This window comes from Dipodomys spectabilis, unplaced genomic scaffold (genome assembly GCF_019054845.1).
Source record: "Dipodomys spectabilis isolate Male_0828 unplaced genomic scaffold, ASM1905484v1 ptg000043l, whole genome shotgun sequence".
NCBI lineage: Eukaryota > Metazoa > Chordata > Mammalia > Rodentia > Heteromyidae > Dipodomys > Dipodomys spectabilis.
Genome location: NW_024870720.1, coordinates 6828007 through 6892752, shown reverse-complemented (window position 1 = coordinate 6892752; position 64746 = coordinate 6828007). Strand labels below are relative to the sequence as shown.

At 44.2% G+C, this 64746-nt stretch overlaps 1 protein-coding gene across 3 annotated transcripts; it reads right to left on the bottom strand.

The window, feature by feature from the left end:
- Positions 1-17937: 17937 nt before the first annotated feature.
- Positions 17938-49995, bottom strand: Klf3 (Kruppel like factor 3). 3 transcript variants are annotated; one of them, XM_042678041.1, is made up of 6 exons: positions 49597-49995; positions 35797-35894; positions 29464-29953; positions 28436-28589; positions 24342-24502; positions 17938-21812 (listed from the first exon to the last, which is right to left on the bottom strand). In XM_042678041.1, the coding sequence occupies exons 2-6, from the start codon at positions 35851-35853 to the stop codon at positions 21631-21633; spliced, it is 1044 nt and encodes a 347-aa protein (XP_042533975.1). In that variant the 5' UTR covers positions 35854-35894; positions 49597-49995; the 3' UTR covers positions 17938-21630. The 3 variants fall into 3 exon arrangements, with proteins under 3 accessions (XP_042533975.1, XP_042533974.1, XP_042533973.1); XM_042678040.1 differs by lacking the exon at positions 49597-49995 and adding an exon at positions 40009-40214; XM_042678039.1 differs by lacking the exon at positions 49597-49995 and adding an exon at positions 39273-39339.
- Between the last annotated feature and the right edge of the window lie 14751 nt (positions 49996-64746).

Genomic DNA, 64746 nt, shown 5'->3' with positions numbered 1-64746 from the left:
TGAGAGGGGAATATTTGAATGGATACAGAAAGGGACACAGACAGACATTGGCTTTCATTTTTATGTTTTGGCTGTGCAATGACTTCAGGCTCCAAGGGAGTCATTGCCAATGGGACAGTTCTTCTCTCGGGGGTTAATGAATGATGTAGTGATATCTGGTGAAAAAGCTGACCAACAGATTGGGTCATGCAAATTCTCACACTGGAAGACCTTCCACTCTTTTTAATTAAAAATTGAATAGGAAATCAGATACACTTTAAACTGAACGGATACACAGATAAAAGCCAAATGCTGTGTGTGTGTGTGTGTGTGTGTGTATGTGACCTACCTTAGTTTTTCCTCTCAAGGTGCTCTACCACTTGAACCACACCTCTATTTCCAGCCTTTTGCTGGTTAACTGAAGAGTCCCACAGACTTTTCTGCTTGGGTTAATTTCCAACTGGGATCCTTAGAGTTCAGCCTCCTGAGTAGCTAGGATGAGAGGTGTGAACCATAGTATAACTTTATTGTAAATTATTACTTATCTTTCTTAATAGTCAGAAATATTACGTTCTTAATATCCTTCTTAATATTTGACCCTTTACTCAAGGGTAAAAGGCCAAAAATGATACAGAAGCGCACTGCAAAGAAAAAGCCAAATCAAATGGAGGTGGGGCGGGTGTCTGAGAGCAAGCACCAAGACTAAAAGCAGTTGTGGCTGGGCCCGGGCCCAGCTCAAATGCACTTCTCATTTTGTAGGACTCATGTTCCCTTCCAGCAAGGGCCTGACAGGAGTCCAACAGCCCCATGGATTTAGAAGCGGTTTCACTTCATGGGCTGTTCCCCACAAGTCCTTCATGCTGTGGAAAGCAGAAGTTCAGGGTATTAAAATAGATCGAGTGTGCATGCAAGAGCAACTCCATCAGCAAAGAGGCTCTTCCTGTTTGTCTACTTCTCTGTTCGGAGGCTAAATCCTCCACTAGAAACCCTGGTTTGGCTTTTATGGGGAAGCTGAGAAGCATCTGGATACTTGGTGTTTTGTAAGTTCCGTAAGAAATTTCTAAACAAGCATTTGTAGCAGAGAAAATCTGAACCACGAAAAGATCCACCCAGGGTCAGCATACTCAGCCTGAGCCAGGGCACCTGCTCGGTGGAGACAGGGCTCGGAAGCAGCACTGAAGGTTTCCAGGACTCAGATAACCAGAGAAAACTCATTTCTCGTGTGTCTTTCTTCTTCCTCTTCACTGTCTCTTAAAGATGTAGACTGGAGCCCCTTTCAGGTCACTTCATTTTGGTGCACGTCCCAAGTTAGAAATAAAACAAAGGAGAAATGAAATGCTGAGGACTCTGCTCCGCCTGCAACCAGACTGCAACACTTGAAAAACGTAAGCCTCCACCCCCAGACTTGTGTTTTAACGAGAACCTTTCTAGCGTGCAAGACGCAGGAAAGCTGAAGAAAGGTACAGAAAGAAGGCTTTGAAAATCAAGTGTTCAGCTCTTTCGAGCACCTGAATAATTACAATATCATTATATTTTGAAATAAATTTTTTAAAGTTTAAAAAAAAAGTATTTAACCAGGCACCCAGCTTATGCCTGTAATCCTAGCTTCTCAGGAGATCTGAGGACTGAGGTTCAAAGCCAGCCCAGGCAGGAAAGTCCAAGAGACTTATGTCTAATTAACCACCAAAAAGCCAGACGTGGAGATGGGACTCAAATGGTAGAGCGCTAGCCTTGAGCAAAAGAACTCAGGGACAGTGCCCAAGTTCTGAGGTCAAGCACCACACACACACACACACACACACACACACACACACACACACACACACACACACACACACACACACACACACACACACACACAAAACTTTGGACTCATGAAAGTTTTGGACACAGTGACACCTTGTGGGTACTTCAGTTGTTGCAGATGCACTTGGCGGAGGGTTAGGTATCAGAAGAGTGGTTCAAGTTCATTCATCCCTAGAGGGAACTGATGAGCACTGTGCTGGTGCCCAGAGATCTCCCACAGTGGCCCCTAGCCATCATAGTTTCAACCGCACTTAGAAGAGCTGCTGATATTTTCCATGTTGAAGGTGGCACTGTATCAAGGGATTTCAAGGAATTTCTTTTGGGGGATATTTTGATACTTAAAAACTGCATCATCTGAGTCAGGTCCTTTGTCTCTATGATCTGAAAGAATGAATCTACAGACATAGAGGAAGAAGTAAAATGGCAAAGATTTATTAGAGAAAAAGATAAACAGAGCTTCTGCTAGATAGTAGGGGTCCTGGGGTACATCATGCCAGGGGTTAATAAAGTGTCTCTAGGAGAGAGATACAGGACTCTCAAGATCAATGGATGGCCTGTGGGCCATACCAGACCCCAGGCCCAATCAGAGGCAAGTCTTCCAGGGACCCACAGGGGCAACTGCCCAGGCCATGGCAGTGTGATGTCTAGAGGTCTGCACACTCTACTGCTCAAGGCCATAGTGACAGATGTAGGACTGCTGTGGGAGGGGGAGGGAGATTTTTGTCCTGACTTTCAGTCCCAGGACTAGAGAGGCAAAAAGTTAACCAAGAGCAAAACGAAGATTCAAGCTAAAGGTTTTCTTTTGGTGAGCCTAGAATAATTGAATTTATTTTAAGTCCTCTTCAATTATATTCAATAAAGTGTTATCATTTTCTTCTTAAATGTCATGGAAAGGTCATTTGCTAGATTTATCCTTGGATACAGTATTTCTAGACTATTATAAAAGATAACAATGTTATCTCTAAAATTACATAATTTTATTATTTGTTCATTATCTATAGTGAGTAGAATACAGTCCATTTGGCATACTAATCTCAAAATTGAATCAGCTTATCATCATATAGATAACATTTACTCCTTGTAACTTGCTTGACACTTTTCTAAGAATTTTTATACGTATGAGAATGCATTCTGTCTCATAATGATGCTTACATAATTTACAGATGGGAACAGGGGGGTTAAGTCATTGTTCAAGGTCATTGTCCAATACCCAGGATGACAATTGTGATGTTACTCTTCCCTAGTTCTTTTTTCTATCAACTCTAATACTTGGATTATCCATTTCTAAAATTGTAATAAATACATTATAACAAATGTCCTAAAAATCAGTCAGCAAGTATATGGTTAATGTGTTAGCAGAGAGAGAGAGAGAGAGAGAGAGAGCACTTTGTGAAGAGAAACATTCTCCAAGGGAATGGAATTCAACAAGCCCTTGGGACCACTGCGTGCTTCCCAAGGAGCAAGGAATTTCACGCATTTCAACGCTGGCCAAAGCTGAGCAACCTCAGCAAGGCTCCCTGAAGGCCTGAATAAGGAATGAGGCCCAGGACCAAGCCCAACCGAGTGTCCAATCACAAGCCTGTCCCTTGACAGGAAAGACTTGAGCAGAACCAAAAGCCAGCCCGGCCCCTCTTCTTCAGTCAGAGGCCTCTGGGGCCATCCCCACCGGATGGAGGCAGGCTCCAAACAGGCTCCTATTGAAACCACAGTGCGCTGGGCTCTAAGTCCCCCCCACCCCCGCACATTACTTTCTGCAGAAGAAAAAGGAATGAGAAGAATGGACGGGAACGTTTTTGAGAACTAGAGAATTCTTTCTCCAGCCCAGTGAATAAGCTTAATAAGTGGAAAAACAGAACTACTCTTCGTGAAGGGGAGGGAGGCTTTGGGAGGGTTCCTGGGCTAGATCATTAAAAATGAGTTAGAGGGCTGTGTCAGTTATTCATCCTCTGTCTGGACTGTGTCAGCCCTGAGGTAGCGGATGACCTCAGTGCCTTGGGGCTAGGAGAACAGAGCCTTCTTCAGGGTGTTTCTCTATAGCATCATCCCAAATACTAATTCATTGGAGGAGTTGACTAAATGATACTCCCTCCCCTCTACCAATCGGATCCCCTGTTATAAAGAATGTATTCAAGTGTTTTGCATAGTGTGAAAACAAAGACTAAGAATCCTACAGCAGACCCCAGGCTTGGACATCTTAGGTGAGTCACTGGAATTTCTCTGCCCTAAGTCTCTTTGTAAAATGTAGGTGGGACCAGGCGCTGGTGGCTCCTGCCTTGTAATCCTAGCTACTCAGGAGGCTGAGATCGGAGGAGTGCAGTTCAAAACCAACCCAGACAGGAAAGTCTGAGACACTTCTTTCCAATTAACCAGAAGGAGAAGAAAAAAAAGCAGAAAGCTGAGGTATACCTTAAGGTGGAAGAGCACCAGCTTTGAGCCAAAAAGTCTAGTGAGAGCGCAAGGCTCTTGAGTTCGAGTACCAATACTGGCACATACACATATACACCCAGCAGAGTGATTCTAAAGAACCCTATGGTACTATGTACCGATAGATAGAAGTGGTAACACTTGCTACTTATTTTCATTGGGAAGGTTTCCTAGAAAACTACCCAAATGGTATACATTGTGTTCATCTTAGAAGAAATTCCAGGAATCAGAAGTTAAGATTCAGAGAGAAAACAGGGTGCATGGAACCTAACAGGACCAAGACCAAATAGCTAGTAAACTGAGAACTGATTTAAAATCAAAACACACTACTCTTCCTTCCTAGAAGAAATGAGATCAGACTGTTAATGTGTCTTAGAACAGTATCTGACAACAGGATCTGAGAGAGTAGATAGCCAGTAAGTGGAAGTTATTCTTTCTGCTGCTGATCACCTCCTCTGTGTGTTCAAAATGCTCGAATGCACTCAGGATCTCTATAAAGAGAAAGGAGGGAAAATAAGTAGCGTTCACCACAAGGGGACATTGGGCACACTGGGACTTCACTTCGGCTTCCCCCAGGCTTACTCGCAGAAGTGATGTAGCAGTTGGGATTTAATCTTGTTTTTGTTCCATTTTGCTCTGTTCTGGAACCTCAGGCTCCTGATGGTTGTTGGTTGTATGGGAGCCATAGCAGAGATTGCTCACTTTCACCAAACTCATTGACCCTTGTTCCTGGGCACAGAGCAGCCTTCTATTTTTCAGCCTCCCTTGAAGTTATATCTTCTGGAGAGTATTGGCCAATAACTGAGCTCTAGCCAAGGGGTGATGATACGTGCCACGTGCTACTTCCTGGTTTAAACCACAAAATCTCCCATCATCCTCCATGCTCTTTCCCTCCCCGGCTGCTAGCTGGAAGCAGATGGGTGTGGTGGCTTGGAGTTGCGTGCTAAAGCTGATGGAACCACAGATGGAAGATTCCCCAATTCCTGCTTAGAGGACAGCCATCTGGTCATCAGGAGCACCTTTGTAGACTCTATACGGGAAAGAAACAGACTCCTATTGTTACAACATTTACAACTTTCAATGTTTGCTATAGCAACAAGAACCATTGTAGTAAGCAACCAGGGACATTCTCTCCTGGACCTCATCATTTCAGCTTTCCCAAGTAGTCATGGGAGATAGGGAAGCCTGGCCCTGCTACTCTCCAGCAGGTCACTCAGCTTCTTTGAGGTACAATCTTCTGGAATAGTTGTCCTTACTTTGCAAGACTTTGTATTGGCAGTTGGTCCAGTTGCTTTTGGGCCTGTGGTGAGGCAGCACATCATGGAAGGAACACATAGCGGAGGAAAGCTCTTCACAGTGGAGAAGCAAAGAAAGGAAGACATGGGGGAGCATGACGGAGAGGGAGACATTCATCAAGATACATTCATTATATCTTGTTGAGTTGGAACCCCTTTCTTCAACTTCTTAAAGATACTTCATTAAAATAAATTAAAATAAAAAGGAACAGGAGGCGGGCTTCCCACAATCCACTTCAAAAGCACGCCTGTAAAGGCTTAGAGACTTAGGCCCCACCCCTTCGGTTCCCATTACCTCCCATTACTACCAAGCTTTTCATACAGGAACCTTTGGGAGAACATTGAAAGGTTTGAACATTGCCATGGGGTGACTTCATCTCAAATGACTTCCCATCTGACTCTGGCTGTCTCATAGAACATCTGGGAAAGATATTAGAAAAGATATTATGGATAATGACAATATTGATAGTTGTATCCACAGTAGCAACAGCCGACACTTGTAGTTAGTGATTGCTGTCCTCTGGATGGGCACTCTTTTATGTAGCGTATCACTTATGCCTCAAGGTTTTGAGGTATTCTTTCATGTATGCATCATAGATGCTACAGTAATGTCCTACTTTTATTTTATTTTATTTTTTATTTTTTGGGTCCGGTCGTGGGGCCTGAATTCTGGGCCTGGGCGCTGACCCTCAGCTCTTCAGCGCAAGGCTAGCGCTCTACCACTTGAGCCACAGCGCCACTTCCGGCTTTTTTCTTTTTGCTTATGTGGTGCTGAGGAATCGAACCCAGGGCCTCATGCATGCAAGACAAACACTCTATCACTGAACCACCTTCCCAGCCCCTGTCCTATTTTATAATAGAGGTTGTAACTTGGCCAAAATAGTAGCAGTGGCAGAGCTGGGCTTCGACCCCAGGCAGTCCCCCTCTTTATCATTAAGCTAGGGATAGTCTCAAGTTGATTCAGTCCTGGAATGAGGGAAAGAATGAGCTGACAAGAGGAGAGAATCAGAAGATACCCTGGCCCTGGACTGGCCCTGGTCTCAGCCTAGGCCTCTCTGTCCAGCAGGGGGCACTCACAGCCTACATTTTCTGAGTTCTCCTTAAAAATTGGAACTCCTCACTATAGGCAAAGACTTGATTCTAAAACTTTTGTCTCTCTCATTTTTGAAGTATTTAAAACTTTATTTAGAGGAACAAACCAGTACATGGAAACAATCAAAGGAATATTCTTGTAAATTTCCTGGAGGGCCTGCAAAAGGGGCACTGATAACCAGATCGGTCTAGGCCTCAGTCTGACCTGGGTAGACTGGCTAGGTAAGCTGTATCCATCACACAAGGCTGCGTGCTACTAAAACTGGCCCCTTCATGGCTTGCCCTTGATTTTATGGAACCTCCCTGCTGGTTTGTAAGGTTGGGGGGCCTAGGGTGACTTGGCAGCATCGCCCCTTTGTGCTGGGTTTAGTGACCTCCTTATCTGACAAATGACAATAATGATCTCTGCCTCACAGTGGGCTGAGTGTTTTTAACAAATGAATGCCCGTAAAAAACTGAGGCCCTGCGCCGGGTGTGCAGAGGTACTGGATACCTTCAGGGAAATACACTGGACAGGGAAGGGATTTACAATCTCTCACTATGGAGGTCTTCACCAGTGCTCCTGCATTCCCTCTGCTCTGGGCACTGGCAAGACTTCCTGTCTTCCACAAGGAAGTGGACACTCCTCCTGCTACCCCTGCCAAGTCCCCACAACCGATGCTATAAGGAAGTCTTCTCTCCCGGAATCAAGTTCCTGGCCTCATGTCCTCAGGACTAACCAGCTTGTGGAGTTGAGGTTACCTGAAGTTCAGGAGGGCCTCCATTTTGACTTTACCGTTTATTGATTTGTGGCATTTCTATGTCAAAGGGAGGCCTCCAGAAGGGAGGCCAAGAGGGCAAGCCTAACAATGCAGCCCTTCTTTGGAGGCCCTGTTTACCTTCCGGGAGCAGGCAGGGTGTGGCTAGAACTTCTGGGTGTTGAGAACTGCCGGGTGTGGTGAGAACTCTGGGTGTGGCTGCCTGAGCCAGGCCTGGGAGAAAGGCCAAGAAACGATCCCTGGGCCTTGGTGGCCCGGGTCTCAGTGCTATTGTGGAGTAACTATGGCCTTCATCTTCCACAACCACCAACACAAGGGCACACCTGTGCTGAGGACTTACTACCCACTGTGGTCTCCATTGAGGAGGCCATGGTTGAGATCACAGGCCGCCTGTGAGTCCCAGAGCCCACACTCCCCTAGCTTTCCCACTCAAGAGTTGCCCAACCCCTCAGTTCCTCCACCTCTTTATCTGTAGAAGAGGGGCATGCGAGAGGGCCTTCTTTCCCATTTAGCTTACACAAAGATCAAAGGAGAAAACTCTGGAACTGTTTCTGGCGCAAGGTACTGTGGAAGGAGGGGAGCAGTTACTGCCGTAGATTGCCCAGGTGTGATTTCATGTCATTTTCCGGTAATGATCTTGTGAAACAGGTCCTCTGCACTGGGAAGCTTGCAGCTCGGACAGAAACAAAGCGAGGCTGAGACTGGTTCCAGGATTTCCTGATTCTGAATCTCAAATTCTGGGGTCCCTATCACTGGGCCTTGCTTTCTTTTGTTGATCAACTTACCTTGAAGAAATATTTACTGAATGCATTGTAATATATGTGTGTAGGTATACACATATGTGTGAATATGTGTATACACACATATATGCCTATATGTATACATATGTGTGGAAATATGATGAAATCTGTTAATGTACAAGTAAATAATAGGAAGGATTAAAATAAAATAGGTTAAAGGAAAAGAAAGAGGGGGAGGAAAAGAACAAAAAAATTAAATAAATCTGATTACTAGTGGCTCACACCTATAATCTCAAGTACTCAGGAAGCTGAGAACTGAGGATCAAGGTTCAAAGCCAGCTGAGGCAGACAATTCTGAGAGATTCTTAATCTACTATTAACCAACATAAAAACAGAACTGAAGGCAAGCATAGCTCCTGTGTAGAGTGCTAGCCATGGTCTTATGTTCAAACCCAAGTACTGGCTCATGAAAGAGAGAGAGAGGGAGGGAGGGAGTGAATGGAGAGAGGATAAGAGAGAAAGGGGGAGGGGGAAGGGGAGGGAGGAGAAAGAAGAGAGAGGGCAGTGAGAAGATATATTGACCAATTGTGTGTGTGTGTGTGTGTGTGTGTGTGTGTGTGTGTGTGAGAGAGAGAGAGAGAGAGAGAGAGAGAGAGAGAGAGAGAGAGAGAGAAAGAGAGAGCAGAGATTTATCCACTAGTCTATGAGGTGAGTGTTGTGACTTACTGGGTTGGTTGAAAGTTCCATTTAACTCTACTCAGATGCAGAGTGCATTGTAACCAGGCAGTGGGCTGGGCCCAGGACTTAGTAAGAATCAGGTGGTCAGAAAGCCTAAACCACTAATGAGATTATTTTGGAGCCTGCAGAAGCTTGCCGGTGCTGTGGGGAAGAGCTGTGACCCTAGACCAGGTGGTCATTCTGTGCCTAACCAGTTGGTGTTAGAACCTTAGGGTTGGTGTTTGAGAGCAGGTGTATCAAATCGACAGGAAGTTGGAGAGGTTGTGCAAGGTGGCTTCTAGAGGAAACTAGATGCCCCCCTAGGGCCTCAGAACCCTCTGTGTTTACACAGACCAGGGTCAAGGGCCCTCAGGGTGGGGCTTGGGTGCAGCCCAGGAGTTGGACTTGGAGAGATAAGGTTTCCAACCGCACCCACTTTCAAACCCGGGAGGTATTAGAAGCACAGCAGAGCTGAGGAGTCAGGTGGGAAAGGGCTGCGATTTCACCCCATGAACACATCCTCCAAGAACTGAGTCTGCAAGGGGAAAGGTGCCTCTGGAACCTAGGAGATCGGAAGGAGCCAGAAACTTCTCACTGTGTCAACTCCATCCAATTCAACCTGACAAATATTCCTGTGTGCCCACTGTGTCTCAAGCTCAGGCCTGGAGTGTTATCAGTGAACAAGACAGACTCTCTTTGCCACATGAGGTTTTAGTGTAGAGGGAGAAACAGATGAAAACCGAGGAAACTGACATGAAATTACAAACCACAAGCACAAGCCATGAGATACTGGAGCCAGAGCCCAAAGGAGGAGAAATGCTTCCGATAGGGCCATTCTTAGAAGGGACTTTTTCTCTGCAGACTGTGAAGTTACCAGAGCAAAGTAAGGGCCAATTAGCAGCTCACCTTGCTAGGAGTCTCATCCAGAATCTGCTCCCCCCACCCCTAATCCCTATTGCTTCATCTGCTGATGCTTTTGAAGGGTGTTTCCCCTCCCCCTTTCCTTCTTTCTTTTCAATGTATCTAGTTTTTCCAGTTTTTCTTGGCAGAAGCTCTGGTCTGCTGTAGGCTACTCCATCCTACGCAGAAGTGCAGAAGTAGAAGTCACATGACTTTTACTTTCATGTGCATTGGTGTCTTTTATTAATTACTCAAGTTGCATCCACATAGGGTATTTTCATCAGAACACGTTTAAGGGAGTAGGAGGAGTATGTGGGATAAACCATGAACTTCTTTTTGTCCCTTGACTCAAGACTTCCTGGTTGCTTTCACACTAGATTCTCCTTCAGGAGAAGAGGTGGCATCTGGGGCCTCTCCCTCCCTCCCCCTTTCTGAGAGAAAGGAGGTGGCTTCACCTGGTTGGTGAATTTGAGAACAACACAGGGTATGCTCTGCTCAGCCTTTCCCAGAGGGTTTGCTTCCCTCCTGGGAGAAAGCAAGCAGTCTGAAAAGTCTCTTCTGCTTCTGCACGTGCTGTGCACTACTAGGATTCTCCAACCTCACACATTCTTCTGAGGGAAGCCCTATAGGGTAGGAAGCTGGCTAGATTCTGGCTTCCAGTTCAGGCCCCTCCCAGACCTCACACTAAGCCTGCCTTGCAGCCTCCATCCACAAAAAGGGGGATATGTTGGACTTCATCTGACATGGTTTTGGTGGAATCTTAATTCTCACTCCAAATCATAACTGCACAAGAGTCTAGAGAAGGTAGTTTTCAGCTGGGCACCGGTGGTTTGTGCCTATAATCAGGAGGCTGATATTTGAGGATCAAGGTTCAAAGCCAGCCTCGGCAGGAATGTCTGTGAGACTCATCTTCAATTAACCACCCAAAAGATGAAAGGGGAGCTGTGGCTCAGTTGGTAGAGTGCCAGCCTTGAGTGAAAAAGCCAAGGGGATAATGCCCAGGTCCTGAGTTCAAGTCTCAGTATCAGCGGACAAAAAAAAAAGAAAAGAAAAGAAAAGAAAAAAGGTAGTTTTAGCATTGCAGGAAGCCAACAGGTAACAGCAGAATGTGCCCCAAACAAAATGTGTCATTTTGGCATATGGGTTATTTTAGCTGAAGGCAATTGAGAAAACTCAGATACAGAGCAAAATCTCTACTCTTCCATTTCCCAGAAACAGAGAGTTGTACAGAAGTTAATCACCAATAACAGTGCAGATGGCATCAGAGAACTCCACCTAATAAACTTTCCTGGGAAGCAAATCCGGTAAGTTGTACTTGCTAGGCAAGCGCTCAGCCACCTGAAGCTGTATCCCTGTTTGTTGTTGGTGTTTAAAGGTACAGTACAAACCCAAGATCTACCTACCTGTTTAGGTTACACTAAGGAGTTTCTCTCATGTGTATATAAGATCTTCTTTTCTCTTATTAATATGCCTTTGTTACTAGAGCCCCAACTAAGAACCTAAAAGTGCAGAAGGAAAGAGATTTTATGTATCTCACAAAGGCATTTTGGAGAGGTAGCATGAATCAGAGAGCCCACTCCTCATACCCACCTTGCTCTTTGGTAGAGTCTATGCCCAACTTGCCTTGCATCCATACCCTAAGGGCTGTGGGCTAGCCTTTGAAGCCACCTCCTGTTGAAGTGTGTGGTCCTTACACTAAGGTCAGATCTTCTCCCTTTCTTCACTGGAGTCAGGTGGATTTTATCGGAGAACCTGACAGTTGTGTTGCCCAGTCAAATTACTTTAGCTCAGTTTGCAATAGGTCCATAGAAATTAGATATGTGCACATTAAATTTTGATAAGCACTATTAAATTACTTTCTAAAAGTCCTTTATCAGTCTCCCTGGTACAAGTGTTTGACAATGTCCTGGATCTTTTTCTTTTCATTTGCATGTCTTTGTTCATTCTGAAAGCACACATAGTAATAGTGTGAAAATAATAACTGTGACTTGGGCCAAGTACTATGTTGCATTACGTCTTTACAAACACTTAATGTGTGTGTACGCAGGTGCATGTGCGTGTGCACGCTGGTTCTAGGGCTTGAATTCATGACCTGGGCATTGTCTCTGAGCTTTTTGCTCAAGGCCAGCACTCTATTATGTGAGCCACAGCTCCGCTTGTGGCTTTTTTGGTGGTTAATTGGAGATGAAAGCCTTACAGACTTTCCTGCCTGGGCTAGCTTTGAACCTGAATCCTCAGATCTCCTGAGTAGCTAGGATTACAGGCAAGAGCCACTGGCACCTAGCCTAGAAGCATCTTTTCACTGATTCCCAACAATCCTAGCAGCTAGGTGAATTGTTCCTGTTTACTAGAACAACTGAAACTCAGAGAGATTGGATAGCTTATCACAAGTGTAGCCACAAGTAGCCAAGGACAAATTAGGAACATGCACAAGGCAGCCATGTTTCAAGGCTGTTGTTTTAAGAATATTATCTATCCTTTTTAGCAGAGTGGACAGAACTAAAAATAAAAAAAATTCAAACATAATGTAGTTGGTGCTTGATTGTGCATGGGGGGATAGTATGGGGGGGATAGTTATGAATATCAAGTGAAGAAATAAAGGTCTGCTAGTAGATGGATAGTTATCCTTCAGATTCATGGAGCTTCTCATGAACTGCAAGTGGATGGAGTAGACTTGAGCCCTCACCTGAGCTGTCCTTCCTGGAGATGAGTGGAAGCATCCTTGCCTGCATTCTGCAGCACAGGAAGAAGAGCAGAGACCTGCAGTCCCCTGTGACAAGTTGCACATCCCAGTGGATTGGTTTTGCTCCAGACTTAATCTCCAAATTGCAACAGCAATTTGGAGAAGCGGGCCTTGGAAGCCTAGAAGATTCTCAGAGGGCCTAGGATGTGCCCCCACCTCTTCTCCTCCCCTGCCATCTTCACGCCCACTCTATTCCACCCACTCGGCACCCCTTTCCTCTGTGGAAGCAGAATGTCCAGCAGGGGTGAGGGTGGGGAGGGGCCTGGAGTCCGGATTTCTGTCCTGGGGCTGTGGATGAGCCAGGTGTGCAGCCCCAGTGGAGTGAGAGGTAGACTTCCTATGGAGACAGTGCAGCTCAGTTTCAGGGCCCCCCACCCGGCCAGGTCCCTGGGAAGACACCTCTCCCCCCCTACCCCCCTGTATTGTGCTTCCCGGCTCATGCTGGAGCTTTTAGAAGCGCATAGGGTATTTCAGCTGTGCATAATGAGAACAGCCATCTCCATGACCTGGCTTCCCTTCCTGTTGATAGGTCTGGAGCAGCTGTGGGCACTTTGGGGGATCACCTAGAGAAATATGAACCGGGAAACGTCCTTCCACTTGGGCTTAGTAGATTCTAGGCCTGGGTTTCCTGGTAAGTTCTGTCTGTTCATCCAGTGTGGGAACCTTGCCAGGAACCCTCTTATCACCCGCCCCCCCCCCCCTCCATCCCCACTGTACCTGACTGGCAGAGCCTGGAAGCTGTGGGGCCTGAGGTTGTGTCACAGTAAAAGTCTGTGGTGTGAGGATGTAATTGCAGGATAAAAGCTGTTGGAAGTTCTAGGAACCATCTCAGGGAATTATGAAATCTACCACTGTGGGGATCTGATTACCACATAAATTTGTTTTATTTTTCCAATTCATTGACCACAGAAGTGACTAATTGATAGTGTTCCTGTGTGTGTGTGTGTGTGTGTGTGTGTGTGTGTGTGGTGCACACTTGTGTGTGTGTGTGAGCTTGAACTCAGGGCCTCATGCCCTCCCTTGGCTTTTTTCACTTAAAGCTGGCACTCTTAACACTTGAACCACAGCTCTTTCAATGTTTGGTGGTTAATTGGTGATAAGAGTCTCTTGGACTTTACTGCTGGGGCTGGTCATGGAATGGGGGATCCGCAGATGGCAGGGTTTTGAGTAGCTAGGGTAATAGGCATGAACCATCAACTCCTGGCAACAATGTATCCTTAATTGGCTTATTTTTCCTTCCCTTTCTCACCTTTCCACTCTCTTTCCAATATTTCTTGAGGTAATCTCGAAAATAAACTCTTTTCAGATAAAGAATGTCCTGTGGCACCTGACCAAAGGCATAAGGGAAGAGAAAGGAAGAGAAAGAAGGCTGGAAATGTGGAGTCAGAGGCTAGCCCCAAGAAAGTTGCCATCAAACATGCAAATTAGTAAGCAGGGGACTCAGTTATCATCCACATCTGACACAAATAGTTCTTTCCTGAGTGAATTTACACAACAATGTAACACATACACTTACACATGAATCATCTGTTTTTCCTTTGGGACAGAATCACAGGAAATGGATTCTATCGGAATTTCTAGAGTTACAGGACACAAGCCGACAGCAGTCCCACAAAAGCCCAAAGTGATCATCTAATAATATTGGAATGTATTCTTTTTTCTTAAACTCCCCCCCTCAACGATGAGACACCCAATAGGTGGTTGTCAGGTCCCCCAAAGGCAGACCTATCCCTGACTAAATCATGTAGCATTTCTGAGCTCTTCCCTAGAAGTCACAAGCCATCTCTCGTTCCTTCCAGCCATTTCAAAATGGTGGTATTTCTCTTCATTTTTTTTGTTGTTGGGGCGGGGAAGGAGGAGGTCACAATCTCTTATTTAATCCTAGCGAACTTTTCTTCTTATGTATTAAATTCTTGTTAAGTCAGCAGCAGCATTTTTTTGGGGGGGGGGCAATGGCTGGCAGACAAAAGGCTTGTAAGAATATTAAATCTGATCTAATTAAAAAGTCCAATATGACCAATTGTTCACTCTGTTCTTTACTAGGGAGGAGAAGCCTATAAAAGAAATTAGCCGGATAATTCCTTTCTCATTTCCAATACTCAGCTCTGCATTTTGCTCAGCCATTTTATTGTTAATAAAAAGAAAATTCTGGTAAGCCTGAAAACTTTTTGCTTATTGAAAGAGAAATCAGCAAACCTAGGGTGGGTTGCGCAATGTGACATGGATTTTTCAAGGTAGTGGTGGGGGAAAGCAGCAAACGTAATTACACAGCTAGCATGTGACAGACGAGCTAGGCATTCACAGATGTTTTCTAGCTTAATTTTCTGGGTTATTCTGGGATAGATGATGATCTAAATTGAAGTATGTGTCTTTCAACTTCGATCTTTATTAATCCCATCTTCCCTTTTCCTACCTCCATTGATACCCACTTTAAGGTGTTTATGACTTTAAATATGCAGGCTTTTTTGTAAAACATGCAACTTTGTTTTGTATGGTACATATATTTAATTTATTGGAAAGACACATTCCCTATTTATCTCACGCAAGTCTATTTTTGAGCTTGCTTGTTTGCTCTCTTTCTTGCCTCTCTTTTTCTTTGCTTGCCTGCCTGCCTGCCTGCCTTCCTTCTTTCTTCCTTCCTTTCCTTTTTCTTTCAGAATTGGGAATTGAGCTAATGGCCTTAAGTTTGCAAGGCAAGCACTCTAGTATTTAAACGATCCTTTCCATCCCTTTTATTTATATTTTGTTTTCAAGATAAGGTCTCACTAACTTTGCTCAGGCTGACCTCAAACTGGCAATCCTCCTGCCTTCCAGCTCCCTAGTAACTGAGACTACAGATAGATTTTGAGCCTTATTGCTATTAAATATATGAATCCTTTGTATAGCACTGTACAGATGTTAGAAATATCTTCTCTTGTTCTGTTAGCTATCACTAACTTGGCTTGCTGAAAGAAATGAAGTTCTATATAATCAAATCTATGAATTATGGATTTGTTTGCATACAGTTTATACACTTTCAGCCTTGTGGGGAAAAAAAAATCTCTTCACACCAAAACCTCAAAGAGGGACTTCTAACTTGTCTATTCAGATCTACAAGTTCATTTACCTTTACCTACTTTAGTATATCGCAGAACCAAAATTCAAACTGTGTGGAAAGTGAATAGGATGTTAATAAGTAACTCTTGGGTTAAAAACAACAACAACAACAAAATCATAAGACAAATATTCAGTGCCCAGCAGCAATCCTACCTCAGGACTCTTAATAGCCCATGCTGCATCTCTGAATCAGTAAGAGACACCTTCTCTGGGGGATAGCTCAAGAGCCTAAAAGGAATGTGCAAGGAAACAGGATTTTTTGGGCAGGCTTTTGTAGCACATCCTGCTTACTCAAGAGGCAGAGATAAGATGACTGAGGTAATTAGTTGTTAACACAGAGTAGTGCATCTAGATTCGCTGAACACCTCTGATAAACATCAGCACAGTAATAGTATCAGACTCTTACCCCACTCTTACCAACAAATAGGTTATCCAGACAGCAACAAAGCCACCAAGAAATATGAGAATTAGTGACACCACAGACCAAATGAACTTAACTGAGTACGTCATCTGCACAATATACATTGTTCTCAGCAACCCAAGGAACTTTTCCTCCAAATAAGACAATATTTTAGGACTTAAAGCAAGTCTTAGTAAATGTAAGGAAAGGTCCTGGAGTGTTATAAAAATGAAACCAATGGGGGCTGGGAAGGTGGCTAAGTGGTAGAGTGCTTGCCTTGCATGCATGAGGCTCTGGGTTCGATTCCTCAGCACCACATAAGCAGAAAAAAAAAAGCCGGAAGTGGCACTGTGGCTCAAGTGGTAGAGCACTAGCCTTGAGCTGAAGAGCTGAGGGACAGCGCCCAGGCCCCATGACCGGACCCCTCCCCCCCCCCCCCAAAAAAAATGAAACCAATGGTACAATACCTGAGTTCAAACCCTGGTGCTCACAAAGAGAAAAAGACAAAAATAAAAACAAAACAAAAACCTCAAACACAGGAAGAACTCTTAAATCCTCATCATAAACAATCTATTGTTCTGCGATGTTATAAAGATGGCAGTGTCTACAGACCTAGCCACTAACGGCTTGGAAATTGCTTATCCAGAATTATTTAAGTGTTGAATGTAGTTACTGTCCTACTCCTAACTCCCAAAGCTTTAAGCTTTGTTTTATCCTGGTTGCAGAGTTAAAGTAGTCAGGCACCAGTGGTCATTCCTGTAATCCTAATTACTTTGGAAGCTAAGAAGGGGAGAATTGCAGTTTAAGGACAGACAGGGCCAGGCACAAACATTTGGGAGACCCCTTTTTAACCCAGAGCTGGACTCGGTGGTACATCCCTGTTATCTCAAGCTACACATGAGGCTGACATGAGAGGATCACAATTCCAAATCAGCTCAGGTAGAAAAATCTGTGATTCTGAGCTGGTCATGATGGAGCATAACTGTGATGCCAACAGCAGGAAGATAAAAATAGGCAGATGGATTTAGACATGTGCTCTGGCAGGAAGCAAGACCTCATCTCAAAAATAACCAGCAAAAAGCAGGGCTGGAGGCATGATTCAGTGGTAAGAGTGCCTGCCTAGCAAACATGAGGCTGTGAGCTCAAACCTAGGCACAGAGTGCACACCTTTAATCCTAGCAGTTCAGAAGGCTGAGATCTGAAGATCATGGTTCAAAACCAGCCAAGACAGAAAAGTCCATGAGACATCTATCTCCAATTAACTACCAAAAATGCCAGAAATGGAGCAGTGGCTGAAGTAGTAGAGTAGTACCCTTGAGCAAAAGAAGCTCAGGGACAGTGCCCAGGCCAAGTTCAAGCCCTAGGACTCTCTCTCTCTCTCACACACACACAATCACACAATGTATAATTTGTTACTGTAGCAACACCAGGAAGTGGGTATTTGTGGAAAAACTCTGTATGCATGCATAAAACTGCTCTAGTAAAATTCTATTAATAAGGTATGCTAATTAAAAATACGGCCTTATACTGGTTCCTAACATGGTGGAAATCAGAAGGATGAAAGGCATGTGTGGAGGAGGTATCCCCAGACCCTGTAACAAGCTCTCTTGAGGCAACTAGGCCAATCCTTTTCCTATACATTGTCGCACAAGAACACTATCAATCTATTCTTGGCCCAGCCTCTATTGAGGAGTCCAGGTTCCCACACACGAATTCCCGCAGGACACACTCACACAAGGGGCTGCACGGGACTGCTTTATGGGTTCAGCTTAGGTACATTCCTCCTGGCAGGTATCAGAAAACCAGAATCATAGTTTTAGGAGAACTAATTAATTCCTTTATGGCACCTTCAGTTAGATCTGCTTTGCTTTCTATCAATGACTCCCCATCAGTGTGGCTAACTTGAACATTTCTAAGCAGTGTCTTTTACACGGCTCGTTTTTTTTCTGGTGACCACTGCCTATATAATGAATCGCATGACTGCAGGTAATATTCTGATGGTTTTATTAACAAGTATATAATACATATATTGCATACTGTATATAGTATATGAGGACTGTACAGTACAAATTTATGTTCACAGTTTGACATGACAAAATGTCATTACTGAATTCCCATTGGACTACAGAGTAGAAACAGCGAAGGTACATTAAACATTCACATCTTTAGTAAGAAAGATTACCAAAATGTTTCAGTATTTGCAAGTATACTAATGCATGCTAAAAACCTTTACCCATTCAGTCTTATTAGCTTATAAAATATATTACACTTTATTAAAAATTTCTGCATAGTTTATACAAGTATTAAAGTACTGTAAATGTAATAAATCCTGCTATATTTGCAGGTATGGTTTTAAGAGATGCAAAGCAGAAAGATTATTTTGACCCTCAACACTAAGTACACAACAGAAAAAAAAAAGTGCTAGTATTTGTAAAACATGTTGTAGCCCTCATTGAATGCAGGGAAGATGGCTTTGTAAATGCATTAAGTGAATTTGTAATCATTTGGAATTAACCTTGACCCACAAGAGAACAAGACAACTCTGAGTGACTTCATGTCAAGTCCTTCAAGAACAAAACAAAACAAAAATCCCAAACAATGGTGTTATTTTCAAACCAAATTACTCCAAAAAAATCTTAGATCTTTTGAGAACTGTCTTTTAAAATAATCTAATCAGGAATGATTTATTGATGATATACAGTATCAGCAATATAATCTTTCAAACTCAGTGTTAGTGCAATACTGAGAGTGCAGGTGACTGGTTTAATAAAACACACATACCCACAGAGTGTCCCTGTGATTCTGTTCCAAGGCTCTTGAAACTTCTGTGTAGTTAGCATCTCCTTAATTGAATACAGCTATGTCGCAAGCATTCTCCCCAAGCTGTTTAGAATGCGAATGCCCACTGATTTATGATGTCAATTCACATTTTAAGACCCTAACATATAGGACAGATTCAGATTTACATTTTTATGACTTCTCCAAGGTGACACGTAAAAAAAAAATTGAATAAACTAACTTCACGTTTACACATTTTTTTGTCAATTTAAGATAGTGCAGTTAAGTCACCATTGATAAGTTATATGGTACATCATTCACTAAGCCATATTTTAAGGGCATTTTATCTTGGTTTGAGGCCTTCACATAACAGCTAAAAATGACTGAGTCTTTCTCAGTTGTCATAGTATATATATGGATGGATGGGAATTTCGGTAGGAGCCAATTGGTAACTGAAGAAAACCAGACCAGCATGGCAACAGAGAAGAGCTTCTCAGGTTGCCTTTGAGTTCAAATCATCTGTTTACAAATGGTTAAGACAATCTAAGCAAGCAGAACAGTATTGTCATGCTGTCTTTTCAACAACATTTGAATGGGCCATAGCAAATTCCAAATTTCAGAACTACGGAAGCTACTAACTACATTCAGAGGCAAAGCTGACTCAGAAATAATTTCTAGCCTTTCTCACACCCTCCCCCCCTTTTCTATATGGGCTGGAACACATCAATTGGTTGTCTCTACTAAAACAAGAACAATCCCTTGCATTCCAACTTGATTCTCCCCTGTGCCGTAGAAGAAGCATTGGAAGTCATGAACACATTGGTATGAAAGAGACTAAACCTTGCCAACACACAGGAAACCTGCCTTTCCCAAGAGCCATTTCAATTCTTCTGTTCACATCACTCATACTTGCAAAGTGGAAAGCAGCCCAGTCAGCATGTTTTAACATTCGAAACAAAACTTAACAGTGCTACAAAAGGAAAGAAAAGAAACCCAAGTGCTAAGATAACATTTCTTTTCTCAACTTTCACCTACAGTTCCTTCCAGTTGGCTCACATAGGGCTGAGTGGGACTGACTTCTCAGGAGTACAGTCCCAACAGCCTTTTAACATAGTGCCACTAAAGAAAGCTCCTGGCCTAGGGGTGTAGCTCAAGTGGTAGGGCGCTTGTCTAGCAAGCACAAGGCCCCGAGTTCAACCCCCAATGCCGCCAAATGGAAAAAGAAAGCTCCTCAACTTGCAGGCCTCATTGACATTTTCAAAACAAGTCATGTATCCCTCTCCCAGTGAAGGTTGTGTTGGATCCTGAGTTAGGCTGGGATGAATCTCTTCTCCTCTATCCTTTGTGAAGGGACTCAAGGGGCATTTGGTTATATGCAATGGTTGCCTCTTCTCTCTTTTCTTCAAACTTACAACCAAAGCATTTCTATGTGTGAATTATTTTAATTAGCATTTAGACTATGTTGCTCAAAAGCCTGCTTTTGAAAAACATCCCCCAATAATGGTGCTATTAATCTTCAAAAGAAACACGAGTCATTATTTTCAGTTTGGTCTTCTCATAGGGTTCTCTTGATAGCGACAGAAAATCAATAGCTTTAGCAGTAAACTTTAGGGAATTTTTAAGCTACATGTATAAATCCCTGAACTGTGGTTTTTCTCTACTTTTTCAAAAAAAAAAATCTGTCCTCAAAATAAAGATATATGTGCTTTACACTAGATATATTTACAAAGAGTATAATCAGGTCTAATTGAACAAATCTCCTGAAGCTTTAGCAAATACTCATTTATGATATGTGTTAGGAACACAAAAAAAATATAGCCAGTTTGGCACCTTAGAGCTCACACAGAAGCATTTCATAGAAAAGCTATGTGACTGGTTTGATCTGGGAATACAAGTACCACTCAATGTTTCCCTGTTTGAAAGGAAAAAAAAAAAGCTCTAAGCAGGTTGGGCGAAAGAAAGACCATCCAGACTCTGACCTCAAAGATCTTTTTGCTGCTACCGGGCAGCTATTTTGGTGGATTCCAATGCTTGATGATCCATACCAAAGAGATAGCCTAGGGAAGGAAACACTTGGTTGGACGACTCCATTTGTAGCATGTTCTGCACAGCTGAGTATGGATGGAGACTCGAACACACTATGTGATGAATGTGTGGTGCCCCTCTGACAATCCCTGGCCAGGAGGAATCACCAGTGGTTCCCCACAGCGCCCTTCTGCTTCTGCTCCATGCTTGGAAGCACAGCATGCACCCTTTGAACTGTCCGAAACCCACGACATTTAGCAGCTCTGGCTCACCTCCCAGTGGTGACAACGCCTTCTGCATCAGCTTGAGGCACAAAGATGGGCTATGGACTTGATCTAGATGAAGTGGTAGTCCAGGTCGTTGATGGGCAGGATGGAAAGTGCGGCAAATGGCAGAGCTGGTGTCTTGATGGCATACTTTGTTAACGGGTGACTGAGACCACCCTGCTTTCCCTTACAGAGCAGAAAATGGGATGGTGGGGCACAGAGGTATGGGCTGGATACTATAGTCAATATTTACTTTGACATTCTTTTGAGGAGTACACGGAGAAATTGACAATTGGTTAGTCTATATGTTCCCTTGTTCGCATTACATTAAACATATCTGTTAAAAGGGGTTTGCTTAGCAACCCCGGGAAAAAAAAAAGTTCACATTCTTTAGGTCTGACCCGTGGTAAGGAGAGGGAGGATTAGAGAAAATCTACTACTGACCATATGGAAGTTTTGCATGATATAAATTCAGAGATCCAGACCAGCTGAATCAAAATTAAAATGTACATGTAAAAACTGAGTTAGATAATGGGAGGGAGGAGAGAGCCGATCGAGGTGAGCCAGGAGAACGGGAGCTGCTGAGACACTGAGGTGGGAGACGGAGGTGCTCAGACTAGCATGTGGCGTTTCCTATGGAGAGCAAGGTGGTCGGAACGGGAGAAGCTGCGGTCACAGTCCGGACACTGGAAAGGTTTGATTCCAGTGTGTTTTCGGAAATGTCTCGTTAGTTCATCAGACCGAGCAAACTTCCACGTGCATCCTTCCCAGGTACACTTGTAGGGCTTTTCTCCTGCAAAGAAGAAAAAAAAAATATATTTTTTAGAGACAGTAAAGTTTTTGAGCTAATCCTCTTGAAGTATACAACTTCCAAGATAAGATTCATACATCAGTAACACAGTGCCTTCCAAAACCACCAGAGGCTGGGCTCTTATCAGAGCTCATGCCTGAAATCTACTCAGGCGGCTAAGATTAGTAGTTCGAAGCCACCTCAGGCAGAAAAGTCCATGAATTTCTGGTTAACCAGCCAAAAGCTGGAAAGAGGCTTGGCTCAAGTGGTAGAGCACTAGACAAGCAGAAAGGGTAATCAAGAGCAGGAGGCCTTGAGTTCAAGCCCTATAACTGGCACATACAACATGCACATAACAATAACAACAACCCATTTTAAGATAAGCATGAATCAAACTGATTCTTTGCCAAAAACAAAACAAAGCAAGGTAAAAGTTGAAGATAGGATTTAGTTCTTATTAAAGCATATTGCCTTGAAACCTCTTCTGAATACCAAAAGTAAACACATGGCGTCTGGTATTTGTGTCTGTCTCTAGAGCTCAGTTATATGCAGTCCTATGCACTTAGTAAATCTACATAGCAAAAGCTTGTGGGGTGTCTGTAATTATACATGCCAACGGTTTGCTGAAAATGTGAAGTCTCTATGAACTAAAACATTTGCTAGGGAATTTGGAATTCCTATTTTCTTGGTTAGTCAATGACAATGATGTCCAAACATAATGCTTTAGATGTACAAATATTGAGATATAGTTAATTCCTCCTGGCCAGAAGCCAGGTTTCTAGCCTTTTTATCCGAGGAGGATATTTTAAGGTGTTTACAGAAAAATGAATGCCCTTATAAATAAAATAGCTGTTCATGTTCATCTAAGTGCTTCAAATTAGTAATATAGGTTGAATCACCCAATCTGAAGATCTGAAATCTACAGGGCTGCGAGGCCTGAAACTGAACCTGACACAATGCCACAAACGGGCAATTCTTCATGAGACTCCTTTCCTGTACAAAATGACAAAAATGTAAAAACCATGGTATAAAATTACCTTCAGGTTATGCATGTTGTATACATAGTTGTGTTTAGACATGAGTGCTACCTTCAAGATATGTCATGTTCATAGAAATTATTCCTCTGAAACCAAAGAAATTCCCCAAAGCAGCTCAAATACGGGTATCTCTGCCTATCGTAGGTAATGGGTGTCACAAGTTCCTGCTTAATATTCCTTTTTCATTACAAACCAATTAATTAATTAAGCAATTTACTTGGATTTCTATGATTTGCTTGGTTGTGCAGATTATATACGACAACAGTTATCTTTTTATTGTATCTGAACTGTCATCCAAATATTTGATGTCTTTAATTTTAGGTTTTGACGTGGCAACCTTTGACTCTTGAGTGCTCCAAGGATGCTTTGATTGACTGGCTTGCTATATTGTTGGTATCCTCCTCAGCTTCCTCGGCTTCCTCCCTGTGATGACTGAAAGAATTTATTTTCTATGTGGCCAGGTACTTCCCTTCCTTCTCTCTAGTGATACCAGACTCAGAAAAAGGATCTACATTCTGAATTCGGGAAAATCACACACAGGTGAATGGCTGTTAAACAACGATTTCACATTGAAAGTTTTGAGGATAAGATGAGCCTTCTGTATGCATTAATCATCAATACTGACTGCATCAGGCCATTTGCAACATTACTGTAGGATTTCCTATGGAAGCATGAAGGAGCACTGGGAACAATCAATTATGCGTTTTTCTCTGCCTATGTGACAATGTCTAGATGACCTGACTGCTCCACCCTATATTCAATACCAATTAAGGAAGACTTTCTGGAATAAATGCGGCATACAATGAAACAGGAGTTCTTTCAATCTTATATAAGATAGACATTACCCAAGTGTATTCACTTTTCTTCTATTTGAATTGCACTTATTTGCTCTATGTAAGAACTGTTCTTTGCCATCATCAAGTTTATAACAGAGGTGCTGTCCCTTCCTCCTCCCTTCCTAGAGGACAGAACTGCAAGGGGCCTAAACTGAGAGACCTAAACCTTTTCTTATGACAAAGGCAAACCCTTATCAAAACCTGATGACTCAGAGACATCCGTAGACCACCAAGATGCCTGGAAAGCTTTTTGTTACACAGTTGAGTACTCCTATGCAAATGCTTGGAACCAGGAGTGTTGTTTTAGGTCTCAGAGTTTTTCACATTTGGGGCTACCTACACAGATGTTCACTAGTCCCTAATCTGAAAATCTCAAATCCAAAGCCTTCTTACTGTCATGTTAGTAATCAAGAAGTTTCAGAAGGATGAGTCCAATCAAGGTGCATACATGTATCTGGGTGTGTCAAAATGAAATAAATCCCACATCCAACTAATTGATGCTATGAAAAAGAAAAATGACTCATATGTCAGAGCACTTTGGATTTTGAGATTACAGATGTTTAATATCTAATAACTCTTTCAAGCTGGAACTGGTGACTGCAGCATTCCATAGTGGCACTCCTTCAGACAGATGAAGTGAGGCTTGGCACTTTTCCTACCTGTATGTGTTCTTCTGTGTGCTTTCAAGTGGGAGCTCTTAGTGTACACTTTGTTGCACCCATCATAATCACATCTATGTATCCTTCGCTTCCTTTGTGTATCTGGGGATTCCACAGGTAAAGGTCTCTTCCCAGGCTGCACGATGACTGAAGGGTGATTCCTATGAAAGCCAAAGGTAAATAGAACATGTTGAGCAAAGGGGCTTTCTTTTCTTCAGTCTACTGAAAGCATTCACAACATAAGGCAAAACAAACACACACACACACACACACACATACAAAAACCCAAAAAAATAAAAAGAAACTAGCTGATCAACCCAAGAAGCACTGCTATATCCATTCAACAAACATGTAGTGAGCACCTACCATGAGCCAGGCACTGTGCTTGGCACCGGGACACAAAGATGAATAAAAACAGGGTTCCTGCCCTCGAGGAGCTCACAGTCTAGGGGGAGACAGACATGGAGATAAGTAATGACAGCAAGAAGGGGTCGGGGCTATGCTACAGGGAGGTGCCATGTGTTGGGCAGATGCTTTCCCACAGTAAAAGTAGGTCCGTCTGGACAATTTTGTGGTACTAGGCAATGTGGAAGAGTACTCCAATTCCCACAGGCCGTACTGATTTTCATTACTCTTTAAGAAAAAATGAAAAAGGTCATATTCCTACATCTCAGGTGACCAGATTGTTGAGTAAATCTATCTTTTTATCCTTCACATAACTAGTCTTTCATTTGTCTCTTAAAAAAAGACTGCCAATTCACATTTAGTTTTCAAATGCTGGCTCTTCCAAAGAAAAGATGGCATTTTTTTGTCTTCATGAACACAAACTTTTACTGCCATTAAACTGTTCCTGCATGAAGAAGAGCTGCAGAGCAGTTTAGGAGGAGGCCACAAATGACACAGGTTTTCTAGGGAGGAAACCAATCCTGCTATGCACGGTTAACACAAACACCGTCTCAGAAAGGGAGGTGACAGAAAAAGAGGAAGGGATACGCTGGGATGTATGCAGAGTTTTCTCAAGCTTCTCCTGATTAATGTGCATCACTAAAAAGGTCTAATCCACTGGTCATTCACTTTCCCGATGAATTGCTTGATATGGCAGTTGACCTCAAACTTATTCTGGAAAGACATCTTTCTCTTTCATTTCCAATCTATAGCTTCTAAGATGGCCCCATTTTTATGTATGTTTTCTAAAAATGTGTAGGGGAGAAAAGATTGACAAAAAGACAAAAAAAATGATGAGGGTAAAGCTTGTAAAAACAATAAATAAACAAAACTTAGCTCTGATAACCAAAAGGGAGTCCCTGGAATGAAAACTTTTCTTGGCTGGGGGGTGGGGGGGTGGAGAGGAAGGGGTCTTGCTAAGAATATGAATACACATCCTTAGTGACTTTTTCCAGACAATGCTAAGAAACAAGGAACTAAATACTAGGTAAGCCTATGCTATGTGAATTTACTTACTTGTCACACTCTTACTATTAGCACTGTCAGTTTTATCTATCAGCATGTTCAGAAAAGTAAACATGAAGCAGAGTGTAGGTGAGGTACAAGTATATGCGTGTGTGTGACTAGAAATCTTTCCCAATTATTGAATGTTGTAGACTGAGAATCTAATCACTTCAGTGCAGTCATTATGACTGCCTTTTCCAACTGTGTATTTTCTACATATAAAGATCTGTGGGCTCCAACTTTAAATCCTGGCTTGGTATATATCTTCTCTGTGATCCTGGGGCTGGTACACTAAACTCTCTGTTTCCGCTCTATAAAAGGAGAATGATAATGTTACCTTAATTGGTTACAGGAACTGGTAACATTCTGTCAGTTACTGAGGGCAAGTACCTGAAAAGCATCCGAGAGCACTATTTGTTGAGAGGTAAATTACTATGTAATTTTTCAAGGTTCAGAAATGCTCTTTCCATTTGGAACCCGGCACCCTGCAGCAGTTAAACTTTCATGTGGAGTTTTTGAGCAGTGATTCAGAGCCACTTTGGGGAGACTCTACTCAGATGAGCATCTATCTACCTGGAAAGGTAGCAACACCGCGAGGCCGGGCAGCAGCCCTATTTCTACAGATCCAGATGTTGGCTCAGGCTGGGGCTCATTAGAGGTAAGGGTCTTGGGATTGTCACATGTTTTGTCATCTCACTTTTCATTTTTAAAGACATAATTTGGAATCATTATAACAAAGAAATTAAATCCCCAGACAGTGTCTTAAGTTAAACTTGCTCCTCCTAAGTTTGCTGCTACTATACCCACACTAAACGGGGAAACCTGATCCTTTTGTTCTAGATACAGCTGCACACACATAAATACACAACAGAAGACACCTGATATACCTTTGCATAATATTCCTAAACTCAACTAAAGGATCAAGCCAATGTACTTCAAAGTCGGCCTCTGGGTAGGAGGTTTCCTAGGTGAGGACTACTGGCCTGGCCTTGCCAGTATCAAGCTCCTTTCCTGGATAGGTGGTTTCCTATAAAGCTGCTAGGCCCACTCCAAGTTGGTACTTAATGACATCCTTGAGAAAATGACTTAAAAGAGCACATGTCCCCGTTGTGGCTAATCTGTTGCATTTTTCTGAGAAGTAAAGTGCATTTTTTAGGTCAGCCTTAAAATAAACACATTATTCATTAAGCATTAAAAGCCACCAAGCATGAGATCACCAAAGGAGTATTACTTAAAACACAGAGAAAACATTTTTCTGGTAAGGATATTCAGAGGATGGGATGTTGCCTCCAATACTGTTGTGTAATGCTTTACACTGTCATTCACAGTGACCTAGATTCTAAGCAAATACTTTTCCAGTCAATGGGATCCCTTCCTAACTAGGCTTTCTTTAGTGTCAGAGCATCTTGTTCATCATCGGGAAAGAAACAATCACAAGTGCACATCCTGTTGCCAGTGGACACCCTTCATCAACACAAGAGGAACTGTGGGCTGCAAGAAGTGTCTGACTGGGAGTCGCCATGCTGCTTTTCCTTTGGCCTGAGAGCATGAGCAGATGCAATCAGTTAGCCACAGAAAAGATGGAGGAGTGAGCACTCATGGAGAAGCAGATCAAACTCAGGTCCCCTCAGCTACAGTGTGACTGACAACACCCCAGTTCAGTTCTTTATTTGCCCTGACTCCCACATTCTTCAGCAGTGTTGACTTGTGAGGGAGAGGTGGAGAAGATGAAGTGGAAAGGTGGCTAGAACCTTTATTCAACTTGAGAAAAGGTGGTATGGGGGTAAGAGCTGGGTGAGAGGCCCTGTGGGGGTGTGGCCACAGCACCCAATGGTTAGAACATCACATGTCCTGAGATTACAACAATCATTACAATTCCACGATGGAAGGCAGCAGCATATTGTGGAATGCAGAGCCAGGATCCAAGGGCTATCTTCCCACCTACTGCAAGCCTAGCCTCCAGTGTCACCACTAGGAGAACCACAGTGGCCAGCCACATGCGTGGCCCCAGCCCATCACAGCACCTGCTTGGGTGCTGACTGATGCAATACAACCTGTCTCCCAGAAGGCACTTCTACAGGAGGGTGCCCACACTGAGGGCAGGTATAATTAAGGATAAAGAGTTCTTTTAGGGCTGCACTTTGGAGCGCTGCGTGGGCAACCTTCTGTTACCATCCACGTGACTGGCCTGAAGACTTTGATTAAAGACAGTCGGCACCACAGGCGCAGCGACAGTAGAAGTGACAGCTGTAGGTGCACGTGATACAATCCAAGCTTCCATGGCACATCTAGACACCAGTGTCACTTCGTATGTGGCAAAACGACATGTGCCCAGCCGAAGGACGAAAAAAAAGTCCACGATCTCTGTGCAACATCTATGGAACATCAGTGGTGGCTAATTCACTGAAGTGGACGTAACTCTGCTGAGAGATTTGTCTGTGCAACAGAAAGCTCATTGTTTGTGGAGATTCTCCCATCTTGGCCAGAGGTAGTGGGCCTGCCCCTTTCCCCTCCCCCAGTGGATGCCATCTACTACGGGGCAGTCCCAGTCATCCCAGCACGTAACACACTTGGAGATCTTCTCTGTTCCAGGTCCTCAGGTACACTCTACTGCACAAATGCCCAGGACAACTAAGTATACTTACTCTTGCAACAGTGCTTGCGGGGGGGACACTGAGTTCATTAAAGGGGGTGACATTTCTTCAGGAGGATAGTAATCTGTCCTCTGTGGCTCGATCCCAGGTTCTATTTTAATTTTTTTCTGTAATATAGGCTTCTCGTAGGACTCGATGACAGGTACTAAAAATTAAAAAAAAAAAACAGAAAAGTCACTATGTGCAATGTGCTGATTTTAGCTCTAAAATTAAGCTCATCATACAGCTCCTACCTATTACAGTGAATGTGTACTCACTTTTGGCAAGATTATAGCAAGAACCAGTCTGTGAGGGAGTCTCCTTTCTTCTGCTTGTTACTTTTCTCAAGCTCACTACTTGGCTAATTAGAGGCCAACATAGTATGTCCTGGACTTCTAAGACACAAGAAATGATTCTTCCTTACAAATTTGGTTTCTCTTTTAACCCCAAGATCTTCTGCCTGTGACCAGTTGGCAAGCAAGTTGACCTTTAAGAACCCTTAGTTATGATTAAAAAGTATTAGTGTCAAGCACTCATGGCTCACACCTGTAATCCTAGCTGCTCAGGAGGCTGAGATCTGAGGATTGCAGTTCAAAGCCAGCCCGGGCAGGAAAATCCACCTGACTCTTATCTCCCGTAAACTGCTCAGAAAAAGCTGGAAGTGGCTCTGAGGCTCCAGTGATAGAACCAGTGCCCAGGGGCTTGGCCCCAGGACCACCCCAAGAAAATATTTGCGCTTGTACTCAAAACCATGTTGGTAGTTGCCAAATCAAAACACAGAGCCAGAAGACTGAGCATGCTCAGCAGACTGAGCTTATAAGCACAAAGCCCTGGGTCCCACCCCGACAACCGCAATCCTATCAACCAATAGATCAATCGATTGATCGATCAATCAATCAAAGTCAAGATTCTTTCTAAAGTTGAAAACGACACAACGAAAGTAACTGTCTCCAGGTAGTAACCATTTTGGAATCTCTTCCATTATTCATACTTCAAAACCCAACCCAACAAGAAAGTCAGTGCCATGAGTGTGGATTTACCTTGCATGCTACTGTTTGAATTTTCCATCTCCTCCGACAAGGAGACCATGAGTGGCTGCTGGATGTGGCTGGTATACATGAAGGGGACAGGCTGGACCACGACCGGCTGGATGACAGGCAGGATGCCCGGGCTCCGGATCCCATGCCGTGAGAGGGCCGCGGCCATCACGGGCGGCATGGAGAGCGGCACCGGGAAGGGCTGCACACCTGGAGAAGGAGGTGAGTATTTCTTAATGGGTGGGCTGGAGGATGGCATGCTCAACCCAGGTGATGCTCTCCGGTGTGAGGATGGGAACTTCAGCGAGGAAGGAGAACTTCCCGCGGAGGGAGGTGAACCCCGCTTGTTCACGGTGAGGTCCACCGGCTCCACCTGTATTCCATGTGTCGTCAGGCCTTCTGGGGTCTGGAAGAACTTGTCCGGTAGTGGCGTGGAGTAAATGACCCCGTATTTGTTGGGCTTTATGGACTCCATGTAATTAGATGGGTACGACTATTGGAAAGGAAAAAGAGAAAGGGATGAATGACCAAATGAGAAATGTATTTCCTCAAAACATGAACCGAGACAAAAAATAGAAACTTTTAATTACACGGGCTTTCAAAATCAGTTTGGATTTAGAAAGATATTTTATCCCCCGAAAGGCCATGAGAGAGATGATCCAGCAACCATTAGAATTAAGGGGAATCTTGGTTCTTGGGTCACAGGGAAAATCTAAAACCCCCACTCTATAATTTCCATGTCCAACATAAAGGTTGGTACCTGGAAAAGTTTTAAGCAAGTTATGTTACAGGCTGTGGCTTTACCAGTAAGAGTCATTGTTCAGATATCACCAGGCACCGGCCAAGCCACACCAGCCTGGCTGCCTTTCTAACTAACAAGATTTTGACTGGTAGGAAGAGTTCTCTAACATTAGCATCTTTAACCCAGGCAGGACAGATAAAGGCTTGTGGATAAAGAAGGTAAATGGGCTACATGGTATGTTTTAGATGAATTTATGTTGGCCATCCATTCCTGCCGCCGAGTCTGCTTTCAGACAAACCAGTGCCAGTCAAACGGGTTTGCCTATGTCCAGAAGGCCCCAACTTTTATGATTTGGAGGTAATGCCAATGGATACTGTAGGAGTGCTTCATGGGGCCAGGATGCACTATTAATTTCTGAACCACCCTGGCTTCCCAGGGTGGCCACTCTCCTGTATCACAGTAATTCTGAGGCATCAGGGGACTTGCCTGCGACTGCTCCTGGATCACACCGTTTTCTCTCTGGGTCTGAAGGGCTGAATCTCCATCTGGCTATGCATCCAGATCGTCTGCTCTTACATTCCACATGCTTAGTCTCTCCCGCAGGGATATAGAGCCTCAGAGTAGGCAACCAGGTAGGGATACTTTTCTTCAACTTTTATCTAGCTTCCACACGGGCTCCTTAGCCAAAAAACTCATGTGCTTTGATTTCCTCCATCTTTTTTTTTTTTTTTAATCCAGATCCTTGTAATCTATATAACCTCCAAGCAAGAACGGTCAGTGACTCACACAGCTCAACTACATCTTGTTGGGATACCCTCAAGCTTACTCCGAACACACATTACTTTAAACTAAGTATGTTTATTTGAGTATGTTAAAGGAAAAAGTCTTTTGTTTTTGAGAAGAAAAAAACCAGTAGTGATACAAAGCTCCTTTAAAGAATAGTTTTATTATGTTTTTTAAAAAGCAATTCTACAAAGGGCAAGAAAAGAAGCTATATATTCTAAGTGCAAGTACTTGAGGCTGGGGTGTAAACGTGTCAGCATGGTCTGAGATAACGAATGTAATGAGCTTAACATAATACTTGACCCACAGGGCTGTCCTGAGTCCCCTTCTGTCCCTTATATAAGAAATAACACTGTGGGCAGTGTCTGTGTGTGCTCAGAGTCACCTGCGCATCATGGCCTTAGGAACACGAGGGAGGGAAGAGCAGAAGTTCTGGAACTAGCAAATAGGAGGCAGCCTTGTTCTGATTCTCCAAGAGGTAACCTCTCCCTCATTGTCATCCCTATTCTTCTAGGCCTCTCATGACCTAGATTTTTAAGGCCAATGGTAACTGGCAGTTAAACAGAGGGCAAACTGAGGACATACTTTCATTGCTGTCATTCATGGCCAGATTTTTGTATCTGTGGCCAGAGTTTAAAGCAAGTAGGAATTCAGAACCTAGATTTGCAAATTTAATAATATACTCTTTTCTTACGCCATCAGGGGGAAAAAAAGGCACACATAAGCTAAGTCTTACACACGTGATGCATAGTTTACTTAGATGATAGCTGGCTCTTAAATGAAAACTCCCCTATATTGGAAGGGTATTATATTTAGTTATTTTTTGGGTCCGGTCGTGGGGCCTGAACTCTGGGCCTGGGCGCTGTCCCTCAGCTCTTCAGCTCAAGGCTAGCGCTCTACCACTTGAGCCACAGCACCCCTTCCAGCTCTTTTTTCTTTTTGCTTATGTGGTGCTGGGGAATTGAACCCAGGGCCTCGTGCATGCAAGGCAAGCACTCTACCACTGAGCCACCTTCCCAGCCCCTGGAAGGGTATATATTTATTAAGGTATCCAGTGAAGCACAGGAAGATACATTTGGACAGATACCCAATTGGGAGTGTGTAATTAGCTGTTTCCAAATTCATCGCCACATTACAGGGTATAGAAATGTCCTTCCAACTAGCATACTGGTGAATTCCAGAACCTCCTTGAAGGGGCATTATTTATTTGGGCAGAGCACACAAGCCACTGCAATGGCTGGCAACAATTTGGTACTCCACAGTGTGAAAGGGTACCAGGATCCGTGTCTGTGTGAGCATGTATGTGTGTGTGTGTGTGTTTGTGTGTGTGTGTGTTGGTTGGGTGAGCAATTTCTATTTCCAATAGAAAATGCAAATAAGCTCCAAGTCCAAATCAGAGGCAAGAGTTAATGAAAAGTCTTCTCTAGTCATGGATGGAACAGCCAATGTCCTCATGCTCTGGAACAAAGCACAGGCCGGGCCCTGGTGGCTCACATCTGTAATCCTAGCTACCGAGGTCTGAGGTTCTAGGTTCAAAGTAGCTCCAGGCAGGAAAGTCCATGAGACTCTTCTCTCTAGGCAACTACCAAAAAGTCAGAGATGGAGCTGTGGCTCAAAGTGGTAGAGTGCTAGTCTCGAGCATAAAGTTCTGGGACAGCATTCAGATTCCAAGTTCAAGCACCAGAACCAGCAAAATAAAAGCACAGTGTCCAAGACAGGACACTAGTAAGGGTTTACCTGCCCTACCATGGGAATTTTATTTAGGAAACTTCATTCTTTCTGTTGTGAGTATATATGAGATGTGCATCTTTCCCTGCCCCCCCCCCCCCGCAGTAGGTGCTTTCTCCCCAAAACTCATTGGAATGGGGGTGGTGAGGGAGGAGATGGCAGAGGCTCAGTAAACCCTCAATGAATGCCTCACAAGTTCTCAACATGGCTGCACTCTGGAGCAGGCTAGAAATATATCTTCTACATCTTGAAAAGTGATGAGGAAAAAGACTAGAGATTTGGGTAATTTCTAAGGTGTATAAACTCTCATACTAAAGTAAGACTTTCCATAGTTTCTCATTACCTTAGGAAGGATTTTGGAGACGGTACCAAAACAAGGTACCAAAACAAGACACCGCTTAAGTGGGTGAGGTGACTAACATGGGAAGTCTCTACTTGACTACTCATTAAAAGGAAAAAAAAAAGGAGCTACAAAGAACTGGAGACTCTAGAATCCTCAGACCCAAGGGGCCCCAGGAACAGGAAGTCAGTGCCCAGGCCCCTCCCAGCAAACAAAAACACCTGGCCCTGAGAAACCCTGAGGAGCTGTTAGGGGTTTCCAGAGGAAATGACTATTTTAAGTATTTCTCTTTCACAGGTCCTTTAGATAACAAGATCCACAAAAAAATAAAAACAAAGGCTTTCTCCCCAAAACCAATCTTCTATACATAGGAATAGAAAGGACATTTTCTAAAATCCTGGAGGATTTTTGGGTTGTTTTACAATTTGTTTTCTGACATCCTAAATCCAATCCTTTTATATTTTCAGGCTTTTTTAAGAGCAGGTAAAACCACTTTACATACATGTCTTCATATTTTATAACCTTATGGAGGAAGTCTCAGGGGAGGATGCATAGCCAGGCTCCGGGGCACAGCCTGGCGGGAGAGTCTTCTCTCATCCCTCAGGGTTTGACAGAGTGAAGTATGAAGGCTTATATTTTAGTAATGGATAAATGGCATTTCCTCACTTTCTCTGAGCTATGACAAAATACAAACTAAAAAGACTATCTCCTGGGCTCTCTCCTTTTAAAAAGTGGGTGGGGAAAAGCTGTCATCAGTATATTTATGTGTGGGATTAAAAAAAAAATCTCATATGGCTGGGTGTGGTGGTACAAGCCTATAATCCCAGCTATGCAGGAAGCAGACATAGGGGGATCACTGTCCCAGACCATGGGCAAAAAAAGTAACTACAGCAAAAAGAGATGCGGATGTGGCCCAAGTGATAAATAAAACACAAGCTTAAGGCTCTGAGTTCACACCCCAGTTTCTTGTGCCCTCTGAATAGTCAGAGTGACACTTAAAAGAGCAATATATTAGATTCAACATACTTTGCCTATGAATAAGGAAGACAAAATTTGAAGACTTAAGACTGAAAACCAAAACTCTGTAACTTTTTTAAAAAGTAAAAAAAAAAAAAATTACAATTACAATTCCCTATTCCTCAAATGTTTCAGTTAACTAAAGTTTCACTGAGCTAAGAGAAAAATGGCTTTCCCTCAAAAGGGCTGGCATTAACTTTTGGTGAAATTATCCAATCAAATTTGGTAAGCGTCATCGAAGGGAGAGAGGGAACAAAGAAATCATGGACCTCAACAACTCTTCTCCGTCATTTTAATTTCATGTATCACTCCAACTAACAACATTACAAGTTTAGGTTACTTCCAGTTCCTCTTACTTCCCATTCTTTGCAGCTAAGTGCATTTCTGTGCACTTAATTATTTCATACCAATTTAGTAATGGGGATCTGCATTTTAGCTTGAAATTAGGCTCTTGAGCTCTCTCTTCATGCTTGATTAAATGCACTGGAAGCAGAGCGCAGAGTGAAATGCGTCATCCATGGCTCTGCACCCTTCATAAAATTCATTATATTCTCTGGTACTGAAAACCTATTCACATTTCAAAGATGTAATTGGGGATTTAAAACAAACAAACAAACAAACACCACAACAAAAAAACCTTCGTTTTCCTCCAAGATGATCAGGCAATAGCTGGGAAGAAAGGGGGTGGAAGAATGACATCTTGGGGTTGACATGAGAAGGAAATCTAGTTTTTTGATTAATATGCCTCGCTAAGCTACTCTCAAATGCAGATATGCGCTTTATCCAGTGATCCTGCCATAATAATGTACGTGTTACTTGCTGAAAGACAACTCTGATTTATCCTTTCCTTACAGACACACTGGTCGGAACTTCACGGGCTCAGCCACATCTACGGCGACTCAGTCCAACGGCCTCTGAGTAACCCCCCAAGTCTTTTTTTGGCAAGAACCTCTGCAGCCAAAGTGTATGAATGACCTAAGTTTGCAAATGTGTCATCCCTAACCTTCAGATCCAAAGCCCAGGCCCAGTGAGTATTTTCCAGTTCCATGGAAGAAAGACGCAAGAGGGAACAGGGCTTGTTGTTATTCAGTATTATAAGCCAGATGCCCTCACATCCTCACCCAGCCTGCTTGGAGGCCAGACACTTCTTTGACACTAGTGCTTCCTCCGGGCACTGGAGTTGGGCCCACACGAACACCTGGGCCATTACTAGGTCCTTGGTGGCCCAACTGCACCTAGAAGCCCAGCTCAGGGGGGCTCAGCTTAGCACCGAGGTTGTTGCAAAGGAAAATGAGCATGGCACCTTCCAACTCCAGGCAAAAGGAGACTGTCAGCACAGCCAAGTTCTGTCACTCCTCAGCTTCTCCTTATTTACTCACAACCCCTGGTAGATGTTAACAGTTTTGAAGCAAATCCCTTTATTCAGGCCCAGATAAAAAGGAAAAAAAAAAAAAGAAAAAGAACAAACGGATGGAAGTATTCTGCACATCTACTTCAGTCATGGCCAGCCAGAGTTCCCTACGGTCTGAGTTCTCAGCTGATTGTGTCTTGGGGGTGTGGGAAAGCCTGGGTTTCATTGGTCAAGGGACAATGCAGTTGCTGGGAAGGTAGATACACAGCATTCGTTTATTACCTGGACTTCATAAAAATCAAATAACAAGGAACTTCAGAGCCCAACACAACACACAATGTTGTCACTAAAGGGTTTCAATTCTGGAGGACTTACCACCGAGACAGGGTCCAAGGCCTCCTGCTTGACAGGGACTGGATCAAACATGAGCATTCTTTTCGGTAAGCCTTCTAGGGTGCTCTGGTGGTTGTGGCCTAGAAAACAAAACAAGGTGTCCATCTAAGTCCTGAGGCCACATGAGGTATGAATTAGCAAACACGAATATCCTGTCCTTTCCCATCTCCTCCCCTACCCCCAGAATGTCCAGAACTGTTTCCCTTACCTACAAAAGATGCCAGATTATAGAATTAAAACCAGGCACCTTGGTCAGGGTCTTGAGAACCAAATGATTTTCTAACCCCAATACATAAACCCTGATATTTCTGGTACAGTGTGTACAGTCTAGCCCCTTGTGGCCAGAGAGCTTGCTCAAAATTGTGGTACAACTCGATAGAAGCAGCATTATACCTGGTGGTTAAACGCCCTGCGTTTCCCCTTACGTTCATCATGGAGAAACTGGGGAGACATGGATGACAAGCAAAAAGAAAACACAGAAGCCACCATATCATTAACACCCCCTTTTTTTCAGTATACTCATTTCCCTTAATGTCTTTCAATTAGAATTCCACACCAAAGTCGCCATGCCAAGGTGTGAAGAGATCGGTTTAACGTCTCCCTGTTTATTGTACACATAGCTTGGTCCCAAATTTTCACCACTGCAAACAGCAAAGATCTGTGTGCTTGTAGCCTCCTGCATTTCCTTCATAATGGAGGTTGTGCGTGTATGTGCGCGCATGTGTGGCGTGGGGGCACTGGAGCTGGAGCTATTTTACTCAAAGCTGGTGCTTTTGAGCCACACTTTCATTTTCACCTATTTACCGGCTAACTGCAGATAAAAGTCTCACAGACTTTCCTGCCTGGGCTGGCTTTAAACTGCCATCCTTAGATCTCAGCCTCCTGAGAAGCTGGGATTATAGGAATGAACCCCCAACACACCGCTCCTTCCTTAATTTTTAAGGTAAACTTTCTGAAGACTTCTTGGGTGAGAGGCATATACACACATATATATGTATGTATGCATGTGTATATGTACATACATACACGGTAGTGGTGGTGCAGGAGACACATTAAGCATACTCTACCACTGAGCCACACCTGGGCTTTTCCAAAACATTTTGGTCTCAAAATGGTCATTTTAAATTTAACTGAGGTTGAATTCTTTTCACCTTAATTTACATTTATGAATTTGAGAAATGCTTATTCTTGAAGTGCCCCTCCACTAGCACTTTTTATATGATTATTAACTTGTTTTCACAGCTCTTAGAAAATAGATGGGCAGAGTCCTCCTCCTTGGTGGACTCACACCAGTTCATTTCCAATGAACAGCAAGTCAACTGCCGACCCTCAGGGCATGTATTCAACAAGGTTCAGATCTTCAGCAACTGGCTTCAGGTACTTACTTTGCAATTTTGTTAAGAGAGTTTTGGCCTGAGGCAAAGTCTTTATCAACCAGGCTCTGTAGAGTACTGTAACTTCTAGACTGAGCTCTACCAAATGAAGCTGAAGTCCCTACTCCTAATTGTTTCTGGTATTCCAGTACTAAAACCCCTCCTCCCACAGCTTCCAGACACAAATCTTCCCGGGTATGTTTTCTATGTCTTCTGCTAAGGCACCTTCAGGAAGTATTCTGAGTACCGTGTGGTTCCTGAGAATTTCATCCACAACTCAACGTGAAGGCCCTGACTTCAAAATCACACTTCTCTATATAGCAGGCCTCATTATAATCTGCAAGCACAATACCACGCTGCTCAAATCCATGGTGTTGTATCCAACACAGTGAAAAATGGATGATTTCAGAAGGAAGGATGAAAACCCTTTTGTATCTCGGGATTACTAAGCACTCCCAGCCTAGCAGCTGCACTGACAGCCTTGGCTAGAGGGACTGAGGCCCAGATTGGTGTGGGACAATCAACAAGAAAGGTAAGAGTTCCTGCTTATTATAAACAAGAGTTGGGAGATTTGGTCAGATAACCTTCCAGCCAGATACCCACACAGACCAGCGAGACCGCAGCCTCCCACCAACACTTCCTACTCCTACAAACTGAATTTGCTCTCACAGATTTGTGATAACCACTCAAGTTATCTTGATGTGAAGCTTTCTAAATAAAAGCACACTCATTCTCTAGTGAACAAGGCTTGAACCTTGGTCTTAAGACTTTCTAGACTGTAACCAACTGGCCATGGGCCACACAGATGCCTCTACCTTACCTGCTTCTGAAGGTTTTATGATGATTAAATCAGATATTAAAAGCAAAACCAGCTGGGCTTCAATGGCTCATGCCTGTAATCCTAACTACTCAGGAGGCTGAGATCTGAGGATCATGGTTCAAAACCAGCTCCAGGAAGGAAAGTCTGCGAGACTCTTATCTCCAACTAACCATCCAAGAACTGGAAGTAGATCTGTGGCTAAAATGGTAGACAAACTTTGAGAAGAAAAGCTCAGGGACAAGTTCCAGGTCCTGAATTCAAGCCCTAGGACTGGCACACAAGAAAAGAAAAAAAAGAAAAAAGGAAAAAAAAGAAGAAAGAAAGAAAGAAAGAAAGGAAAGAGGTTGGGGGAATGAAAGGTAGAAAGGATCTCAATATTCAGGAAGAGAACCAAACACAAACATTAATCATGTTTTATTTAGCTTCAAAAATCATCTATGTCCTAACATATCAAAGACTTGTTACTGTTCATGGGTTCTGGAAACAGAGAATGAGAACAGTATCTGTAATAGCAAAATACCTTTCACAGAACTGAAAAATAGCCTTAAGTTCCGGAAGAATGAAGGTCCATAAACTTGATGGCTTTTGTTACCAGAGGGCAGCGCCATACCCTGGAATATTTATCGTAATTTAAAAAGAATTTTAAACCACAAATGCTGTAGAAATCGATTACACAACTCTGGCAAGCAATCAGTAGAACCAGTAGGTGGCGCACTAAAACAGATATTAGCGATGAGGACACAGACCTTAGATCCCAGTATATCTCAGAGTTTTAAAAAACCAGTATCTGTTTCAGCCAGGCTGAGGAATTCTGTTGGCCACTTTTGTGCGATATCACAGAGATGAAGAGGCCTCAAGGGGGTTCTGTTTTTTTCGTACTATTTTCCAATCATAAATATATTTACACTTTAGCTCTATATAGCTTAGAAACATTCTAGAGCTAACCTATCTCAGTATAACAAAAAAGCATTTAAAACGAGATAGAAGGGGGGAAAAGGCAAAAACAACTTCTGAGTTACTGAGGTGCTTAAGAATAAAAATATAGGAATATCACCACTGCCAGAATTGCTTCTTATACCTGTACTAACTATGTTCTTTCACTGGGATAGCCCATGAAACTTGCTTTTTCTCCAATAAAGAAATGGATGTCTCTTCCATCCCTCCCCCACCTCCACTTCTGACTTTAGGTGTCAAAGTAAGGGTCAGATTTCTGTGAAAATGCAAAACAGTGTGATTATACATTAAAAGCATGGAGAGTCATATACATGACTTCCAGGAAAGTTCTGCTTCTGAGTTCTATCCAGCTGTCAGTGAGGCCCAACAGCACAGCTGTTTCAGAGGGAAAGGGGAGCAATGAACTGCTGCAGAGTCAAAGAAGGGATGGGAGGGGAAAAAGAGAAAGACGAGTGGGGGCAGAGTCCCCCTCCTTTTGGTTAAAGCAGGGCTAGCCTAGCCTGACAGGTATCCCTTCATGTCCTAACTCTTGATTCTAAAAAGGTCCTGGCATTATCTTCACCCAAGTCAGCCTGACCCCTATGGCTCCCAATTATCTGCATCCCTCAAAGCAATCCTTTGTTTCCTAGCAGACCCGGGCCAGGTGTACAGAGAACAGCACCATTAAGCCAGCAGTCATGAGCAAGTGCACTTTTCCCCCAAGTGTTTCCCTTACCCTTTTCTCCCCAAACAACAACGTGTGTGTGTGTGTGTGTGTGTGTGTGTGTGTGTGTCTTGGCCAGAAGTAGGGTCCAGGCAGGCAAGCAACCTCTCTGTAGCTAAACTTCCTTCTGAGAAACCTTCCTTCTTCATTACCCACTTCTTTCTACAAGCTCTTCAAAAGCTCCTGATAGGCCAAGCATTATTTAATACCATTTTCTCTGGCCAGCCGCATGAGAGGACAGGCCACTCATGGGAGCTGGCATCTGTCTTAGAGCTAGACGGTTTTATTCAAGAGAGCTCGGTGTGTGCCCCTACATGGATGTGCCACACCACCCATTCACCTACCTTGTCTTCTTTTCGTTGGCTTTGAAAGGAAAAAAAACAAAACTTCCACGGAATATTTCCTAATCTTTGCCCCTCATAAATTCAGATGACTTTGCACTCATGAGTTTTGTAAAATGGTAGAAGTTACTTATTTTGTTTCATCTGAAAATCTAATGAGCCAGTGAGCAAGCGCTCTGCCCTCTCCTGTCCCGGGTGAACAAGCCACCCAATTTTACTTTCCTGCCTCCACCCATCTGCTCCACCCCATGGAGAGTTGCCAGGGCGAGTCCAACTTGTCCAAACAGGACATGGCTTCAGATAAGATTCTGCCCACACCCTGTACTGCAGAAAGACCAAGTGAAGCAATTGATTCTGCATGTAAATAGTAAGGACAGGTGCAAAGGTAACCACCAAGCCATCCCCTCCCCCCTCCCCTGCCCCACATTTCCAGACTGGGGGTGCCCAGCAGAGCAAGAGTGGGGAAACTCAAAGCCGCAGTGTGCTGGAGTTAACTCAAGTTCAAGGGCATCTAGGGAGTGAGTGACCATCCACAACCTCCTCCTTCAAAGAAATGTTTAGCAAACTCAGTCATTTCCCCAACCAAGATCACACACTTGTTTTCCTCTCTTTATGTCCAGTGACAATTTTGTTGTTTTCATTTTAAAGGCAGGCAACCCAAGAGAAATTGGGAAAAAAAAATACCCACAATGTTTAATCCGGCTGTGTACACGGATCACCAGGCCTCGCCTAAGCCGTCCCTCCCAGGGAACAGGGAGGCGTTATATAATCAAATCCAGAAAGGCTGCAGGGAAGGCCACGTGGCCTCTCACCCCCTCTCCTTTCCTGGGGTGCCCTCCCTATCACTGGAGACCCACCCCACTCCACCCCGCAGGGCCTCCGCCCAGGGGGCCCCACCCTGCAGGCCGTGGGAGGCTGGGCGGGGAGTGACCCGGCTCAAGCAGCAGCCATTCCTGGAAATTCCAGCCTAAGCAAGGATGGCTAGAACCTTCCAAATATCCAGAAGAAAGCCATCAGGGTGGCAGTGAGCCATTCCCTCCTCCCCTCTGCTCCCGATGAGTCCCTCCCCGCTCCCCCCAAGGCTGATTCTGGAGATCTCTGGACCTTTAAATGCAAAGCCTAGGCTGCTAACACTGCCCTCTCTCTTCAAAAGTAAACAAGGCAGAAACAGAAAAGCATCTGTAACCAGGCGAAAGCCCAGGGCCACAGCCTCAGTCCTTCTCTTCCTCCTCCTCCTCCTCCTCTTCAGTGTTCCTGCCTCTTAAAGGCAGCCCCTCCTCAGCCCCTCCCCACCTCCAGTTTGCCTTATTTTCTGCTTTTTCACCATGGCAACCTAAGGTCAGCGGTGAGGCCTTCCACATCCCTTTTCTTTCCACTTCTACCATTGCCACCCGGGCCTCCAGCCTGTGTCCTGGGAGCTTTCCTTGCGTTTTCTGGCTGCCCAAACTCCATGCCCTTGGACCCTCCAAAGCAGCCTGATCCCCTTTGGCTCTTTCCCCCCTCAAGCTCACACAGCATCCAAGGGACCTGAAGGTTTGGGATGGATTCAGGTGTCTGTGCCCCCTTTCCAACCAGCCATGCCCAGCTAACCCCCTTCTAACCAGCCAAGCGCCCCTTGTGCTGGCCGCCCTGCCCCCCACTTTCCAGCCCGCGCCTTTGTTCATTTTTGGCCCAGATGCTGGGCAACCAGTGTGGAATGCCCCCCCTTCCGGCTTATCTAAATCCTCCTAACTCTTCAAAGACCAGCTCAAGGCCCTGCCCACCCCAGCCAGGGCGCCAGCTGATTGCTCCCTGGGAGATCCCAGGCCACCTCTGCTCACCTAGATGCTGAGCCTGCTTTAGTTCCCCAAAGGGAGTATCCCCTTATCACCGCCAGTAGTGGGATCTTCGAGGCCTGACAGGCACCCCCCCCCAAAAAAAAAAGAAGAGGGAAACATTTTTGAAAATCAGACCTAAGGACCTCAGAGACCTAGCCTCCAAAAAGCACACACAGAGAATTCTACTGCCATCTCTCCCTCTGATGGCACTGTGAAGTACCCTAGGCAAGCAGTGGGGGTGCAGTGGAGCGTCCCCCCCTCCTCCCAGGAAGCCTAGGGAGCAAAACTTTCTGAAAGGAGGGACTGCCTCTGACCTTCACCTTGCCTGCCTAGGTCCTCCAGGTCACTGTCCTCACAGAATTAATATCCACGGTTACTACCCACCACTTGGTGCCAAGGTCTCTATTTCTGTTTTTAAAATCTAAGACAAAATGGGGAAGGGGACACAGAGGATGGAGTTCACTTGCCTAGCACACACAGGCAGGTCCTGGATTCAATCCCCAGCACCTCAAATAGTGACGATGATATACAAGACAAGAGGAAAGAGGGGAAGAAGGAAGAGACAACTGCCAGGGGAAAAGGACGGGGTGGAGACAGCAGGCTTTTTAAAAGGCCACTTCTGTACAGCAGTGCTAGTTAGGGACTAAGTGAGGTCACACTTCCTGCTGGTTAGCTCCACCTTCTTGACTGGTGAGCACAAGTTCTGTTCTGCTCAAGGATTGTCACTGAAAGCCTGTGACACTGGGCACTGCCTTCCCATTGGACTGAAACAAACTGCCACGATCGAACAGCTGATACGCAGGAGAGCCAAGATTTGAACCCACGTCATTGTCCGATGAGAACTAAACATTATACCCACATATCACTAATGGGAGGGAGAGTCCAGTCCCAGACTGGTCCCTGGGGAATATGGACCACAGGCATGCAGTTACAGTAGCCAACAGCAGCGGTTTTTAACCCCTCTTCTCTCAACTCGCTCCCTCCTGTCTACTCCCTTTTCAAGCATGCTTGGATTCCAGATCAAAACCCACATTCTGCAGGCCCCAGATGAGGCTATTCTTCCTTGCCAATGCACCTGCAACTGGTCCATAAAACTGCTCAGAAAAAATTGGCAGCTTGATCGAAGTAAATACGGAAATCCTCCTAATAACTCTACAAAGGTGGCAGGGTCAGGTCCTTGTCCCCATTTTAGAAATGAGGAAATGGAGGAACAGAGGTGAAATGACTCGCCTGAATGTGCATTTGTTGCTGTAGCCAAGAACAGAAGTGGTCCTGCTGCAGACCAGTGATGTTTCTGTCCTCCTTCTGAGCCCAGGAGGTGGAACCTGCTTTTCTGTGCCAATGCTCCATCCTGGGTCACCCCAGGCACAGAGGGCGTGGTATGCACACTCCCTCATGCTGAGCAGGGCCCTGGGGTGGGTCCATTGGACAATTAAAGATTTCAAAATGCCTGTTCAGGTTAGATCACTACAGACCTACTCCATCCTGTGGCATAACTCCGAATAACGATTGCACATAATTTGAGATTAGTTCTAATGAGTAGGTTCTCAATAAATAGTTGGGAGATGAATAAATAAACGGATGTCAAATGACACCTCTCCTATTGCTAGGATAAAATACAGGGTCAGAAGAGCCCTGGGATGATTGGATGGCAAGAGTCCCACAAGAAAAATTGGTCCAGAGGCCAGCAAAGCTAGACTGAGAAACTACCTTCAATTCAGTGAGAAACTTTGCAAGAGTTCTTTTGTTCAGAGAACTAAGCAGAAGAGGAACTTCATCTTACTAATGCAAGGAGTTTTGGGGTATAAAGCTAAACTTTGGGAGGTTAAGGAGGTAGATAAAGGAGTAAACTGCAGTGGTTACACTCGGAGAACAGGAGTTCTTTGAAAGAATGGCACACAGGCCAAAGGAGAAAACCCTCTACTTGATTCCCAGGTTGGAAAACTCTGACCTTAACCCCTCCTCACTCCATCTCTTCTCTCTAGATTTGGCCAAATCGTACTGATCTGGGTTGAGACCAGCTGTGGATCATCCTTGCCTGGCAGGGTCCCCAAACCTTTAAAAAATTGGCAATCTCCCTGAGAATGTCCCAGGCTAAGTTAGGCTGTTAAAAAAGCTCCTTTGGAAAGGGGCACCCTATTCCTGGAGATCAAGGATACCAGAATGCTTGGGCTCAAGTGCCATGGAACTTGCTTCATTCTTAATAATTAGCTGGGGTAATGATCATGATTCAGCCCATCCACACAATGGAGTGAGTTTCCACAAACATCTAGGAGTCAGTTTAGCTAAAGAAAGAACTTTACTATATACTAACACTCAGACCAAAGGATAACTACAAAACATGAAAATCATTTCTTCCTTGTCCCATCCAAGATGGTGACATTCCAGAACCAATGAGGGGCTGGCCAGGTGAAGGGTAGACATACCCTGGGGAAAACATTTCTAGTTCTGCTTCAGAAACTATCTACAGTGGTGTCTCTTTTATTACTGCTAAACTTTAAGGGGAGTTTGGGGTGGGGGCCCAGGGCTACCTCCTTTAGACAAAGCTCTCCCTTATCAGGCAGACTCTGTCTGGTTTCCTGTCTCTGAGCCTGGCTGACTACTAAAGATTGGGGGGTAGGGGGTTGGTGTCTGCACCCAAGGAAGAGACAGGCCAAGCTTGAAAACACAACATAGAAAACCATCATCATCCCAATTCTATCCCAAGTCACTTCAACAGGCATCTAAAACCAGAAGAGTGTGTATTAGCCAGTCAGGTATCAATTGTTTTAAGACTTTAGGTTGTTTGTTTTAATAAAGCTAGAACCAATGACAAATGAGGCCTGTATGAAAGCTTAAACTTCCAGGATAATTCCTAGTATTGAAAGGCCAAAGTTGCTTATGTTTATTTTTTCTTCAATGCAACTGGGTATAAAAACAGCAAGAAATGTTGTCTACAAAAGCTGCCATTTACAGCAAAAGAGTATATTGAGAAATATTAGGAAGGCAAAAAATCCAAAGAGAAGATGGAGACAATGCAATTAACTTAGGAATAATGACTTACATGGTCCAGAGATAAAACTTTTATTCTCATTTTTAAAGAACTGCAGTAACCTGATGGTTATAATTTCCCTCAACTAGTTCACACACAATTTAAAAGCTCAAGAATTTTTTTTTATATATTAAACCTTAATCAGTTCTATTAACCAGCTCTCTCTCCCATCTCCACTAAGATGGGAAAGCCACATGGTTCTGTCTACCAAATCTAGTTGGATCACCAACTTTGGAACTAAATCCAAAAACCTGCTTCTCTTTGGGTTATTTATGAGTTTCAGGGTAAAGGCTTCTTGCTCTACTAGTTACCTTAACATTTCATGTTGCTTTTCCCAAGAAACATTTCCTGCTGAAACATTCTGGAGACTCGTGTGTATGTGTGTGTGTGTGCGCGTGCGCACACGCATGCATGCATGCATACACACACTCCAGCAGTAGAGCTTGAACTCAGGACCTGGGCACTGTTGCTTGCTTTTTCACCCAAGACTGCACTCTTATCACTTGAACCACAGCTCTACTTCCAGCTCTTTGTTGGTGGAGATAAGGGCATCATGGACTTTTCTGGTTGGGCTGGTTTTGAACCATGATCCTTGGATCTCAAACCTGAGTTGCATTATTGGCGAGAGCCACTGGTGCCTGATTACTTCCATCATTTTTCAAGAAAAGTTTATCAGTAGCCAACTATTTGGTTCTACTCACTTTAACAAATTTTATGCCTTCATTTTATATATAAAGCAAAAATGTGGGATGAAATCTTCCCAACTAAATCCCTGTCCATCCATATTTGAGAGTTTAGAATCTAATGTCTCAGCAAATGTTTGAATTCCATCAGGGGACATTGTAGACTATCCTTTAAATTTTACAGAAAATCCTAAAGTTGGACTGGGAAGGTGGCTCAGTGGTAGAGTGCTTGCCTTGCATGCCTGAGGCCCTGGGTTCGATTCCTCAGCACCACATAAGCAAACAGAAAAAAGCCGGAAGTGGCGCCGTGGCTCAAGTGGTAGAGCGCTAGCCTTGAGCTGAAGAGTTGAGGGACAGCGCCCAGGCCCAGAGTTCAGGCCCCATGACCGGAACCCCCCCACAAAACAAATTCTAAAGTAAGTTTTAAAAAGATAATTCCCTCCCCCCTTAAAATTTTTTTTGCCAACCATTTCCTTAAAATTCAGTTTCTGAAGAATCAAGAGAAAAATAAGGCTACTGTATGTTTTAAAGTTAACCCATCAAGGGCTGGGAAGGTGGCTCAGTGGTAAAGTTAACCCATCAAGGGGACATTTTAAAAATTGGGACATGACAAGTTTGCCATTAAAAGTGTTTTTCTTCTATTTTCAAAATATAAACTTAAAAACACCCTATCATTAAATGAATCTTATTACCTGTTCTCCTTTTCCTTAAGCTTTTTCTTCTTAAAATTCTTATATATACACACACACACACACACACACACACAGAGGTACGTTTGCCTAAATAATTTGCCTAAAGATTTCTTCCTAACATTAGTTTCTTCAACCCAGGTTATCAAGCTGTGTAGACATCCCCCCCCTCTCCCAGCCCCCCTGCATCCCAGCATGCCTTGGGCAGCCAGTATGGAAGTGGACAGAATGGTCACAGCTTTCTTGTCTACTGTAGGATGTTAATCCTGATCCAAAATTGACAGCTTCAGGGCAAAATGCCTATCTGAAACACCTTACCCACCTTCACATGAGGACTGCAAACACAAACAAAAAGCAAACTCCTTCAGTTTTCTTTGCCACTAGACACAACATAAATTCCTTAAAATCCACAATCAAAATGTTGAAAAAAAAAAAAAAAGGTAAAAGGTATTGATTTGCCCATCTAAACTCAGGAGCAAAGGCTGTATGTAAAAAGGCTAACTGACTTCTCATTATGACATAACACAAGCATCTTAGGCAATTGCTCAGTGTAGAGACAAGATAACTCCCTGGGTGGGGATCCAGAGTAGAGGGGCAGGGACCGTGGCCTGGTCCAGGCTACTGATCTACCAGAAAACAGCCTGAAACAGGAAAGAGCACACATATGCCACTTGGAATGTATGACGCAAACCCCAGCCTTGAAACAAAGAACAGGAAACAGCTCTGCTGGCTGTGCTGGAGAGAAAGCACAGAGAAACATTTAGCCGGCCCTCCCTGACCCTATATTCATGAGCAGCTGGAGTTTTTTAAGACAACAACAGGGGGGTGGAGGTGTTTGTTCTATGGGTGTGAATAATAACACCAGCTTTATGCAGAGGACCTGCCCTATTTACAAATAAGAGCTGCCACATACAGTAAACATGGTAAGTGCACGTGTGATTTTTATCATATTCAGGCTGCAGAGACCCTTCAAATTAACACCAGCTTTTCTGGTTTCTTTTGTTCCTTTCTGCTCTATCCCAACGGCGAGTACCCAACCCTGACCAAATGCTAGGTTAGGGTAATGATTACCATTCAGTTTCAATGCATCATGAAGAAAATCAGGATAAAGCACTGTCCTTAAGACTTCAGATTATAACCGAGTTACCCCACATAACTTAAACGGGACCAATTTGAAGCTTGCCATAGTCACGGTTTACAGAGCTAAAATCCAAGGCAGGCATCGAGTGAGCAGAAATCTTTGGGCTTTTTTCAAATGCAAGGCAGACCCACTGGCAGAAGCCTCTGTAGGTACACACACCCACAGAAACTCACCTACCTCTTCAGAAGGGGATTCTGTCCCTGGCACACTGAGCCCCGAAGTCTTAGTCTGTAGAGTGTCAGGTTTTAATAGATATCTATTTTTTTCTTTAGTTATTTTTAAGATAGTAAAGGTTCATTTGCAGTCCCAGTCAAGTTATTTCTCTTTAGTTTGTTAGAATGGTTTAATGCAGACTTTTCATGATCAGAGGTATAAAGATTGGTGTGGAAACATAACTAAAGGTTAAAAAAAAAAAAGCATCAGCAGTGCCCATAGCAACAAGATTGAGTTTTAATTTAGAAACTTTGTAGTCAGGAAAATAGCTTTCTCTAAAGCTAAGGTGTTTATACCTGACAAGGCTTTGTGGTCTAAGCAGCTACTTTTTCTTTGTTATTCTCACACTTGGATTGGTGCAAGCCAAAATATTCTTTACACTAAGTCCTTTACTAGGGAACTCAACCAACAGCACATTAGGCTGTTTTCTTCTAACAGCAGCAAACCTCACTGACTAGAAACTGGAAAATTAGTTCCTCCAGAGAGAATAAATTAATCAAACATTCTATTTCAAGTTTCTATTAACAGCCTAAGGTCAACTAACATACCTCACGTTTCAATCCAAGAAAATCACTCGAGGACTTTTTTTTTTAAGCAATACTACAAGCTTGCAAAATGTTAAGATTTGTGTCCCCAGGGTGGGACACATTATCATCCAGATGGAATTCTCTTACACAAATGCTCCTCAAATTCATACAGAAAACTCGAATGAACAACTAACCTATGCCCCCACTTGATTTTGCTGAATAACCAAGTACTAAATCTAAATGAACTCCGATTCCCACTTCATACTTTTGCCCTCATACACCAGACTCTTGTGAGAATATAATCTGCATATTTAAAGTATCTTGGGTAATGTTAGTGGAAATTTTTTTAAAAAAAGAAAAAGTTCAGTGATTTGGTGCAAAATGTTTATTTTAGCTTAATACAAGGTGAGCAATTTCTAATTTCCTTTGAACCTGACTTGTTTTGAGTAAGTCTCATTCACATTGCCCATCCAGGAAAATTCAAAGCAGCCAGGACTTTCTCCCTGGTATCTGCTAAGGACTCAGCCGGGACAGATCCAGGGTTTTATCCTTCCCATCAGCAAGATGTACCCCGTTCCTCTGAACTTGTAGGTACATCCCCAGGTTTCCGATCCTGCGACCCACCAGCCCTCCAAACCCTCCCAAGGTCCAGTCCCTAACCCCCGCAGGCAGTCATTCGCCCCGGGCACTCCCTGCCACCAGCCACGCTGTAATCCTGGCTCCAGGCACTGCGGCAGGTTCTCCGCTAGCCCCCGGGAGGGCTCGGCAAATCCTCCTGGTTCTCCCTACACACACTCCTGCCCCGCGCCCGGAGGAGCCAGGCGCCCGGACAGCTCCCGACCTCCAGGATCCAGAGCGAGCGAGATGCTCCTCCGAGTCCCGGGGGCCCCAAGTTTCTTCCCCGTGGGCCCGGGAGCTTGTTCCAAGTTTGCAGGGCTGGGCGCGCGCTGGGGGGCGGCGAGGGGCGCAGGCGGAGGGCGGAGAGGGGAGGACGCGGGAGCGGGGTGGGGGTGAAGGGGGGCTGGGGGGGGGAGAGGGAGGAGCGGGAGCGCTCGGCCTCGGCGCTACCTTTCCCCATACAACGCGGCCGCACGCGGAGGGCGCGGAGCTTTCCGGGGGCTCGGGAGGGAATCACGAGCCGGCGGGCGGAGCAGGGAGGGAGGGGGACCACACAGGTGAGCCCCCGCCCGCCCCGTACCCCGGGATCCTCACCACATCTTCCCCACCATCTCTCACTTCGGGCCGCGAACCCGGGTGCGTTGGGGGGGGGTCTTCCCTCCCCCTCGCCTTCCTCCGCCCCCCCCCGACCCCCAGCTGCAAGGAGCCGCTGCACTTTTCCCAAGCCCCGCAGGCGCCCCCGCGGCGCCCCGACCCCATTCCCCCGGCGCCTCTTCTTCACGGGTGGGAAAACGAAGCCTGGCCAAGGGTCAGGGGGAGGGGGGCGCCAAAGCCAGGGCGAGGAGGAAAGGTGCGGGCGGGGGGAGTCTTACTTTGCAACGCGCGGCGCCGAGCGCTGCCCACGGGAAAGGAAGGCCGGGTCTCGGCCGCCGTGAGCCCCCCGGAGGCGGCGATGTCAGCGCTCCAGCGCGGGTGGCGGTGGCGGCCGCGGGGGACGGGGGACGGGCGCGCGTGCGGTGCGGCGCGGTGCGCTCCGGCTCGGGCCCCGGCTCCGCGCGGCTCCGCGCCTGGCTCGCCTCTGGCTCCTGGCACCAACTCCGGGCAGTCACATGACGCCGGCGCCGCTCGCTCTGCGCGAGCCTCCCGGGGCTGGCGGGGTAAGTAGAGGCTGGGACCCGGGGTGGGAGGGTCAGGGAGGGGAGAGGGAGCCGCCGCGGCCGCCCGGGCTGGGCGGGTCCCCACCCACTTGGGTGGAGGCAGCCGCCCGAGGGGTCGGCCGAGTCACTCGCGCAAACACGCACCCCGCCCTGCGCCCTTCCCCCGCCGCCCCCGCCTCCCGCGCCGCCTCCGCCCCGCCCCGCCCCGTCACCCGGGGACAGCCCGACAGTCGCTCATTATTCCCCCGAGCCGGGCGCCGCCCCGCCGGCCCAACCTGTCCCGCGAGGCGCGGCGCGGCGCGGCCAGCCGCGGGGCCGGGCGTGCTCCGTGCGCCCCCCCCCCCCCTCGCCCGGGCCCTCCGCCCAGGCGGCCCCGCGCCCCGCCCGGAGCCCGCGCCCCGCCCCGCCGGGTCCCCGCCCGCGCGCCGCCGCCCGAGCCCGGGGGAAGGAAGGGCGGCGCTGCCCGCCACGGGCGTCGCTCGTTCGCGGCCCCTGCTGCGGAGCGTCCAAAACACACAGCCGCGGCTGGGGGTGGGGTGGGGGGACCGGGGGCAGCTCGGGCCATCAATCACTCGCCCGGGCGGGAAGGGCGGCCCTTGGGCGCGGTGGGCAGGGCCGGGCCCAGCGGCCGCGGCGAGGCCCCTCCTCGGTCCAGCGCACCGCTCCCGGAGGGGAACACACACACACACACACACACACACACACACACACACACACACACACACACACACACACACACACACACACACACACAACCCGATCGGCGGCCGGTGGTGGCGGAGCCGACGCGCCGGGGCCGGGTGGGGCGCGGAGCGCGCAGCGCGCGTGGGGGCCGGGCCAGCCTGCTCCCCGCGGCGCGCTTTCTTTGTGCCCTGGGGTCCCCCCTGAACCTGTCCCCCTGCGGGAGGATGGTCTGGTGGCCCCTCGCCTTCGGGGACTTTTCTTAGAAAGCCAGGAGACACCCCCACCTCCACACACACACATACACACCCGCGCCCCAGCACGCTACTCCCACGGGCCAGAAAACTTGTTAAACTTGGGTCAGATCCTCCCTCCCCCCCCCACCGGGCCAGGGCGCAGGCTGGCCGAGGCCTGGCCGGGGACCTTCCCTTTTGCACGTGGCGAGCTCGGCGGCCTTGCAGGCACCACCAACACCGGGGACCAGTGCGGTGGAAACGCATGTCCTGTCCACACCAGGCCCCTGGGAGGACCGGGTGTATGGAGCTTGGTGCCCCATGCAATGCCTTTTGAGATCCTTTTTTAAAAACAGCATTAATGTAATAAGGAATGCAATAAAAAAAAGAACAAAGGACAAATTGGTTCAATTGTTTAAGTTCTGTGTAATGTTTAAAAAAAACAAAACCGCCCGGCTTCGGTCTGTAGCTTGTTATTGCTTCAAGATGTTTTAAAGCCTCTTTAAGTTCACCATCCTCACTTTGATGCTTTACCCGGGCACAACGGAGTGATCCAGATAATTCCTAGCCCCTTCATGTAGCTTCACGGTATTATACAATTAGTTACCCAGTAACCTCAAGCGGTGAAATTGCACGCAGTGTAAATAACACACACACATACACACACGCGTGCGCGCGGGCACAAGACCATGTGGCGGACACCCAGAGTTGAGGCGGGTTCATGTCCTTTGCCTGCTGCCCCATATGACTGATCTTTGAAATGTGAAGTGGTGAAGGTCTTGGGCGGTTTTGTTTTAAAATAAAGGAATAAAAGAAATGATGCAAAGGAGGGAAAAAGTTGGATTTGTGTCCATGGCTAATTTCCAGTTTATTGAACAGTAATCACTGAAGATCTGCATGGATAACTTCAGGTGTGTATCTGCTGAGAAACCAGTTTAGTGATGACCGATGGAAGGAATCGTTTGCGTGGTAATGCTGGAGCATAGTAGGTGCTCAAAAATTACAGGTTTCTCACCAAGGACATGGGATGGTGTAATCTTGAAGCTTATAACCATGGGACTTTTTTTGGGGGGGGGGAAGTGTGGTTGTATCATGTTTGCATGTGGGATACAGACCCAAAGAAGAAGAGAAAAATAAGTCTTTTGGAGTGAAGTGTGATGGAGGATTTTAAGAAAAGAAGGGTTTGATGGGAAGAGAGAAGAAAGCCCTTCTAGCAGGTTAACTTATGAGCAGACCATGTTCAATGCCTGTTGGTAGGTAGCTGGAGGGAAATGAATACAAATGCAAGTGTGCAGTACACTGGCTCAGTGAGGGGCAGTGGCAAACCAGACCCCCTGAAGTCAACCTTGATGGCTCCTGCTCCTTCACAGGACACTGTCAAAAAGGCTGGGATAAATGTCGCACTGGCCACACCTTAGCCACTAGCCTAACCCATCCTGTGGCCACAGTGGTTTTGCATCATCTTGCTTAGCTTCGTCCAAGAGTGGGAAAGCCATGAGAACAAGGGCTTTTTCTAAATTGCAGCCTTCCACATGAAGGTCCCTTCAATGACTTGGCTTCCTTTAGGATGAAGTTCAGTCAGTCTGGTAACATGACATCTCTCCACCTTAGCCTTTGGTGTGGCAGCTTTCCCCTGGCTGACAGCAGGCTGGTCTGGTTTAGGTTCCAGTGTCTGTCTGTCTGATGCCCCTCCACATTCTCTGAAGAGCTACTGTTGGTCTCACCCTTCTGCTTGGAAAGTAGGTATGTGACCTGCTTCTGGCCCTGGGGATGTGAGGGGAAGTGTGCTTGTGGTTTGTGGGAGATATTTTTCTTCCTCATTACAGGAAACTCACAAGACTCCTTTGGAAGATGTGATATGAGGACAGTGATGCTTGGCTTCAGCAAGCCTTCTTGTAATCATGAGGAGAAAGCCAAGGCTCTGGATTTCCATGTTGATGGTTCTGAGCTCTCCATTTTAGTTCTCAGTTCAAATACGACCTCTCTATTATGACTACTGAAGATGTCTCCTCTTCTCCATTCATTGCCTGTTCATTGTCCTGTTTTGCTTTCTTTTTTATTTTTGAAACCTGTCATTAACTAAAATTACCTTGCTCAATTTTTTAAAAAATGTATTTATTACCATTTTATCCTTTTTGGGATGTGAGCTCCTGCAGGGCCCTTCTCATTCACTCTGCTTTTCTAAGCTGAGCCGGAAGATGTTCCGTGCGTGTTCATGGATTCATGGGTGACACCGAATGGCCAGGAGACCAAGTACCATGTTGACACTGGTAAGAGCAAGGGACTCAGCACCACAGCCCCTCACTCCCTCTTCTGTGCCATCGCGGACAATTATTCTAATGCAGAAGTCGATGTCCTTGGACTTTTCTCTCCCAGAGTATCAGTCAGAGCTTTTCTTTCTCCAGAAAAAGGCTCTTCTAGTTTGATGATGGCTGAAGGTTCAAAGGCATGAAAATACCACGTGATTATGAGCAGCTACGGCTGTGTGTGGTTTAAAGTAAAGCTGAAAGTGCACCAAGGGTTCTCCTTCTCTAAAGCATCATAAAAGAAAGGGAGATTCTGGCATCTCTTCAAGTTCTTATATCATCCATCTGTCTATCTGTTCAGTTTAGAATTGCCAGGAAATACCAAGGTTGAATTAGATGACTAAGAGTTCTGATGAAGACTTAGACTTGGTGTAAATTCCCTACCCTGCCCTAACCCGGAGCTCAAGCATGTCCAGTACAGGGTGGATCGTTGTCCTGGATGGTGTTTGACTGGATCATGCAGCCCAAGGACAATGGCACAAAGATAGTTGAAATCTTGGAGTCTTAGGTAAGGCAGAAGGAGGCTTTGCAGGGATAGCTGGGGAACTGATCAGGTGGACACTGCAAGTAGCTGACAGGACGGGTGGACTGGGAATGACATGATGAATGCTATAGAAGGCTTGGGGGTAAGTTTTCAGAGAGGGGGACCCTTTGAGTTTGACATCTAGGTGTGAAGCAGTCCTCAGGCCCAGAGGTTGCTTGTAGAGGTGAAAGATTGGGGCGGGAGATGGAGAAGATCTTGAAGACAAAGAAGAGAGATGAAGCCTGAGGGATCCGATATGGTTCCATGTGAATCCTGAAACAACTCGGAACTGTGGCCAGAAGGAAGGAAGAGGTAAGATTTAGGCTGTCCAGGACACTGGGAGTTTTACTGTAGTTAAATTCCTGATCATTCAAACTAAAAATAATCCTTTATATTCAGCTGTTGGTTCTTTTTCTTGTAAAATGCATATAGTTTTATCTTTCACTTTTTATTGCACACGTGGTATTGTACATACATCATTGAGAGCTTAAACCTGCTTTGGGGAACATCAGAGATCAGAAAACATCCTGCTTAATATTGTTTCAAAGGAAAATGATGTGTAATTTCCACATCAATTGCTTAGACATGTAAAGATTTAGAATGCAGTTCATGGCTGAGGTGGGAGCTGGCTATTTGTTACTGTTCTTTGTTACTGTAACCATGTTCTACAGACCGTAGTTATTGTAGTTGAGCCTCCACTGGTTCCCATGTTGGCAGCTTAGTCTGCACTGAGCTGATGATACAAGCTAGTGGGATCTCTGAACATAGGGACCCAGGGGCCTTTAGGTCTTTGGGGTATGTGCCCTCAGAGGGGGTACATCAGTTTTCTTGAAGCCTGAGTTCTCACAAGACCAAGGTGTTGTAGAAGATTCACTTCCCCTATGACTTTCAAGATTATTTTGCTTTATTCATTATTACATAATACAACATATAGTAAGTAAAAAAAATTTAAGGGACAATCATATAGGAGTTAAGCATATAAAAAGATATACTTACTATCAAAAACATAGTTTTATGTCTTAGCGTGTATTCTCTTGCCAATAGCACAATGAGATGGGCTGGGTAAAATACAAAGAAAAGAGGGTTCTATGGGTTTACAACCCAATACAAGGAGGAGGGACCACATTTGGGGATGTGCAACAATGGCGTGTGATCTTAGGATGTGTGGATCTTCTGGTCTGTGCCTCTTGTGAAGCCATCCGGATTAACGATGAAAGCCCTACCCTGATGACCTCCCCGAATGGTTACCCCGTTCCCAAAGGTCCTGCCTCCAAACTCCCTCGTGGGATTAAGCTTCCAGCCTCTTCACACCTCACAACGGAGATTGGCTTCCGGGACACCTCCCCCTCCCCCGCAAACCTCATCCACAGCTTTGATCTGTGTCTTCCAGGAGCTTCCAGTCTTGAAAAGTGACATCCTACCAGGCCAGATAATCCCCAGAAGTCTTCACGGAGGAGGTGAGATCTGTGTTACAACTTTATTGCCAAAGGAAGAAGGGGCTACAGGTTCCATTAGGGGGCCTGAAAGACCCGAATGGATCATGGGCTCCGTAGGTGTGGTGTGAGGTGGACAGGCTCACGGAGGCCATGCAGGAAATTGGAAGTTAACCTTGGTTAACCCTGGTTTTTCAACAGATGGACTTCATGCTATGCTACCATGTTTTAAAAAAAATGGCATCAAATGAACATTAAAGTCTTACCAGTACAAAGCAAGAAGTAGCAACTGTGGTTCATACAGAAGCTCCGTGACTTCTTATCTTCTTATGGGGTTCCATCTTGTTAAATCCATCAGATGCAGAAAACACCATAAGCTGAAGGTGCAAGTGAGCATAGCTAAGCACCAAGCATTGTAGCTTAGCAACATAGTCACCATGGGGGACCTAAGGGTCTGACCCTTAGGATCAGAGACAAGGCTGACCAGGAGTTGCCCAGCATGGCTAGCTATGTCACCAGCTCAGAGAAGATCAGATTGAAACTCTCAAGTTTCTACCAATTGAGCATCACTTTTTTTTTTTTTTTGGTCCAGTCCTGCAGCCTGAACTCTGGGCCTGGGCACTGTTCCCTCAGCTCTTCAGCTCAAGGCTAGCACTCTACCACTGGAGCCACAGCACCACTTTGGCTTTTGCTGCTTACGTGGTACTGAGGAATTGAACCCAAGGCCTCATGCATGCAAGGCAAGCACTCTACCACTGAGCCACCTTCCCAGCCTCTTGAGTGTCATCTTTGTAGCATTAAAAAGGTAAAAAAAAAAAAAAAAAGATTTAGTCAACCCATCATAGGTTGTACCCTATATATGTATACGTTTGTTTCCAGTAGCAGTGAGTTGACAGGCCTTCTGGTACTTGGCTGTAAAGTCAGGACTTCAACCCTTGTTCCTTCAACTCCTACCCTAGCCAGTCCACATGTATAGTACTTGGTTTTCATCCACAGATCAGCAAAATCTCCAAGCAGCACAGGGTTGGCCTTATGAATAGGAACTAAAAAGATTGGCTGTTGAGAAGGTTATGACGGTGATAGTAATGCTTTATTAAAGTGGCACGTGTGAGGGTGATACTTCTTTGCTTTCAATACGTTTCTGTGTGTTTTCTTTAACGAATATGATTTCCTTTTGAAACAACTGGAATGTATGTTTTAGAAAGCAGCTAGAAGCTGGGCACCAGTGGCTCATGCCTGTAATCCTAGCTGCTCTGGATTCTGAGATCTGAGGATCACAGGTGGAAGCAGCCTGGGCAGAACAGTCCATGAGAATCTTATCTCCAGTTAACCACTCAAAAACTGGAAGTGGTGCTGTGGTTTAAAGTGGTAGCTCTTTCTGGGTGAGTACCAAGGCCCTGAGTTCAAGCCTCATGACTAACCAAAAAAAAAAAATGTAGCTTAGAGTAACTGAGTGTGTTTCACACAGTTGTTTCACAGCAAGTGCCATTATTGCCAAAAGAAAAAGAAGACTATAAGCAAGCAAGCAAGAATTGCATGAAATGCAATAGGCATTATCCTGGACTCAGATTTGCCTTCTATGTGATCTTTTGTATGAGGGATGAACAGGAGGAGACTGGGAGAGGTGCAGTCCCTGGGAGGAGGCAGACATCTTTTTATTGATTATTTGGTCCTTGCCCTCCCTTCCTCTCCTCTTCCCTTCCTCCTTTATTCTCTCTCCCTCACTCCCTCTCCCCCACTCTCTTTCTCTTTCTCTCTCCCTCTCTCTTTCCCTTCCTCCCCCCACTCTCTTTCCCTTGGTCTGAGGCCAGCACTCAGTACCTGACACTTTTGCTCATCGGTTGACATTCTACCAACTGAGCCACATCTCCAACCTCTCTTTGGCTTTTTAATAGCCACTTGGGTATTGGATCTGTGCAGCTTCTCAACACTAGAATTCTTCCTCAAAAACAATATCTTTTTACTTGAAAACCTCTACAAAGAGAAAACACTGAAAACCAGAGGAAACCAGAAAGCTAGACTAAATAGAGCCCAAGTTCCTTTTTCTCAAGATGGAGACACGCACTTCCTGGAACACAAGGCTCACTCCTCCTCTTCTCCGAGGTCCTTGGCTGGAGTCTGTTGAGTCGCAGCCTGGCAGAAAAGCCAGCTGTTCAGGGCAAGAGTATGAGGGAGCTTACCTGCAGCCTTCCCCAAACACTAAGATTGTGTCTGGCAAGTCAGCCTAGCTGGAGGACTGCTAGCTTCCCTTCTGGATATATGTGTTTGTTATTGTTCTTAAGTTTTTCTGGGTAACTATAAGCAACAGGTCTTGTTAGTTCCTCTTGAGATGGTCTACTACTCCCCACCCTTATTTCTCACCTCCCAGCATCCTGTTTACTCCCCGACTTTGTGCCCCCTACACCCAGATACCAGTCCTCTCAACCAAGCTTTTCTTCTCTCCCTCAACTCATTCTAACTTGTTTTTAATATGTGTGCTCATGCCAAACAAGGCCTGCAACTGTTCAGGTTTTAACATCGAATTATGCTTTCTTCTTCTTAAATACATTTAAAATAGGTTTAGGTAAATGTTCCAGTGTTTTGTTTTTCTTTTTCCTTGAAGATAATAGAGAAGGATAAAAAGGAAATATATTAAGAAGGAAGTAAGAGCTGTTACCGTTTCCTCCTTTCCCCATTGAGAGATTGGTGCCAGCTGTAGATCCAGTCCTTGACGGGTGATTGGATTATGAAGACTCTGACCTAATCCATGGATTCATCTACTGATAGCAAACTTGGATGGCATCATTGGAAGGTGATGGAGGAAATAGGTCACTGGGGGTTTATCCTGGGGTTTATCTCATGTCCCAGTCCTATCTTTGCTCTCTGCTTCCTGGCTGCCACGAGGTAAGCAGCCTGCTCCATCACATCCTTTCTTCCATGGTATTCCATTTGCCAAAGCAATGGGACCAAGCCATGGGCTGAAACCTCAGAAATAGTGATTCAAACAAAGGCTTTCCTCTTTTTAAGTTGCTTTTTCTTAGGTGTTTGTTACAATGATGAGACACTAATGAACATAAGGGGAAATCTGAACATTGTCCAGGAGATTTTTAGTAGCCTTTGCCTGTATAAAGTTACCTGGTTATGATAAGAATAAAAAGCTCTTAGGTGTCAGTGGCTCATGCCTGTAAATCAGCTACTCAGGAGGCTGAGATCTGAGGATCATAGTTCAAAGCCAGCTTGAACAGGAAAGTCCCTGAGACTCTCATCACCAATTAACTAATCCAAAAGCCAAAATTGAAGCAGTGGCTCAAAGCGGTAGAGCACTAGCCTTGAGTTGAAAAGCTCAGGGACAGCTGAATTCTGGTGACTCACACCTGTAACCCTATCTACTCAAGAGGCTGAGATTTGAGGACTGAGATTCAGGCCAGCCTGGTCAAGGAAGTTTGTGAGACTCATTTCTCCAATAAGTACAAAAAAAGGGGGGGGGGGGTGAAAAGAGGGTATGGCTCAAGTGATAGAGTACTAGTTTTGAGCAAAGAAAGCTCTGGGGCAGACTGAGACCCAGAGTTCAAGCCCTAGGACTGGCACAAAAGAAAAAAAAAGCTTATACTTTACAGGGTATTCATGCTCACATCAATATGATGTTCAGTTTATTAGATTTTAAGAAAGATTTTAGTAATTTTATATGAACTGTTAGCTTTGTGTCATTATAATGGAGTACTTGAGACAGCCAACTGTATACAGAGAAAAGGGTTATTTTGAGTCAGTTTTGGGGGAGTCCAGTCCATGATCATTTGGCACATTCACTTTTGGCCTTGCTGAGGCAACACCTCAGAGAGGGACCGTTCAACTCACGCTTAGGTAGCAAAAATCAGTGAAGATGGGGTTGTGTGTCTTATAGTCCCTCTCGAGGCTATATCTCCAGTGACCTGAAGACCTCACACTAGGTCCCACCTCTTAAAGGTTCAAACTCCTCCCAGTAATGCCACTCTGAAAACTGAGCCTTAAACCTATGGCCTTTGAGGAAATTCAAAATCCCAACTCTATCCCAGCTATAGATTATGAACTATCTAGATGTACATTTCTATTTTTCTTGTCGAAGCAAATGGGTGGCTCTATTAACTATGAAACATTGTGGAATACAGCACAAATTGTGTGGGTTTGGAAATATCAAATATTTGTAGAATATCCAAGAAAAGTAATTGGTGCTCCAGCACAACTGAACACATAATTTTATGCAGTAGTCTTAGTGTCATCCCAGAAGAAGAAATGCTGTATGAAAATGGAAAGAAAATTTCATTTCTTCACAAAGAGGGAAACATTTTGAAAACTCATTGAATACAAGTTTTGCTTCTCAGTAATTTATCGATTCACTTCCCTTTTCTGTGCTGAAGATAAGAGAAATGAAGATTTGGAAGAAGCAGAAATTAGGGTTTGGGTGTGGTTCAAGTAGTAGAATACTTGCCTAGCTTTGGAAAGGCCTGGGTTTAAGGGTGGGGGAGGGGGAGAAGCAGAAATTCTTGATGATCGGCTCTGAAATTCATGTTGACATTGTAGATTTTTCAATGTTTTTGTAGATTTCTGAAAAACAAAGATTTTTTTTTCCTCCAGGTCAGCACAAATTTGGCTCTGTTTTCATGTTCTTTTTGTCTTTTCTCCCTCCCTCCCTTCTTCCTTTCTTGGATTTTACTTAACATGCCCTTTTAAAAAAAAGTATGTTCTTTTTTATTATCGATAAGTAGTTGTACAAAGGGATTTTAATTCAGTATGACAACTTATGAGTACATGTGTCTTGATTAATGTCTCCTTTCCCATCATTCTTTTCCCACATCCATTCTGTTTATTTTCTTATGGAGCAAAGTTTCCAGACACAATTCACTTGGTGAATTTCTTCCACTTGGTGCAAAGAAGGCCTTAAACATCTTAAAGATGGTCCCAAGAGTGAGGAGAGGTCAGGACAAATCTTGTGGAAGATTCTCTACCATGTCCTGGAGCTTGGCAGCATGTCAGTTCACTGTCTCTCACCATCTCTCTGGGCTGTATTTGAAGATCTCTTTCGTGAGTGTGATGCAGACAGTTTTACTATGATAAAGTTACTCACATTTCTTAATGAATTTCTTTCCTTTTGTACTTGGAGAAAAAGTATTCTTACCAAAAAAAATGAAAAACCAAACCAAAACAAAATAAAACCCTCCTTAGTTGATTTAATCTGACCATTTGTTGCAGATGACCTGACAAAGATACACTGTATAATTCAGATACAGAAATTGCTGTGTCCCTAATAACAATGGATTATGTTATTCCAATTCCAGATTGAAATCTTTTTCTTCTTCAGGTTTAGAAACTAGGGAAGGAAGGCGAAGTTTACTTAGCTCATTTTAAAGAAAACTTTTCCTGTCTCAATGATGTTTAAAGCAGTGCAATTCAATTTTTTTCAAATCTAGAATTCTTCCAAAACCTTCTTAATTTTTTTATACTTCAAATTATGAATTCTAGCTGCAATTCTACAGATTGTTTATAAGCTAACTAGGGCAAAGAATTTTTTTTTGGTAGTTTTTCTTCCAATTCGTTATACTTAGTCAGTTCTGTTTTATTCAAACAGTTAATTTCCTTGCTCATACAAATGACTTTTTCTTCCTTTGTGCTGGTCCTTGAGTTTGAACTCAGGGCGTGGGTACTATCCCTGAGCTGTTTTTTGCTCAAGGCTAGCACTCTGCAACTTGAGCCTCAGCTCCACTTCTGCCTTGGTTTGTATTTTTATATTCTATACATGGTTAGCTATCCTTTGCTTGGATATCTTTGACATATTCTTGTACTTAAAATAGCCTTATTTAGAGCCTTATAGTTTAAAGACAATGCTTAAATTGTAATGATGAAAAGTTCCCCACAAAATACCTGGCATGACATAGTGATGAGGAGAAAGTTAGACTGGATTGAATGAGTGTGCTTGCTGAAGTAGCCAGACAATGACCCTCTACTATGTGAGCTTCACAAATGCCTCTCCTGGTCCCAATTTTCTCTGCTTATCATTAGTGCTTGGATGTAATTCAGTGACCAGAGACATAACGTGACTTTCCAAGGTGACCAGAAGATGACCTCAAGTGGTTGGAGAGCAACCATGGAACCTCACATTCACTTTTTTGAAAGGCTTTGCATTGAATGCAGAACAAAGAATTTTCCTTATACCAACTCTTGTTTCATATCAAGTGAATCAGAAAAAAATCATTAGCAGTGTAAAAATCAAAACAAGAAAACCCATCAATAATTAGTTCCTTATGGTATTTCTCCTACCTTTGATTGCATACACTTGAGGTGTTTGCCAAAGTCCATGGAATGTGGTCTGAATCCTGTGGTTTGGTTATCTGAAGTAAGCATCCACTTTATCAGGAAGCAGCTTGAGGAAAGAATGGCATGGAAGCCTTGGGAAGGAAATCTCCGGCATTGACCAACTTGGCATTATCCAAACCCAGGGCATACTGTGTGTCTGCTGTAATGACATGAGAGGTAAAGCTGTATGTCCTGGTGCTATCATTTCCCTGTCATTGCATTAGTGCTGCAGGGATGGACTTCCCACTGTTTGTAGGACAGGTGCACCTGAGTTGTTAAAGAGACTTAGATTTGCCAGTCTCTAGCTCTTGTACAGTGGTAGGGTTGGAACAAATGCCCACAGTGCTTTTTTCCAAACATTCAACTAAAACTCTGTTTATAATTTGCTGGTCTCTTACTTAGACAGGAATAGAATTAAATATTATTTTAAAGTCTTTGTCCTCGAATGGCTTTAAATCTAGAATGGAAACCAGACAGAGATATCTAAATGATGCATTTTACTAGACTATAAAATTCCTATCTCAGCCGCTGGAGTAGCTAGGATTACAGGTATGAGTCAGCAAGCCCCCACAACAAATCATTTTTTAAAATCCTGATAAGTATTATAAAGGAAAATGCAGGTGTCCATAGAGGTAAAATAGATTAATTAAGTTGATGACCAGAGAATGGCTCTTTAAGGAAGTGGTCTTTGATAGGAGGTTTCAAATATGAGTTAAGTTGTGGGAAGGGGGAAAGAGGTAATTATTTGCACTAATAAGATCAAATTCTCACCCTGAGCCATCACATCTAGTCCTTTCTGTTATGTGCTTCCTGCAGTCTATCATCCATCTATCCATTCACCCATCCATCATCTGTCCACTCATCCATTCGTGTATGCACTCACCCGCCTCTCCATTAATTATCAATTTAATAAACCTTCATTGAGTATATACTATGAATCTGGTACTGTTGTGTTCCAATTCCCTTTTTTCTGCAACTCACTTTCTTTCCCTTTTTGGGTTTTGATTGTTTTATCCATCTACTTCTTTATTTGATTCTTAAGTCTCTTATTCTTTACTCATTTTCAATGTTATCTTCCCCAGTTTTCTCCTTTTATTTTCCCTTTGGCTTAACTATACATTGGCTTGACTATATATTTGATTTTTAGCAAATGGATTCATCATATTTTTATGAAATATTTTCTAATCAGGTGCAAGAAAATAAAATCCTTAGAGATGTGGTTGTAGAGAAAAATCTTACAGGCAGTTAGAGAAAAACAGTCTTCATCATAGGCTTCATCTTAGAAAAACTGCAAGCCAGAAGAAACAACGGAAGACTATCTTTAAAGTGCTGAAAGAAGAAAGTCTGCTTAGAATTCCATATCCTGTAAAAGCCAACAAAGCTGAAACAAAAACTTTATCAAAAGAACAAAAATCAAGGGTATGTGTTATTGTCAGAATAAGAAAACAAAAATTTAAAGAGACTTATTTAAGCCAGAGCCCAACGAGAGCAGATGGCAGCCTGAAACACTGGGGTAGCAGAACAGGTAAATGTGTGGGAAATAGAAAATGTTTTGTTTCTCCATTTTAAAACTTCTTGAAGAGTTAATTGACTACATAAAGCAAAATCAGCAACAACTCATTTTTTAGATTTATCAAATTTGTGGAAGCAAAATGTATGACAATATGTTAAACATACTGGGATGGGAAGAAATGCAAGTCTACAGTTGTACAGTTGTCAGTAGTTGTAATTATTTTATCACTATACATAAAATGGCATAATGTTGTTTGAATATATGTTATGAGTTAAAGTGTAGAACAGTTATAAAAATGACAACATAAATAAATAAATAAAACAAGCTGAGCATTGGTGGCTTACACTTGTAATCCTAGCTACTCAAAAGGCTGAGATCTGAGGACTGAGGTTCAAAGCCCAGCTAGTAAATTCTGTGAGAATCATCTATTAACTAGCAAAAAGATGGAAGTGAAGTTGCAGCACCAGCCTTTAACAAAAAAGCTAAGGGGGAGATCAAGGCTCTCAGTTTAAGCCCCGTACCAGCACAAAGAAAAAAGAGCATTTTAAAATAAAGAGGTTTATAAATACAATAACTCCTTAATGTGATTGGCTTACATCCCATATTATCATAGGTTGCAAATACTTAACAACACAGCTCATTTTAGAGCAGTTTCTCTTCCATTGTGGCCATCACAAACTATAGCTTGAGCCCTTTCCTCCCATCACACAAGAATGCCACATACTGCTAGCCAAGGGGAAAAAACCAAAATTCTAAATTGCAAGAGTAGCCTCTATTGAATGTATATTGCTTTACCACCACTCTAAAGTTAAGAAAAAAGTTGTAGTTTGAACCATCATAAGGACCATTGGTACATGTGTGTACACATGTGTATGTGTACACACAGTATAAAATAGAATAGATATAATGCAGATTTAAAAAACACTAATTGAAAAAATTTAAAGTACTAATTAATTTGCAAGAAGCAGGAAAAGAAGAAAAATGCAAGAAGGAAAAAGACAAACAGTAAGTAGTAGGCTTAAATGCAGTTGTATTCATAATTACACTAACTGTAAATGGTCTAAATACTCCAAAGTCAGAGATCATCAAACTGGCTAGAAACAAGTAAGATCCTTGGTACATCCTATATACAAGATATAGGAAGTAGATAAATTAGAACTGAAAGGATGGAAGAAGATTCACTATGTGAACACTAATCATAAGAAAGATGAACTGCCTATGTTCATATCAGACAGAGCAAACAATATAAAAGGGCACATTGCTAAGTCTAAGGGGAGATCTTTTATAATGGTAAAGGTTTAAATTCATCAGGAAGTCCTAGAATATAAAATGTAATAAAGCTTGAAAATACATATAGCAAAACCTAACAGAATGAAGGTTTAAAAATCCACACTTACAGTTTGAGGTTTCAACAATTTTCACTTAATAAAGGAGACAGAAAATCAACAAGGATATAGAATATTTGAATAACATGGGCAATCAACAGAACCTCACTGGGCTTTTTCTAATGATTCCAAAATCTACATTCTTTTCAGATTACATGGGATAGGATCCAAAGGAGACCAAATGTTAATCATAAAACATCCCAATAAGTTTAACGTGCTGATATCATGATATGTTCTCTTACCAAAATGAAATTGAGTTTGAAGCCACCAACAACTACTATGAAAGTCCTGGGTTTGATTCCCCACTACCAAGAAAGAAAAGACAAAAAAAAACCAAGTGAGCAAGTGGAGATTATTTCATCTTCCTGTTATCATAATGAACACCCTGAGATTATCAGTTTATAAGAGAGGAAAGAGTGACTTGGGTTCATGCTTTTGGAGGTTTCCATCTATGGTTTAAGTTTCTGGTTCATTGGCCTTGTTGC

Excerpts from the sequence above, each read along its gene's own strand:
- Klf3 (XM_042678041.1), bottom strand. The coding sequence starts at position 35,853 with ATGCTCATGTTTGATCCAGTCCCTGTCAAGCAGGAGGCCTTGGACCCT. Across the intron at positions 28,590-29,463 it reads TTCAAACAGTAGCATGCAAG|TACCTGTCATCGAGTCCTAC; the intron begins GTAAATCCACAC and ends TTTAATTTTTAG. Across the intron at positions 24,503-28,435 it reads CCGCAAGCACTGTTGCAAGA|GAATCACCCTTCAGTCATCG; the intron begins GTAAGTATACTT and ends TGGCTTTCATAG.